General features: G+C 39.3%; 2 protein-coding genes across 2 annotated transcripts; both read left to right on the top strand.

Moving 5' to 3' along the window:
- Positions 1 to 25,953: 25,953 nt before the first annotated feature.
- Positions 25,954 to 42,581, top strand: LOC110215950 (keratin, type I cytoskeletal 20). The gene is made up of 8 exons (XM_020997816.2): positions 25,954 to 26,582; positions 30,983 to 31,065; positions 35,044 to 35,200; positions 35,435 to 35,596; positions 35,689 to 35,814; positions 37,718 to 37,938; positions 39,157 to 39,194; positions 41,639 to 42,581. Exons 1-8 carry the CDS (start codon positions 26,184 to 26,186, stop codon positions 41,734 to 41,736), a joined length of 1,284 nt encoding a protein of 427 aa, XP_020853475.1. The 5' UTR covers positions 25,954 to 26,183; the 3' UTR covers positions 41,737 to 42,581.
- A 4,779-nt stretch (positions 42,582 to 47,360) lies between these two features.
- Positions 47,361 to 61,734, top strand: LOC110215788 (keratin, type I cytoskeletal 12). Its single transcript, XM_020997579.2, is given in 9 exon segments — positions 47,361 to 48,005; positions 50,340 to 50,422; positions 51,174 to 51,330; positions 53,276 to 53,437; positions 53,520 to 53,556; positions 53,559 to 53,644; positions 53,999 to 54,219; positions 59,466 to 59,536; positions 61,567 to 61,734. Coding segments are annotated over 9 exon segments (1,560 nt in total). The 3' UTR covers positions 61,665 to 61,734.
- Positions 61,735 to 72,089: the final 10,355 nt, after the last annotated feature.

Here is a 72,089-nt window from a genome sequence, read left to right as displayed (position 1 = left end):
CAAAACTCAACAGAAGGTAAAAATAAGTGAGAGAGATTCGACTTCCATAGTTCTTTCTTTGGATGTGGACAGCATTTTCCATCCTGAGGCCTCTGGAGATGTCTTAGATCCTTGTAATGCTGAGAAGGGTTCAGTTTAACAATATTAGTCATTGCATAACGTGGCTGTTATTGTGTACAAAGTCCTCTTGGTTCTGCTCACTTCACTCAGCATCAGACCATATAAGTCTTTCCAGGTTTTTCTGAAGTCAGCTTGTTCATCATTTCTTATAGCGCAATAGCATTCCATTACATTCATATACCACAACTTGCTCAGCCATTCGCCAACTGATGGGCATCCTCTCAATTTCCAATTCTTTGCCACCACAAAAAGAGCTGTTATGAATATTTTTGTACATGTGGGTATTTTTCCCATTTGTTTGATCTCTGTGGGATATAACCCTAGAAGTGCTATTGCCAGATCAAAGGGTATGCACATTTTTGTAGCCCTTTGGGCATAGTTCCAAATTGTTCTCCAAAATGATTGGATCGTTTCACAACTATGGTGGTGTTAGCTCTCCAGCATTTAGTAAGATTGTCCCATTCCCCTTCTCTGTGACCTTAATTTTGAAGAATGGGGGTATGCCTGGTAATTTGCCTTTGAAAACAGCCTTTGAATGTGTCTATTCTCTCAGCAGAAGTGAAGACTTAGATCTTAATGGGAGTAGCGTAACCATTGAAGAGCAGAGATTCCAGACCTTCAGCAGATGAATGATGCTTGGAAATTTTAATATTGTATCCTTTATTGTCAATTCCATTGAATAAATGTTCAATATATGAGTGTGTAACCCTTGCAAGTCACAAGAAATAGGGAAAGAGATTAGAATCTCAATGAGAATCAAAGCAACCAAAACAAATAATTTATGATCATCTTTATAGTATTAACCATCCATTGAGCAAGATAGATATTGGGCCAAGTCACTAGAAGGCTAGAATCCAAATCATTCTGTTCCTGTTGGCTCATTGGGTCAAGGAGTAGCATTGGAAGTCAGGGAAAGCCAGATGGGGTCCTATCACTTGGGCAAAGGTCTAGGCTGGCCACTGCATAGGTGTGACAGGGAGTAAAGCTCAACTTCAGGGCACCATTGAATAATTTATGCAGAAATTACCTTAGTGGCTATTAGTAGGTATTCCTACTCACCCATCTGTTTTTCCCTTTTTTATGCCTATATAAGACCCAACTTCCTATGTGAGGATTCTGACACGATGCATGAAGTAAACATAAATTATAATGTAATGTGATAATCTGAGAATTACAACTACAGTTTTATGAGACATGGAGGGACAGTAAGACCATTTATAGCTGGGAAGTCAGGAAAAGGCTTTTTGAGGAAGAAGAAGCCTGAACTGGTCCATGAAGGATGGGAAGTATTTTCCTCTTTAAAATAATTTCATTTTTTTTATTATTCTGGACCTGACAAACACCAACATAAACACTTCCATAAACAAAGAAACATAGAAAAAGAGGATTGTATGTAAAACCAGGAATCTCACATACATACACCTTGATTTTTTAAAGTATAGAACACAGTCAGCACATTAGTTTCAGAGCTGTCTTGTTTGCCTGTGTCTCCCTATGAACTGCCAGAAAGGGAAGGATTTCAGTAGGTGAAGGTGTGGAAGGAGAGCATTCCAAGTATTTAGGATAGCATCTGCAAAAGCATGGATCAGTCAATTAAAGTACTAAGCATTAAGCACCTACTATGTGCCTTGGACTGGTCCATATACTGGGAATATAAAGACAAAATTCAAAAAGTCCTTGCCCTCAAGGAGTTTACTTCTATGGAGGAAACAATATATCTTTATTCAGGTATACTGTACAAAGGTGGAAGGGGATAAGATTAAATCAAATAGTAACGACCAGTCCATTTGGCTGCAACATAGAGATTGTAAATGATAATATAAAATAAAGAATGTAATAGTATATGGGCAGCTAGGTAGTACAGTGAATAGAGTGCCTGGCCTAGAGATTCATCTTCCTGAGTTCAAATTCAGCCTCAGACACTTAGTGGCTATGAGACCAGGGCAAGTCACTTAATCCTGTTTGCCTCAGTTTTCTCATTTGTAAAATGAGCAGGAAATGGCAAACCAGTCCAATGTCTTTGCCAAGAAAACTCCAAATGGGGTCACAAAGAATTGGACACAACTGAACAAAAATAATAGTATATAATAATAGTAATAGTACATAATAAGACTCGAAACTTGGAAACAGATTAAAGAGGCCTTGAATGCCAGGTTGTAGAGATTTAATTAGTCCCGTATCAGCAGAAGGGTTGAACCAGTCCTCTTCTTTTTCACTGTAGATGGGGTTTAAATTGTACCACTTTGCAGCAACAATTCAGTGTCACCTAAGAGAAAATGAACAGAGCTAGACATCAGAAATCTAGGTGCCTGTGTGATGCCAGATTAAGTATGTGGAATAGATACACCTTGAGAATAAATCACATACTGCATAAAATATTGCATCTTTTTAAATGTCACCAGGGAAATCTTTAATAATAGCCACACACAATAAAGAGAAAAATGAAGAATGAGTATTAAGGAAAAAATTCAACTAAGAAAGTGAATTATGATCAGGAATCACATACTTCATTTTCTTAGTAGAATTTTTTCCTCAACACAAGTTAACAGAGTTGAATTATGGGTATGGGCCAAGCTCGTTCAGGATTATAATTCATTTTCTTAGTGGAAGTTTTTTTTCCTTGATACAAGAGACTAAATGAGTTAGTGGCATGAGCCAAGCTACCCAGAAACATCCTGGTCAAATACTGATGTTTCTACAAAGCCAACATAACTCTGCCTCAGTGACTGCAGCAGACTTTTAAAAGTAGCATTCCTGTTGGCAGCTTATTATGAAAAGACACATTCGCTCTATGAGTTGTGAGTGGTGCCCAGGATTTAATCCTGTTCCTCTAGCACACAGTTTGTCAGGAATTCTGATCTTTTCTACCTAGGGCAGCAATTTTATTCATTCATTTTTTTTTAAGCTTTAGCGATTTTTTTTATTTTTACACTGTAGTCATTTCCTGATATTCTGACAGCCTCCACCCTTAAACCCTCAATTTTGACAAAGAAAAACAATTAAGCAAAACCAAGCAACACAGGGAGCTGGTCTGAAGATAAATACAATATTCTGTACCCACAGCCCTCCACTTTCTTCCCAGTGCTAGGTCAGAGATTGGTTGTTACAATTAATCAGAGTTCTAATGCCTGTTAGTATTTTCATTTACATTATTGTACACTTTGTGTAGACAGTTCTCGTGGTTCTGCTGACTTCACGCTGCATCAATTCATACATATTTTCCAAGTTTTCCAAAATCCTCATATTTGTCATTTCTTACAGTGAAATGATATTCCATTACATTCATATATGGCAATTTGTTCATCTATTCCTCTTTGATAGTCACCCACTTTGCTTCCAGGTCATTACTACCACATAAAGTACAGGGAAGGGAAGCTAGGTTTCACAGTGAATAGAGCACCAAGCCTGGAGTTCAGATCCTGCCTCAGACACTTAATAGCTGTGTGACCCTGGGCAAGTCAGTGAACCCTGTTTGCCTCAGTTTCCTCATCTGTAAAATGAACTGGAAAAGGAAATGGCAAACTATTCCAGTGTCCTTGCCAAGAAAACCTCAAATAGGGTCATGAAAAATTGGACATGACTGAAAAATGACTGAATGATGAAGACAAAAAATACAAGGAAGCAATTTTAAAAGAAAAGAGCCTTTTCTGTATGTCAAGGCTCAGAACTCATCCAATGGACAAGAAATGACTTCCCCCTAACCTTCATTCCTACCTTTTACATGCATGTGTGTTTTACCTTCTTGGTAGTCTAAGAACTGACTATTGAAAGGACTCTAACCTTGAAGATTCTAGGAGAATAATGATTATCTAAGGCAGCAGAAATCTTGGTGAAATTGTCAATTCTGTCAAAGAAAATATATGTATATTTATACCATACTCTGTGGCACAAGTCTGCCAAGAATATTTTTTAAATTAATTTTACATTACTCTGAATTCAAGCATTGTTCCGCTTGAGTGAGCTCTTTTAGAGCAGAGACTGGGTGTTTTTTTGTTGTTGTTTTGTCTTGTTTTGCTTTTCTTTGTATCTCTAGGTTTAGTATAGTACCTATGCGTGAAGGTCTAGGAGGATATCTCTGGTGGAAGGGTTCGCTGAGCCCTTTTCAGCTGCCCATTCACCTTTGATGTCCACCTGGCACTCAGATCTCACCTATGGCTCTAAGAAGCTGTAGCATGTGTAGCGACCACACCCTAACAAACCGTCCCAGCAGATAGGCTAACCCAGGTTGAAAGTAACAAAGGGCCACAAATCCATCACTGAGTTAGCAGTTTTCTACCCCAAGCATGTGAAGACTTCCCTGTGGAATGAAAATAGTTTGTCCCAACAGCCAGAAAGGTGGCAAAAACTGGTACTGTGGAGTGCTTGGAGTTTGGTCAACCATTAAAGATGCCAAGGTTATCCACTGCATGCTGGACCATTGCCAGTCACCCTCACTTTTGTCTTGCCACTGGAATTCTATGACAATACAAGAAAGAAGGAGGCTGACAATTTTGTACAGCTCTGCCTCACTTAAATCCAATTCATCTATGAGTCAAGACATCACCATGATGTCACTGGTCCTCTTCAAAAATAAAAGACAAATAAGTACAATGTAGTTACTTTGCTAATTGACTGACTGCCTGGAGAGAAATATCCAACCAGGCAGTCACAAAGTCACAAAATCACTTCAGATATCTCCATAAAACAAGACAATTTGAGGTGGTTTTTTACAGAAATCTTGAACAAAGTTCACAATATTACAAAACAAAGTTTTGAGTTGCTATTTAATTTTCACAGTGCTTAATAAATACTTATTGACTTGACTAAAACTAATTCCTTCTTTGACCACTTCCTTCAGAGATTCAAAGGGACCTTCTCCCAGTGGGAAAGAGAGTACTGGCCTTAGGTGGGTCATAACTGAGATCCATTCAGGGTATGGAGAAGACAATGATTTTAAACAGCAAAGAGGTAATTTTTGTTCTCAGTTTGGTTACAATCCTTAATCCATTTTCTAAGGCTTCAATTTAGATTCTTAACATTTTTCAGCTTTGGGGTTAACATTCTACTCCATTTAATGGAACCACCCTCAAGAAAGGACTTTAGCCAGGAGAAATATATACTTCTTAGTATTTTCATTTGAACTCAAATAGAGATACTTCCCCAGTGCCAAGCAGTAAACCATCAGCCTTGCTATATAAAAACAATCTAATATTTAGAAAGCACCTGTGGTGTGCCCTATGCTAAGCTAGGTACTAGTGGGAAGAGGGTATGATGTGGAGGGAGGGGAAAAGAAGTACCAGATAACGATCAGAGAAAATAGTAATCAACATAAACATGAAATCCCCTAGTACTGTTTACTGTAATTACTGTCACTAATATGTTTTCTCCCAGCTTTGTAATGACAGTGGGGGAATCATTTCCTCATGGTATAATGAAATCCATCCAGCACCACTTCATCATGAACAGAAGTAATTAGATATTGCCATGCCATGTGGGCAATTGTGCTTCACCTGGACATCACTTGTTCACCCGATAAACATTTATGTAGCACCTACTCTGTGTAAGGCCTGGTGCTAGATACTGTGGGAGTAAAGCTGTACTGGTAAATGTTTAACAATTGGCTCCCTGAAAAATAACGAATGTTTTGAGGATACACTTTTAAATTTAATTTGCATCAATAACATTTTCTCCATCACTTTCTTAAGTCTCAACAGTCAACAAAGCATTAAATCAAGGACTGATTTGCAACATTTGCCAATTTCTGAGCTCACACTAAAAATTTAACAACCAGCTCTCTCCAGCTAGCACATCCCTGTCAGGGGATACAAATATGAACAAGCAAGCTATCATAATAATAACAAAAATGGTTAGCATTTATATAATGCTTTAAGATTTATTAAGCAATTTAAAATATTATCTCATTTTATCCTTACAACAACTTTAGGAGGTAGGTGCTACAGCTTGCCTCATTTTATAGATGAGGAAACTAAGGCAGACAGAAGTTAAGTAACTTGGCCAGGGTCACACAGCTAATAAGTGTCTAAGGCTAGATTCAAATTTAGTCTTCCTGACTCCAAACCCGGGACCTTATCTACTGTGTTACCTACTAATAATGGCTTCTACCTTCATAGACCTTAGGGGATCAGGTAGATAGATGATAGAGAAAGAGATGAATGGATGGATAGATAGATAGATAGATAAATAAAGATATGTATAAAGCTATGTATCTATAGAGATAGAGAGAAAGAGATATAGACAGAGATATATTCCATGTTATATATATATGTATGTATATATATATATATATATATATATATACACACACACATATATTCCATGTTAAATACATATTTATATTCCGTGTTATTATGTATATATTCCATGTTATTTGTATAATATATTCCTTGTTTATATATGTTCCATTATATATTCCATATTGTTTATATATGTTCCATGTAATTTATATTATAGTCCATGTTATATATATATATATATATATTCCATATTATTTATGTTTTTCCATCATAATTTATCTATATACATTCCCTATATTCCATGTCATATCTTGTCTATACATATGTGTATGTATATACATATATACACATATATACAGGCAAGGTATAACATGGAAATGTCACTTCCTCCTTGAAGCCATTCTTAATATCCCTGACACCACTCTCCTCTCTGCCCTTCCCCCAAGCTGAAAATATTGTCTCTCTCCTTAAATGGTCCATTGTGTCTGGATCTTTAATAATAACACCTATTTCTCAGGGTTCTTGTGAGGATCAAATGAAGTATCAAATGAGGATATATACATATACGTGTGGATGTGGATGTATGGATATGTATATGTATGTATACATACATGATACTTTGCAAAACTCCAAGTGCTCTATGAATAAATGGTAGGTAATTACTGTTGTTAGCTGCTATCTTTCCTTTGTCTCTACTTGGCACTGTACTTTTCCATGTCCATGTTATTCCACATCCCCTTTCTCTGCCCATCATAAAGTATAAGTAGTCTTCTTGAGGGCAATGACAGTGTCATTTTTTTACTTCTATACTCCTTGTACCTAACACAGTCCCTCACACACAGTAGGTGTTTAATGAATATGAATCAAGATGAATTGAATTGAATGCTACAAAATATTATGTTAGTTTAAGAAAAAAGAGAGATTCCTTCAGCCTAGGGATATCATAAGTTTATAGATTTAGAGCACGAAGGGACTTTAGAGGTCCTTTGAGAAACGTATCATGGAGAGATGGATAGCATTTGACTTGGATCTTTGAAGGAAGGATAGTGTAGTTCAGAGGTGGGGAGACGACACTCTAAAACGGGAACAGCATAGGGGAAAGTACATAAGCACTGAATTCAATTAAGCTCACATTTATTCAACACTTCCCAAGAATATTCTAGTTTGGCTCTTGAGAATGTAGGGTACACAGAGAACACTAGTGAGAGAAGAAGCTGGAAAGGCATATTAGAAGCCACTAGGTCTTTAAATACTCTGTGAATGAATGAATCTGGAATATTCAGCAAAGAATGTGGAACCATTGGCAGTTTTTAAGTGAAGAATGACATGACCAAGGGACTATAAGTCAGGCGTGGGAAACCTTCAATCTTGAGGCCACGTGTGGCCTTCTAGGTCCTTGGGTGCAGCCTTTTGACTAAGTCCAAGTTTTTATAGAACAAATCCTTTTATTAAGGGGATGTGTTCTGTGAAGTTTGGATTTAGTCTAAGGGCCACACTTGAGGACCTAGAGGGCCATAAGTGGCCTCAAGGCTACAGGTTCCCTACCCCAGGACTAGGTTCTGACTTCAATCATTCATTCCTTCATTTGCCTATTTTTCCATTCCAAGCTTATGACTCCAGCTCCATTTGACATTGTCAGCTCCTCATTATTTGTGCCTAGTTCACAACTAGTATGAAGTTAATAGGTAGCCATCCTAAAGCCTATGATCTACTTCACCATCCAAAAGTTAATGAAGCATCTTTTTCCACCCATTTATTGCATTATAAGTTCTATGAATCCCCTGCAGCAATCATTGCATAAAAGCATCTGCCCTTGCTTCAACCAATATCATGTTTTATGCATTTCATTGATGAATATTTCTTACTTAGATGTTTGAGCATTAAAATATAACGAAGTAACATTCAACAGGCCTGAAAAGAGAATCTGTGAATATGTATGCATTTGTATTTGGGAGCTGTAATTAATAAAACATCTCTTTACCTCTTTTGATGCATTTATACACATGGTGCTTTACCACATAAAGTATTCTGACACTATTATTTGAGGCCATACCTTTTTACCAGAGGGAAACTATGAGTATACTGTTGGGGATAAAAGAGAAAGAGCATGTCCTTAGCTCCAGGGTAGAACATAAATCACATATGGTTTGTACATTAACCTTTTTTCCAATAGCTATTTAGTCTAATTGGGGTTCTCTTTAAACAACACAATAATTATCTTGAAACTATAGTATTGATTTCCTGGGTCATGGAAATTGATTGAAATGCACTTTGGAGAACAAATATTACATTATTGTTCATCCTCATTGTTCAGTGGGTTAAATAACCCTTTGGACCTCAATATCAAGGGAAGCATGAAGCAAGGAAATGTATGCTTTCCAAAGATGGTCACTACTGTCACCAAGGGTATCCTCTGCATAGTTAAAATGGAAGAGAGAACCTCTATATCTTTTTGGTTGACATTGATAGTCTAGTGAAACCTATAGACCTCTTTGCAGACTAATATTTTCAAATGCATAAAATAAAATACATACAATTACAAAGAAAACCAATTTATTCAAAATACAGTTATCAAATTATAAAAAAAACCAAGTTCATGGTTTAGAACCATGTTAAGAACCATTGCTATAGGTGCTAAAATCCTTCAGATGTTTCTATTTATATTGTGTATTGTGTTGATTGCGTCAAGCCCTAGACCACTGAAAGACCTTTTCATTAAGAACAATGGCCATTGGAGCAGCTAGGTGGCACAGTGGATAGAGCACCAGCCCTGAAGTCAGGAGGACCTGAGTTTAAATCCAGCCTCCGACCAAACACTTGACACTTACTAGCTGTGTGACCCTGGGCAAGTCACTTAACCCCAATTGCCTAAAAGCAAAAAAAAAAAAAAAGAACAATGTCCATTCAAAGGAGATCAGACAAATAATTCACACAAGGAAAAATACATGGATGAGAAATATCTATTATCCCAACTGACGTGCATATGGGTCCATGTTCCATTGCGTTGATATATCAATACCTATATCTTTGACAGATACTAAAAAAAAAAAAGTGGCACAGTGGGTAGAGTGCCAGGCCCAGAGTCAGGAGTTCAAATCCAGCTGCAGACACTTGTTAGCTATGTGATCCCACTGGGTAAGTCACTTAACCCCATTTGCCTCAGTTTCCTCATCTGCAAAATAAACTGGAGAAGTAAATGACAAACCATTTCAGTATCTTTGCTGAGAAAACCCCAAGTGGGTCACAAAAAGTTGGACACAACTGAAATGACTGAACAACAAAGAAAAGCAGTGGGCTATGGTGCCATAAATGAATAGAAAATTAAATGGGCTAGGTCACATATGAGAAATTACAAAATGCTTTAAACAATCCCAAGTTGCTCTCTGACCCAAAAGAGATATTTTTTTAATACCAATATTCTCCCGGCAATGTTATAGAGGACTAAATTATGAAGCACTATGATTCTTAAAGGATCAAAATGGTAGATAACCCCAAGAGACAATGGAAAAACTGCTAGTAGATAAAACTAGACTACAGAGTATAGTCAACAAGAACTTGCACTCAAGAAAATTGTTATATCCAGGAAGTTGTTTTTTGTCCTTCTTTCCCAAAGAGAACCGTGGCATCAGTAAAGTGATACCAAGACTTGCAAGTGAATTGGATTTAAGTGAGGGGGGCTGTGCAAAGTCACCAGCCTCAATTTCTGCTCCAGAGTCATCTGGGCCCAATGGCAAGATATAAACCAGGATGACAGGAGGTGTCCCCCCCATCTCCATCCAGAAGGTATATTATCATAAAAGGAGAAGGGCTAGTCATGAAGCAAGAGGAAGAGAAAATAAATGGACACCTCAAATGCTACACTGGGTGGGACCCACAGAACAGCCAAAAACCCAGAAGACTTCAATCAGTCAATCAATAAAACATTTTGAGTGGCAAGTGGATGAGAGGAAAGAGAGCATGGTACTTAGAAGAGGAATGTTGCACAGGAGGCAATAAGCCACAAAGCCAAGAAACAAGATAGGAGCAGCCCAATGGTGCCCTCTGCCCAGCAGAGATGTTGTGTCCAAAGGCAGTGGATACTGTGAGAAGAAAAAAATGGCCCTGCTGTACCAGAGGTGTGATTTTCCTTGGTCATGTGCATTCCCTGCAGGTGTGGTTTTCTATTAGTGTGCTCTTCATGTTTGTCTACTCTCTCTACTAATTCTATATGTATTCATGTGGGACTATAACTCGGGTTTGTGAGGGAATTAGTTTATAATTACTATTCTTACTCTGCCATGTCAGCAAATGCCTTTGCTTAGAGATAACTCTTGTTTTCTGAAGTTATTAACTATTAAAGTTAAATACATTGACTTGTAAGCTCTAGTTTTAGGGGCAAATATGCAATCCTTGAACTTGAGGCAGTTGGGGACCCAACTTACAAGTGCCAAGTGGAAGAAGGTTAACTCCAGAGAAGAGAAAGCTACATGCAAACTACATGCAATATAAATACAATAACTGGTGTAGTTCTTCACCATGTTGACCCTGTAGGAATCATTCCAGCAGCTAGGGAGATCATAAAATTCCTCATGTAGAAAGTCACATGAGCTGAGTTTTAAAAGAAACTACAAATCTAAGAAACAGAGTCAAGGAAGAAGTGAATTCCAGGCATGAGGTCAGCCAGGACAAAGGCATAGAGATGGGAGATAGCTCCATAAGAAGAGTAAGGCACCAGTTTTATTGGATTGTTGTGTGCCCAAGAGGATCAAGCTCAAAAGGTAGGTTGGAGTTCATTTATGAAGTGTTGTAAACATCAAACAAAGGAGTTTCCGTCTGATCCTACAGGCAATAGGGAACCATTTAAGTTTATTGAGCAGAGGCGTGACATGATTACATTTCGCTTTTAGGAAAATTCCTTTGACAGGTATGTGGAAGATGGATTAGAGTGGGATCAAACCTGAGGCCTTGGATTAGGGTTTGAACTAGGGTAGTACATGTTTGTCTACTCTTTCCAATAATTCTATATGTATTCATGGGAGACTATAACTCGGGTTTGTGAGGGAACTAGTTTATAATTACTATTCTATTCTAGTAAAGAGAAGAAATGAGACATGAAATGATGAGACTTGGGAACTGATTGGAGATGTAGAGAGAATGAAAGGGAAGAGAACAGGACAAAACTGGGGCTGTGAGCCAAGGTTACTGAAAGGAAGATGACGCTCTCAACAATAATATATAAGTTCACTTTCATGGGGAAGATAATGAATTTTATTTTGAACATGTTGTGTTTGAGATGCCTACAGAACATCCAGTTTGTAATGCCAAAATAGTCCATTTGTGAAGTGGGCCTGGAGCTCAGGAGAGAATACAGTTGAATATAGGTTGAAGATTAGAAAGAGAAAGAGAAGATTGTGGATGCGATTGGCTGGAGAAGATGGGAGGCCATGGGATTGAGGGCAATATGTTGTGGGGTCAACCTTAGTGAGGAGGAAGGCCATCTCTTCATCAGAGACATCAACATGTGACTAAGGGATGATGTCAAAAGCCTATGAAATAAGAAGGGGAGAAGAGAGAGCTAGTGATTAATAGTTCAATATTCCCATTAAAGAATTAAGCAGAGCTTAATTCCTCAGCTGAAAGGACAAGAGAAAGGTGAGGTACAGAAGAAACAAAGAGGTAAGAGAAAATAAAGTTTGGAAGACCCTCAATGGGTGGTGAGATAGAGGAATAATTAGGAATAATAGGATAGCCTTGCAGTGAGGACTCAGTTAAGATTAGATAACATACACTTCTAGGTTTCTAGCATATTGATTGGGTAGATTAATGGAAAGACATGGAGAAATATCTCATGAGAGAAAGGAAGAAAGAAGGAAAGAAGGAAGGAAGGTGAAAGAAGGAAAGAAGGAAGGGGGGAAGGAAGGAAGAAGAGAAGGAGGGAAGGAAGAAAGGAAGATATTGATTGATAGATAGGTAGAGCATTCATGCTTACTATGTGCCAGGCACTGTGCTAAATACTGGAGATACAAAAACAAACAAGCAAGACAGTCCCTTGCCTTCATGGAACTTAGATATTAATGGGGAGAAGACAACACATATCAGGGAACTGGAAGGAGGAAAGGGAGTAGGAGAATGAGTGTTGTAAAAATTGCTGGGAAATGGCCTCTATGACAAGGAAGTATTTTTAGCACACCTACTATGTGACAGGCTCTGTACTAAGTAGTTTACAAATATTATCTCATTTGATCCTCACAACTGTGGAAGGCAAGTGCCATTATTATTCTCATTTTACAGTTGGGGAAACTGAGTTAAGCAGAGTTAAGGCACATAGCTAGTAAATGTCTGAAGCCAGATTTAAACCCAAAAGAATCAAAATAAGTCATCCTGAGCACCAGTCCCTCCTACTCTGATGTCACTTTCTTCCTTTTTTAAAGTTGCCATACAATGTGTGTGTGTATATGCTTTGCATATATGTTTTGTCCACTTGCTGCATCACATAACTATAAAGCTCCTGATTGTATAATTTCCCAATTATCAATTTTTCTAGAAATCCCTAACTGGGATATTTACTTCAACCACAGCCCCTGAGGCCTAATAAACTAATTGTCTTCTCTTTTCAAATCTCCCACACTTTCCTTTCTCTCAATCCAATCAGTTGGGGGCCTCATCTCTTTATTGAGAGTATTGAAGTCATTTGCCATGAGCTCCCTTTTCTCTGCTTCTGTTCACTGCAAAAACCCTTGACACTCCCCTCCTCTTTTCCTTCTTTTCCTTCAGTCTCTGATATTAAGGTGGCCCTTTTCTTGCAAAGGACCAGCCCTCTTTATGCATGTCCTTGATCTCATCCCCTCCCATCTTCTCCAGCAGATTGCCCCCTCAATCATGCCACCTCTCTCTAATCTTCATCTCTCCTTATCTACTGTGTCCTTTCCTTAACGCCTTTAAGTAAGTTTCCTTCACCCTTAAAAAAAAACACTCTAACTCAATCTGGGCCCCCCCTCACCTCTAGCTATTGACCTATATATCTCTCCTCCCTTTACTAGAAGAAAATAAGCTCTAGAAGGAAAAAACCCCTCAGAATTCTTGTGATCTTTTGTTTTTATGTGCTCATTTCCCAATGTATCCCTTTTCTTTCTCTCCCTTCCCCAACCATCCCTTATAGCAAAGAAAACAGGAGAAAAAAAAAGCACCAAACTAACCAATACGTGCCCCCCAAAAGTCCAACATGTTGTGCAATGTTCTACAACCAGAGTCCCCCCTTCTCTATGAATATGTATGTCTCTTTTCTGGAGTCAAGCTGGGTCATTATAATTCACGGCATTAGTTTCAATTGTTTTCTGTTGTTATTCTTTCCATTTTCACTGTGGCTGTCACAGTGTCTATTGTTACCCTTGTTCTGCTTACTTCACCTTGCATGGTCACACAAGTCTTCTTGTGCTCCTCTGTTTCCATCACACTCATCATTTCTTATAGCACAACCCACTTGGTTTGTAGCTTTTATGTCCACAGTCTTTGTGGCTGACAAAACACTGTCTCTATAATAGCCCTGTGTAAGGCTTCATATAAAAGTAAAGCAACTTCCCCAAGGTTACACAGCTGGCATCAGGATTTACCAGGAAAGATGAATTACATTTTTGGAAGTAGTGACTTTGAAAGGCCTATAGAACATCCACTTTGAAATGTCCAGTGGGTAGCTGGTGATACAGGACTGAAGTTCAAAGGAAAGACTGAGGCTGAGCTTACAGATCTGTGAACCACCTACATTGAGATGATCATTAAACCCATGATGAAGTCAGGGGAGAGAAAGTCTCCTGACTCAAATGCTTCAGCTCATGCTTCTGAACTACAAGCCATCAAAATGATCTGCCTCTGCTGATTTGAGGTCAGGGGCTAGTGAACCCAAGCAGTGTCTATAGTTCTTAATCACGGGAAAAATCAGGAGCCCAGGACATAAGGCAGTCTCCCCAGGAGCAGTGGTTTAGAGAGGGGCCCTGAATTGAAGAAAAAAAAATCATTGGGTGGGAGGTAATCCTTAAATCGTTTATTAGTCTAAAAACATATTTCAATTCATTACCCTGGGCAATTGATCTTTTCTCTTTGTTTTTTTTTCTTTTTGTCTTTCTCTCTTTTAACTAGTTTTATTAGTTCTAAGCCAGAAACCATCTCCTGGATCATGAACCAACAAACTTGGGCCTTTTGACTTCAAATCAATGTTTTGTTTTGTTTTTTCTTTCTTCTTCTTCTTTTTTTAATTTTTCCATTACACACTGTTCTGGGCAGTGGATAAAAAGCTGACCTTAAAGTCAGGAAGATCTGGGTTCAAGTCCTCCTTTGCTGCAAACTAACTATGAGATTTGCTTAACCTTTCAATGTTCTAGGCAGCTAAGACTGAAAAGAAAGCACTTACCTGCATTGGGAAGGGAAACTTCCTCACTTTGTTCCTTATTCCAATAAATTACAGGCCCAGACCCAATCCCAGCGACTATTACATTCATAATTTTAAGGAAAAGAAAAAATACTAACCTCCAGTATGATTTGGGGCTTGTCACTTCTCATTAGGAGGAAGGAAACAAATATTTATCAAGCACTGTGTGCTTAATATATTTTCTCATTTGATCCTCACAACAATCCGGAGAGATAGATGCTATTATTATCCCCACTTTACAGTTGAAAAAATTGAGCTAAACAGAAGGTAACTGACTTGCCCAAGGTTATGAAATTAGAAAGTGTCTAAGAATGTTGACATTTTTGTTCAGTTGTGTCCAACTCTTCCTTGAACCCGCTTGGGGTTTTCTTTGCAAAGATACTGGAATAGTTTGCCGTTTCCTTCTCCAGCTCACTTTTACAGATGAGGAAGCTGAGGCAAACAGGATTAAGTGACTTGCCCAACGTCACATAGTTAGTAAGTGTCTGAGGGCAGGTTTGAACTCAGGAAAAGGAGTCTTCCTGACTTTGGGCTAGGCACTCTACCCAGTGTACCATCTAGCTGCCCAGGTGTCTAAAACCAGATCTGAATTCAGATCTTCCGAATTCAAGGCTCAGCACTCTACTATGCCACCTAGTAGCCTTAATTCATCCTCTGTAAAACGGGAGGGTTAGACTAAATGGTCTCTAAGGTTCCTTCTAGCTCTGACATTCTCATAAAATTAAGGTTAATGTCTACTATTCAGATGGAATCTTAGTACATGCAATAGATTATTGTAATTTAATGAACTACACCTAGATAATATTTCCCATGACTTTTTAGACCTTGTTAATGAACCCTTAAAACACTGAGAATACTCAAAGTAATTATGTGATCATAATTAAGGCAGCACTAACTGATTTAGTAATGACACAAATTGGTCTGGAGGAAGGTAGCCAAGAGACTTGGGTTTGGCTACAGCTGTTCTGTATGACCTTGGACCCATCACTTAATCACTGAGCAGCTTGGCTCCTTTCCTGAAAATATGATGAGCTTCATTCTGGTTTTGAGGCACAATGGTACAGTACCTTAAAAATGTGGAGTAGTGACTTACACGTGAAGTATGATGGGAGTGTAAAAGACACTGAGCGTGCAGTCAGGAAGACCTGAGTTCAAATCCAGCCTCAGACACTACTAGCTGTGTGACCTTGGGCAAATCACTTTACCTCTGTTTGCTTTAATCTGCTGGAGAAGGAAATGGCAAATCACTCCAGTATCTTTGCCAAGAGAACCCCATGGACAGATAGCATGGGCCATGGGGCCATGGAGAGTCTGACACAACCAAATTAATGAAGAGCAGCAACAAAAGAACACCAGAGATCTTACACATTTACTCTTCCCTTCTTTTTTGTAAAAATGTATTTATTTATTTATTTATTTTTGGTCCGGGTCTGTGATTCCCTTGTTTGGGAACTTCCTGGTATGAAATTCCCTCCACTAAAGGTGGCACTGAAAGCAGATAGAGTACATGGACTGGAGTGGGAAAGATTCATCTTTCTGAGTTCAAATCAGGCCTCAGATACATACTAGCTGCATGACCCTGAGCAAGTCACTTAACACCGTTTGGCTCAGTCTCCTGATCTGCAAAATGAGCTGGAGAAGGAAATGGCAAACTATTCTAGTATCTTTGACAATAAAACCCCAGATGAGGTCATGTACTGAGAGGTAAAATGTCTCGTCCACGGTCACACAGCTAGCACTGCGTCAGTGACAGAGCTTCCTGACACCATGGTCACTAGTACATAAGGCTTCTCCTCCTCACCTGAAAAGCATAGAATCATATATTTAGAGCTGGAAAGGGCCTCATAGGCTTCATTTTACATACAAGTAAACTGAGGTGTAGGGAGGTTCTGTAACTTTACCAAAGACACACAAATAATAACCATAAGAGGCAGGATTTGAACTTAGATCTTATAACTCTAGACTCAATGGCTTTTCCATGCATCATTCTGCCTTCTCTTATGATTAAGGATTAATCAAATATTGTGTGTTTATTGTTGTTCAGTAGTTTCAGTTACATCCAATTCTTCATGACACCATTTGGGGTTTTCTTAGCAAAGATACTGGAGTAGTTCATTTCCTTCTCCAGCTCATTTTACAGCTGAGGAAACTGAGGCAAACAGGATTAAGTGACTGGCCCAAGGTCACACAGCTAGTACATATCTGAAGCCAGATTTGAACTCAAGAAGATGAGTCTTTCTGACCCCAGGCCTAGCACTCTATCCACTGTGCTGCCCCAATATTGTGCGCAATATCATGTAAATTGATCCTTTAAGATTAAAAACATTCCCAAAATTGAGATTGACTTGCTTTGATGCTTGAACGGATCCATAACTTAATCAATGTAAGTATTCCCTCCACTGATATGGATTGTAACCCATTCATGCCTTCTCGTCCTATGCAATTTGTTTCCATGACTTTCCGTGAATCCTGTATAGTTGCTCTGCACAGAGCGGTGGAGATCCTCTGGTTCCTTTCTTATTTTGTGGGTAGTCTAGTGGAGATTAGTAATCCATTGTAGATCTGGCTTGTCCATCTATTGTAACCTTTATCCCACCAAATGTGACTTTTTTTTAAGCTCTTGTGATGTATTTTTTTATAAATTTATGGAACAAAGCAAGCATTTTTATAACAGTAATATAGCATAATAAAAAAGATGATTGCACATGAAACTACAAATCTATTATATATACTTGCTATTCCTTTTACATATATAATAAAGTTATTATGTAAATTTTTTCTTCCCTCCCCCTGCCCTAGAGATGGTTACCATTAGACACAAATAGGTATACATATATATATATGCAAAATTATTCTATACATTTATTTATCATGTGATAAATATGTGGCTTTCTAATCATTATCCTTGATGTTTTTAATGTCACTTCTCATTTGCAAGTCACGTTGTCCCTTATATATGGACTATTTACATGAGTCTTCCCATAGTCCTTTCGCTCTTTTAAAATTCTGATTCCTAGATTGTAAATTTCCATAATTCATGCTCACATGGCACCATGATGTTAGTGGACAGAGCTGCTCTTGGGGCTGCTGGTATAGGTCAACAATTTCTTTGCAACGTATAGGCTCAGAGAGCACAGGTTGGCTAAATGGCTTACTCATCCACAGCCAATGTGCATCAGAGGTACGATTTGTAACCAGGTTGTCCTGACAAAACAACGGCAACACTCTATTAAGCACCTATCATGTGCCAGGCATTGTGCTAAGTTCTGGGGATACAAAGAAAGTGGGGGAACAGTCCTTGTTCTCGAGGATCCCACTGTCTAATGGGAGAAACAATCTGCAAATAACTACGTACAAACAAGCTATACACAAGATAAATTAGAGATCATCCCAGAAGGAAGGCACCAGCAATAAGGGGGACCAGGAAGGACTTCTCACAGAAAGTAGTTTAATAGTTGAACCAGAAGGAAGTAAGCAAAGACAGGAGATGAAGTTGAGGAGGGAAAGAATTCTAGCTATAGGGGAGAACCAGTAAAAATGTAGAGAATCCAGAGATGGATTTGTCTTGTGAGAAAAGGAGAAAGGAAGCCAATGCCATTTAATCACAGAGTTGGGGCAGGGGATGGGGGAGATGTAAGATCAGAAGAGAGACAGGCTTTTATTGTTGTCTTTAGCCTTCGAAGAGAACCAAAATGACACCACTATGGTAGAGTCAAGTTTTAGTGTGGCTGATCAGACCAATACGAGCTCGGAACGTTCTACCACAGATAGGGCACAAACAGTCCATGGGAATCCTTGGGGTGGATTCTCTAAGTTTGCGTATCTTGAACTTTTCTTGAGCTATTTCAATTCTGCTGTGCTCTATGAGCACAGCACCTTCTCTGATGTGGGCATGCCATGTTGAATGGTCCTGTGCCAGGGTCTCCCATGTCACACAATCAATTCCAAAGTTCTTAAGAGACAGTGTCTTGTATCATTTCTTCTGACCACCATCTGAATGCTTGCCCTGTGTGAGTTCTCCATAAAACAGTCTTTGGCAAGCATACATTTTGCATTCGAACAGCATGGCCAGCCCACCAGAGTTGTGCTATCTGAAGTAGAGTTTGAATGCTTGGCAGTTTGGTTCGAGAAAGGACCTCAGTGTCTGGTATCTTATCCTGCCGGGAGATCTTCAGAATCTTCCCAAGACAATTTGAACAGAAGCAATTCAGTTTGCTGGCAAGGCTCTGGTATACCGTCCAGGTTTCACAGGCACACAATAACGAAGTCAGCGTAGTGGCTCTGTAGACCTTCAGTTTGGCAGTCGGTCTAACTCGTCTTCTTTCCCCTACTTTCCTTCAGAGCCTCCCAAATACTGAGCTAGCTCTGGCAATGCGTGCGTTATCATCATCACTGTGTATATCCTTGGAAAGTACACTGCCAAGGTAAGTGAACTTATCCACAGCATCCAGAACTGATCACAGACTTATCCTCTCCAAGCTAAATATTCACATTCAACAAAAGCGGCATCCCCAAGGCAAAATAACTACCAGAAAAATTAATGTCAACAGATAAGAGCTCTTCTCTGAGCTCTGAGCCAGAATAGTTTGAGGGCAGGCTATAAAGAGCATTGAATGCCAAACAGTGATATTTGATTCTGGAGGCTATAGGGGTCCACTGGGATTTATGAATGGGGAGGGGTGGGGATGGGGAAAGTGACATGATCAGAGTTTGGTCTGATCCCTTTGGTAGCTGAATGGAGTGTGGAGAGACAAGGCAGGCAGAGCCTTCAGCATGTTATTGAAATAGACCAGGTATAAGGTGACAAGGGCCTGCAACAGGATGGCGAGTGTCAGAACAGAGAAGGAGGCCTATAACAGAAATGTTACAATGGTACAAACAACAGGCCTTGTCAACAGATTGTATGTGATAGATGAGAGACGGTGAGGAATCTAGCACAACACCTTGCTTTTGAGCATGGGGAACTGGAGGGATGCTGGTGCCCTTGAAGGCAAATAGGGAAAGTTAAGAAAAGGAAAAGGTTTTGCAGAAAATATGAGTTCAAATGCACACGATTAAAAGTGGATTCTATTTGCATTTTTAAATCACTGTTTTGCTAAGATACATACCCTGTAATAAAACAAAATAATTTTTTAAATTATCTAGTCTAATTTTATCTTCCTAATTAGTTCTGGCCCAGATCATTTTCCATTTGCAATGCCTATTCAAGATATAAGTTTTGATGGACTAATTAAATGGGCCGCCAATCTACTGCATACCAAAAATTATAAAATAAAATACTTCCAGATACAAAGAAAAAAAAGATTATAGGTGAGACTGAATTTCTCTTATCCATAGTTTTAAGTATATGATAAATTCACCATGTAACTTTCAAAGCTGTAATAATAATAATACACAGCAGCCCTGCCTCACTTGAACCTAATTCCTGGCAAGTCAACACCTCACCCTCCTGATGTTATTGGTCCTCTTTGAGGACAAAGAACAAACAGCAATAATATACATAATGCATTAAAGCTGGCAAAATGCTTTACAAAACATTCTATCTCATTTGATTCTCACAAAAGCCCTGAGAGGTAGGGGCAACTATTATCCCCATTTTACAGAGGAAGCAACTGAAGCAGAGGTTAAGTGACTTTCTAGGGGTCATAGAGTTAGTAACTGCCTGAGGCCAGATTTGAGCTCAGGTTTCCTTGATCCCAGAACTAGCACTCTATCTGCTACATCACCTAAATCCTTCAAAGTCGTTTATAGGAGTTATTTCTTTTGAGTTTCACAATAGCCCTGTGAGGTGGGTACAAGTGGTATTATTATCCACATTCCTCAGATGGGGAAACTGAGGCTAAAAAAGGTTAAGTGATTTGTTCAAAGTCACACAGCTAGCAATTTTGAAAGACCAGACTGAAGCCCAGGTCCCGTGACTCTATGCTCCTTACCCTTTCTACCCTATAGCCTGGTGAATCTTCACTATCCCATATTACTGACCATTGCTATTATTGAACACCATAGCCAGTAGGAAGGTGCTATTCCCTTTTCATCATAGTATCTACCTTCCCTGGTAATTCATAAGATAATAGATTTAGAGCAAAAAGGAATCTTAAAGATCACCATTCCAAAGCCTCCTATTTTATAATTGAGGGAACTGAGCCCCAGAGAGAAGTGAATTGCCTAGTGTAACATAAGTAGTCAATGGAAATGCCATGATTTGAATCCAGGTCTTCTGACTCCATTCCATTTTCCACAGAGAAGTGACCATTCATGCATTCAAATATTATTTACTGAGCATTGACTATGAACATAGCATTCAGCGAAACAATGAATGAGGACCCTCTCAGCCCATCCACTCCTGCAGCCCCTTCCCTATGGCAGACACTGTTAAGTAGAACCAGGGCAAGACAGTCTGCTCCTAGTGATGATAAATTCAACTCCACTGATGAAGTATGAAAGGAAGTTGTTTTGTGTCAGGTCAAAGACGGTTCAAAGTTATTGGTAATTCTTGATTTTCTCTTAGACTATTTTATAAAGGACTTCCCAGGATATTCTCCTGGTTCTGGTATTTGGTGGAACAGGTGGTCTAATTCTTTTTTTTAAATTAATTTATTTTGAATTACCAACAATCACTTTCATAAGCTTTTGAATTTTAAATTTTTCTCCCCCTTCCTCCCCATATCCCTCCCCAAGACGGCACACAGTCTGATAAACATATTTTCACATTAGTGGTGTTGTAAGTAAGAATTATAACTAACAGGTGGTCTAATTCTTGATAAGTCACATAGCATCCTACACAACACTCTACATTTCAGAGAAGGTGGTAATTTGCACTGGTAGAGGGAGTTTTCTCACCAGGAAATTTTCCATATCAGTGAAATCAAAGGTCCAATCTTTATGCTTCTCCTTCTGTTTATTGATATCTGACAACTAGGAAAGTAGCCCTCAGGGATATGGAATAGGTAGGATAGAGAATGGACTAAGAATTAGTCACACTTGTAGTAATTAACAGTGTGAGTCACAGAAAGAATTTAGAGAGTGCTGAGATTGTCATGTTAAGAGAATGAAAGTTGGTTCATGTATTTGTATCCAAGGAGAATCCCTGTCAATTTGATGGTTTATGGATGTATTCATGTATGGATCCCTGGAAGTTTTGAATTGGTATAGATCTCTAAAGTGTTGGGTTTGCCAGAGAGAACAAGGAGAGAATGGGGATTAGGGTCATTGTAGAGGCCCTATAGGCCTCTTTCCTCTGTGGCTGGCAGGTGAGGTAAAGTATAATTTAGGGCCCGGTGCTTGCCCATGAAGCAATTTTAGCACCAAGAGGGCAGGAAGCCATGACTGATCATAAATCTGAATGGTGCCATTTTGAATTCCCAAAGAGCAACCAGACACAGCACATTAGGGTGGGTCTGAGAGTGAGTGCATGACTTCCTCAATAAATTTCATATCATATCTCCATGTGTCATTCTTCTCAATGGATGATAAAAGAGTACCCCACTTACAAGACAGGGGAAGACAGTCCTCCACCCATGCTGAACCTTATTATGAAGCAAAATAATGAACAGCTCAAAGAAAATGACAGATTTTAATCTAGCCTGCCTGTGATTTTTTTCTACCATATTTGGCATTAATCATTAACATGAACAACAAAGTCTACCCTGAAGGTCAAAATGCAACTCTACCATAAACACTTTTATCTACCCAGAAATGAAGATTCAGTAAATACTTATAGAGGTTGGTGTCTAAGCAACCAGTAGGAAATTTAGGAGCTCTGAATTCTACCCAAAGCTTTTTGTGTGGTCAGGGAGTGGACAGAATATTGGTTGAGTTCTCAAGGTATGGTTTGCTAATAGCAATGAATTTGGCTTCTTCCAATTCCAACTTCATAAGGCACAAAAATCACATGAGAAAAGAATCTGTTAGAGGTTTCATTAGGAAATATGTGAAATCCTGCTGAGATCAGGGCTAAAAGGGAAGGTAATGAGAGCAGGAGGGAGGATAAGAATTGAGAACCCCATCTCTGGTTTATCATAATCCTACCTCCCTCATTCATGGTGGCCTCCTCAGAGAGGTCAGTGGGTAAATGAGCACTTCCAAGAAACCTGGAAGGCTACATGTGAAGTTTAAATTACCACATACAGAGTCATTTGAACAAAGAGGGTGTGGTCCAATGGAGCCTATTTGGATATCTCTATCCATAAAGACCAGACTAAGTGGAGCCTTTGGCAAGCACCTATGAGTGGCTAGATTTTTTTTTTAAAGCCATTAAATTTCAAGAACTATAAGCTCTCTGAAGCATACAACTACTCTATCATTTTTGAAAATCAGTTATTTGGTTGTTAATGGACTTCAGTTGTTACTGAGTAAATGACTCAGAGTTATACTATTATTCTTTATCCAGAGTTGCATATTTGGAGTTGGGTGATGCAAGATGGGCCCTCATACAAGATGGTTAGGACACACACAGGAGACCTCTGTTATTAAATGGAAATAGTACATTCAAGACTGTGCTCACTTAGCTCCATCAGATTTTAGTAGCCTTCACTAATGACTCCTCCAGAGGTTGAGACCTCCAGTCCAACCCCTCAATGTTCTACCTCCTCCACTAACCCAATGGGCCCCTACCTACAAAGACCAGGCTCCTAAGCTTGCTGTTTTGCCTGATTTATAGATGACTTTGCCCAATACAAGACAGACATGTACAATTAGACTTCTGTAGCCATTAATCAAATAAGGGATACCCTGGGATATAGGGATCCTGGAAAAATCCTCCCAGGGGATTGAACTGTGTGACCCCATAGCTAGCATGTGAGAGAATCTTGGAGGACTGGGCAGATAGGGTCCACACTGATTCCTAATTGGAGTCTGTGGGTCTGTGTCCTGGAGTAAATAAGACCAGACAATCAGAGGCTCCCCTTTGGGATCAGGACCAATGGAGAGATTTTGCTGAAGTCTCCTTCCAAATACAGCTGTTTATGGGGCATGTGAGTGTGCGTCAGAAATATTATATGTCTTCTGCTGAATTAAACAACCAGTTTGACTCCCTTGTGAAGACAGTAGAGTTTGAGGAGGGGACCTTTTCCAACTTGGACATGGGGCCATGATGCCATGCTATGGTGAATGCAGGACCAGATGATCCCCTAATCAAGGATGAGGAAGTTGTTGTTGCCCAGTGATTCTCCTCACGCTAATCAGAACACTCATCCCTCAAATACCATTATTGAATGTTGAAAGGGATCTCTTCTAGTCCAATCCATACCTGAACAAGAACCTTCATACAACCTAAGTGATGAGTAGTCATTTCACCCTTTCTCAAAGATATCAAGTGAAAGTAGATCCAGCACCACTTAAAGCAGCCTAGTTCACCATAGCTTAGCTCAAAATGTTAAGAAATATTTCCTTACATCAAGATTAAATTGCTTTCTTTCAATTTCCATCCATAGTCCCTAATTTTACCCTTTGAGGATAGGAAAAACAAATCCAATCCCTCTTATGTGACCATCCCTTCAAAATCTGAAGACAGCTGTTATATTGCACTTCTCCCCAAATAAGATGTCTCTTTTCTAGGATAAACATCCACAATCCTTTCAAATAGTGCTCATTATGAACTTTGGGAGGAGTATGGACCATCCTAGTCTGGTGGTTCTCTTGATAAGAAGAAATGCCTGAATTCAAGTCACTAACAGCTGCAACTGAGGTGATAGCCAGCTCTTTTACCCAAGCAATGAGCCACTGCTGGGGGAATCTCAGTACTGTGTTTTTTTACCCCTTTCTTGTGGTAAAGATATACTGGCAGACTCATCTTCCTGAGTTCAAATCTAGCATCAGACACTTACTAGCTGTGTGACCCTGGGAAAGTCATTTAACCCTGTTTGCCTCAGCTTCCTCATCTATAAAATGAGCTGGAGAAGGAAATGGCAAACCACTCTAGTATCTTTGCCAAGAAAACCCCAAATGGGGTCACGAAAAGTCAAACATGACAAAAAAAAAAGTACCTGAACAACAAAAGATATACTGAGGCAGCATGGCATCATAGATGGAAACCTGGCTGCAGAATCGGGAAGACCTGAGTCAATTCCTGTTTCTGATACATATTGATTGAGTCACCTTCAGCAAGTCACTTAATCTTTCAGTGCCTTAAATAATTCTCTGAGAAGGTAAGTGGCTCAGGCATTGATTTGCTTTGGTAGAGAAAGTTTCTTCCCTATAGCAATGAAATCACAAATCCAATCCAAAAATTTTAAATGTATATTAGACTATAATGTCAATGACTTTCCTGTTGGGTGACATGGGAAAGAAGATGAGTGATAACGGCAAGTAAGATGGGCTATACCTGATTTATCAATAATCACTTCCATATGCTTTTGAGTTGAAAATTTTTCTCCCCCTTCCTCCCCACCATCCTCCCCAAGACGGTGCACAATCTCATATAGGTTATACATTTACATTCCTATTAAACATATTTTCACATTAGTGAAGTTGTAAGCAAAAATTAAAACCAATAGGAGGAACCATTTGAAAGAGGAAATAAAACTCAACAGAAGAGAAAAAAAAGTGGTAGCAATTCAACTTCCTTAGTTCTTTCTTTGGATGTGGATAGCATTTTCCATCACTGAGGCCTCTGGGGATTACTTGAGCTCTCTTTGGAGATTGCCTTGTTATTTTGTTTCATTGGTTTTTTTTTTCCTTTATTTCCCCAGCGCTTAGCACAGTGATTGGTTTCTAGAAAGCACTTAAAATGTTTGTTAATTGATCAGAATGAGATACCAGGTAGGAGCAGAAATATGGTATGTCAAACATGTGATAAGTTTATGAAATGTTATATATGAATTATCCTTTTACATTTTTAAAATTCTAAATTGAGCTGAGAGAAATCTGGACTATGATGGGAGCAAGGGAGAGCAGATGTTTGCTGCACTTAAACCAACTTCCTAACTATTTTCCCAGGCAAGTGGGGCAAACTTTATACTTCCTCTACCTATCTTTACACATGGGGATCAAAACCTCATTTTTATAATATTAATAATGGTCCACACCAATGTAGCACTCCATTTAAAGATCTGCCTTTTTAAATTGTAAACTATTCATGAGGATGGTAAATATGCCTTATTTGTACAGAGGAATGAAAACTCTGCCAAGGCAGGTGCAAGGGTCACATCATTCATTGAACAATTTATATCTGTTGCCATTGTTTTAAAAAAGAAATCGTACACCACCCCTGCCTCCAGGGGAAGACCACTTGTGGTCATCTCTGAGCTGTCTTGTATGGCCAAATTTGGGATACCTGTAAGGAATGGATCATAAGGATAACAGGAAGGTTGGGTGTCACCAGGGGCGGAGTCCATCCAGTCTATAAAAGTCCCTATCTCCCAGGAGGCAGATTTCACTCCACAACCTGTCAGTAGACAGAGGATCCAAGTGTTCTGTCCTCAATCCCAGTCATGGATTTCTCTCGCAGAAGTTTCTATAGAAGCAGCAGCTCCTCTGGCCAGGCCAGTGTGGGCACGAGTGGGGCAACACTTAGGAAGGTGACTAAGCAAAGTTTCTATGCCCCCAGTGTCTATGGTGGGGCTGGAGGTCAGGGTACCCGGATTTCAAGCACCAGCTATATGGCCAACTATGGAGGTGGTCTCAGTGGAGACTTCTCTGTTGGCAATGAAAAAATCACAATGCAGAATCTAAATGACCGTTTAGCCAGCTACTTGGAAAGGGTGCATTCTCTGGAGCAGACCAACTCCCAGCTGGAAATCCAGATCAGGCAATGGTATGAGAAGAACTCTCCCACCTTAAGCCGGGACTACAGCACCTATTTCAAAACAATTGAAGATCTCCGAAATCAGGTAAGAGATGCTGGGTGGCTTTTGCTTTTTCTTTTTCTTTTTCTTTGGAGGCAATTGGGGTTAAGCAACTTGCCCAGGGTCACACAGCTAATAAGAGTCTGAGGCCAGATTGGAGCTCAGGCCCCCCTGACTCCTGGGCCAGCACCCTATCCACTGTACCACCTCGCTGCCCCTTGGGTGGCTTCTTAAGGAAAATCAGATCCATGGGATTTCTCAGAGAGATAGATGGAGGGCAATAATGTTGGCCACATAGGAATCATAGATCTAGAACTGGAAGGGACCTCAGCGGCCATCTAATCCAACAGCTTCGTTTTACACATGAGGAAACTGAGGCGATTGCCCAAGGTCATAGATATGACCATGAAAGGTGGGAATTGAACCCAAGTCCTCTGACTCCTCTTTTCTGTGTTGTCTGTGATAATGATGATTAAATTTGATCTGTAATTATCTCCTTATTTTGTGAGTAAGTTCTTACCTGGGTACAGCTTCTCAGTCCTAAATTTTGAGAAATGTGACAGTAGCTGCCTCTTAATTGCCTTGTTCACAACACTTTTCCCCAATAATTTCAGAGGCTTCCTTCACTCTCAGAAACCTTACCGATGAACACCAATATATATTGAATACTTATATAGATGAATACCAATATATACTGAATACCTATACAGATGAACACCAACATATATTGAATACCTATACAGATGAACACCAACATGTATTGAATACCTGTACAGATGAACACCAACATACGTTGAATTTCTATATACATGAACACCAACACATTGCCCCAGATATGAATACTGAGAATGCAATAAAACAGGGTGGGAAATGGTTAGCCATGCTTGGAAGAAGACTCAATAATGCCTGAATTTATTTTAAGCCTATTATCCTATCCTGGTCACCATTATTATTTTTTTTTCAGCAATACTAATTGGGAGGCAGTGACTCATAGTGGATAGAGCCAGAGATCCAGGTTCAAATCCTGGCTCAGACACTTACTGGCCTTGTGAATATTAGCAAATCTTTTAAGCTCTCTCGGCTCTAGTTTCCTCATCAGTAAAACAAGAATGATGTACCACCTACTTCACAAGCTTATTTTGGGGGAAAGTGCTAGATAAAGATGAACTGTTATTAATGTAAATCAATATTGTATCCTCTCCATTCTTATTTCTTGCTAATCTATTATAAGATTACAGCCCTAGCATTAGACAGATCCTCAGGAGTCCTATCTTCCAGCCTCATTTTTCAAATAACAAAGCAGACACCCAGAGAAGGGAAATTCCCCAAGGTTCACACAAGCAGGCTTCTAACATCAGTCTTCTGACTCCTGAGCTAGTATTCTTTCCACCTATGATGCTTCCAAGTCCCATCCACAAGAGCTGTAGTACACAGGAAAGGCAGGGCTTTCTTAGTTATCAATTCCAAGCCGTAGATACTTTGGCCTTAAAGAAAGCTTGTAGTCCTGGCAGTGAGCTTTTGCTTTTGATTATTAATAAAGCAGTAAGTTCCTTTTCACTATCTTTTCCTATTTAGGAATGATAGGCCTTTAAAGCAAAGGTTACTTATCTGTGAGTCCATTTCTCTAAAGATATATCTGATATCAGCCAGCTGAGTCACTTACAGAAAGCTCTTGTGAGAATCATGGTGGGGACTCAGGACTCCTCCCATAGCAGGCAAAAGGTATTCTAATTTTTATCTCCACTATCAGGTCATTCTCTCCAGGCTCCTTGTGAAAACCTATCTTTATTAAAACGATTTGAGCCCGGGAAACCATCCTTCTTACCCACATCCCTCTCTCCATACAATTTTCTGAATGAATTTTTCAGAAGGTCCAAGTATATAGGCTAACTCTGATTTTTATAGAACTTTTGGGAGATTAAATGAGATCCCATAAGGTATTCCTTCATGAACTGTGAAGCAATATGCCAATTGTAATTATAATGATTGGAAAAAAGCATTAATGTAGCTAGATAGACACAGAGAGATTTGAAAGGGCTATTCTCTAAGACATCTAATTAGTAAGGAATATAGATATTGCTGCTGGTGGTGGTGGTGTCACAATCAAAAAGCACTGAATTTGGAGTCAGAAGATTTGAGTTCAAATCCTGGCTTGGACATTCACCAGCAATGCGACTCTGGGCAATTTAATTTCTCTTCTTACTGTCCTTACTTATAAAATAAAGAGGTTGGGCTATGTGACATTCAAGGCACCTTTAAATCCTGGATCTATGAAGCTAAGATCTATAAATGGGGGAGGAGGAGGAAGAGTAGATGTATTCTCTAAGGTCCTCCTTTGTTTTTTTGGTGAGTCAGTTGGGGTTAAGTGACTTGCCCAGGGTCACACAGCTAGTAAGTATTATGTGTCTGAGGCCACATTTGAACTCAGGTCCTCCTGACTCCAAGGCTGGAGCTCTATCCATTGCTCCACTAGCTGACCCTCCTAAGTTCCCTCCTTAACATTGTCATACTATGAGATCTCTGTGAACCTCTGTAAAACAGAGATCATCATTTTACTTTGATGTGCAGTTTGGCCTCAAAGCTAGTAAGACCTAATAGTAACCTACAGGACTAGAGGTGATCCCAGATACAGCGGGAGACTTGACCTTTTCAAGCTAAGGTTTTTCCTACACCTAGGTTTGACTGAGGCAATGCACATTCAGTGATTAAGTCTAGGTAAGAAGGGAGGCAAAGAATGGCTTCTTTTACTTAGCCAAAAAAAAAAATCTGGGAGGGGAAGACCCTCAGGGTTTCTGGCCAAAAAAGGAATATTTACACTGGCTCTGAGCCTTCAGGATCCAACAGAAATAGATGACAGATAGGTGGCAACTAGTGATGGAGAAAAAAAAGAAGTTACACAAATTCATGTGTGTGTATATGTGTCTATAGAGAGAGCATCCTAAAAGTCTTAGACAAGTTTAATAGCTTAAAACTGTATGTAATAGCATAGCATAGCATAGAATATAGTATGGTATAGCACTATAGAAATGTCAGGTTTAGGGGGGAGGGGGTCCAGACCAGTGACTTCATCAGTTTGTGGAAACTTCTTCTACTAGAACTGTTCAGCAATTCCTCTGCAACACGTAATCTTAGAGTTGCCATGGATCACTGAGAGGTTGTTACTTATTTGTCCAACTAGCATTCATTGAGTGACTACTTCATGCCAGGCACTATGTTAGGCACAGGGGATACAGAAACAGGCCAGTGGTCACATAGGTAATTTGTGTCCTGGGTAAGACCTGAACTCAGGTCTTTGCCATGCTACGTCTCCAGCTATTATGGATAGAGATGTCATAGATGGTGAAGCAGCTTCATTATCTATCAGGAAGCCTTGGGTTCCAGCCTCGCCTCTGATTTATGTTAGCTTTGTGTACATGGGCTTTTCAGGGCCCCAGGCAAGTCCTGATGAGTCACTAATACTATGTGTGGGTAGGCAATGAAATCATTGGTTTGGACCAAGGTCAGTTAACAAGTATTTATTAAGCATCTAATATTCAGCAGGTACTATGCTAAGCACCAAGGGATGAATAGAAAGGGAAAGACAGCCCCTGCCCTTAAGTATCTTACATTATAATATGAGATAACATGTAAATAACTACCAATATGCAAGATATGCACAGAGTAACAGGAGGGACTGGGACAGGCTTCCTGCAGAAGGCAGGATTTCAACTGTCTTGAAAGAAGTCCGAGAAACTAGGAGGTGGAGGTATGGAGGAGGGAGGGAGACCATTGCTAAGGCATGCATGGAGACAGCCAGTGGGGTGGCATGTTAGAGGAAGTACAAGGGGACCATCGTGGCTGATCCTAATGCACGTGGAGGGAATAAAGTATGGGAAGACTAGAAAGTTGAAAAGGGGCCGGGTTGTAAAGAGCTTTAAATGCCAAACGGAGGAGTTTGTGCTTGATTCTGGCCGTAAATGGGAGCCAGTGAAGCTCTTTAAGCAGCTGAGATGGGATAATAGTATGAGAGCTCTAGGTTTGACATGCCAGGATGGGGATAGGGGCTGAATAGATGATTTCATTGGAACAGGATAAGGAAATTCCCTCTTGTAAGATAGGCTGACTCCTCTACAACTTAAAAGTCTTAGAAAGCTGCCTGAAGCACTGAAAGATAAATGACTTGCCCAGGGTCATATAGTCAATATGTATCAGAGCCAAGATTCGAGCCCAGGTCTTTCTACTTTGAGACTAGCTCCATATCTACTAGGCCATGCTGCCATTCAGTAGTTCAGACTGTTTGTAATTTCCTTTCACTTATTTTTTTTAAATACCTGATATGATTATTGTCTCCCAAATACCAGACTCTAATTTGAGGTAATTGTATTTTAAAATAAATTTAGCTACGGGAAGCTTCTAATCAGTTGTCTATTTCCCTCTCTCTATTTCTCTCTCAATCTTTCTTCCAGATTAAGGATGCCCGGCTGGCCAACACCCGTTGTATGCTGCAGCTTGATAACTCTAAACTAGCTGCTGAGGATTTCAGAGTAAAGTAGGTCTGGCCACAACTGTGAAACCTCTCTAAAGAATTATTTTATTTTAGAGGCAATCGGGGTTAAGTGACTTGTCCAGGGTCACACAGCTAATAAGTTTCTGAGGCTAGACTTGAACTCAGGCCTCTATCCTCTCTATCTGCTGCACCACCTAGCTGCCCCAAGAATCAATTTTCAATGAACAACTGAGCTCCTTGGGTTTATGGGAAAATAAGGTAGAGTCTGGTTTAATAAGCCTTTCTAGTTCCTCAACAATTCACAGAACTATTTATCTGAGAAGCAATTATCGAATCTTAGAAGTGACCTTAGATCTCATCTAGTCTATATTACAAAAATCCCTCTTATAGCTGTCTTGGCAAAGGGTTATCCAGTTTGTACTCTCAGTGACAGGGAACTCACTCTCTCAGAAGTCAAACCATTTCCTTGTTGGGCAGGTCTAGCCATTAGAAAGTTCTTTTTATATTGGATTGAAAGCTACCTCCCTGTAATTCTTACCCCTTGGCCCCATTCTGGATTCAAAACCCAGCTCTATCTGTGCAACCCTGAGAAAATCAAGACCTCTAAGCCTTATTTTCCTCCCAAGTAAAATAGAGAAAATGATACTTGCTTCATATTATTACGAGGAAAGATTTCCATGGACCTAAAAATATTATCAAATCTGAACTACAAAAGTAGGAGGAATGAAGGAAAAACTTGCTGTTTGGTCATGTATGACTCATGATCACATTTGGTCAAACATACAGGAGTGGTTTGCCATTTTCTTCTCCAGTTCATTTGACAGATGAGGAAACTGAGGCAAACAGGGTTAAATTATCTGCCCAAGATCTCACAGCTGGTAAGTATCTGAGGACAGATTTGAACTCAGGGAGATGAGTCTATCTCACTCCAGGCCTGGCACCCTATCCACTGCACTACCCAGCTGGCCCCAAAAAAAACAAAACTGAGGAAAAAATACTGAATCTCAAACAATGGAACAAGAGTTCCAAAAAAGAGACAGATTTAAAGATTTAAGAACTAGCTTACAGTAGCTGAGCACATTCAGATCTACAAACCACTCTCCTTATAGAAGCCTGGTGAGGTAAGTAATGCAAGTGTAATTATACTTCATTTTTCAGATGAAGAAACTGAAGCTCAGAGAAATTAATGACATTTCAAGAGTCACACAGCTACTATGTGTTGGAACTAGGGCTCGAACTCACAGATCCAATTTCTCTTTCTGCTAGATTTAGACCAGTGCCTAGCCCAGGGGTGGGGAACCTGAGGCCTTGAGGCCACATGTGGCCCTCTAGGTCCTCGAGTGCAGCCCTTTGAGTCCTTTTATTGAGGGGATTTGTTCTGTGAGATTTGGATTCAAAGGGCCACACTTGAGGACCTAGAGGGCCACATGTGGCCTTGAGGCCGCAGCTTCCCCACCCTGGCCTAGCCCTATAGAAATGCTTATTCCCTCCCCTCCCTTTTTATTAATTCAAAACTTGGCATTAATTAAAAATTTGCTTTACAGTGGGCCAAAGTTTACCTCAGAATTATCTTGAAATTATTATTATATTAATACTATTATAAGAAAATAGGACATGGTGGATAGAGAACTGGTCTCAAAACTGTAAAGACATGGAGCTCACAACCTGGCTCTAACATGGACTGTTTGACATGTAGCCAGTCACTTAACCTCTTTCTGGGGGCTCTAGGCAACTCTCTGAAACTATCAGTGGCAGAGAAAATGGTGAGCTTTATTGGCAGAGGGAATTTCCTCACTTGGGAGTTCCTTATACCACTAAAATCACAGGTCCATGCCCTATCCCCATCCCTGAGAATGGTATAAGTATAAACAAGCTAATTAAGAAAAAATATCTTTCAGGCCTTTAGAAACACTAATTAACATATGTTTACCTGCATGCAAGCACAGAACAAATCATTTTTATCTGCTCACAAAGCATGTTTAAAGACCATGAGGTATCAATCCTGACAGCCTTTACTGGCAGAAATTTTACTATAAGAAAATTGTGAAACTGTATTTCTCCTTTTTATTTTTATTTATTTTATTTAATTTATAATATTATGTTATTTATATAATGTATTATATTGTTTATATTACATTTTAATTTATTCTGATTTAATGTTTTAATTTTTTTAATTTTTTTAAAAATTTATTTAATGTTTTAAATTTTTTAATTTTATTTTTATTTAATGTTTTAAAATTCTGAACTAAACCCCCCAAATCAAGCATTTTCCTAAACATAGCAAACTACAGAAAGAGAGTTCTAAATGAAATCATGGATCTACATTTCGTGCTGTTAGCTTTTTAAAAATATATAATAAATTCCACACATTACTTTCAAAACTGTCCTGCTTGTCTGCACTTTCTTCTGAACTTCATTATTTTCTGTTTATTTCAAGAAACATTTGAATAGACCTCTTTTAGAAGACCTCAATATTACTAAAGCCTCTTTTGGCTTCCAAATTCAATTAAATTTGTTTCTCCTTTCTTTCTTTCTTTATGGAGTAAAACAAGCATTTCCATAATATAGCATAATAAAAAAGATGATTGCACATGAAACTGCAAACCTATTATCTACAATTTGCCATTCCTTTAAAATACATAATAAAGTTGTGTGAATTTCTTTTTTTTTCAAAAACACAAAAAAGGGCTATAATTCAGAGGCTTTGTTATTTGAGATCTCCCTTCTCCCAAGCAGTTTATATGGGTGAGATTTCACTACAAAACTGACCCAAATCATCTTTCCTTATTCCCATCACATCGTGAAATCGCATTGTACTGATATAGTAATACAACTGATTGCCTAGCTCAATGCCTTATTTGAATGGCTTTCACATGGAGGACAGATTAGACTTACTCTGTTTAGCCCCAGAGGAGAGCTCTAAAACAATGGATAAAAGTTTCAAAAAGGCAAATTTAACTGGATGTAAGGGAAAATTTCTGTAACAATTCTTATTAACCCAATACAGAATAGGTGGTCTTGGGAGGCTGAGGAATCCCCTCACTGGAGGGCTTCAAGCAAAGATGATGCAAATGCACATATTAGAGGGTTTTCTTTTTCAGGAACAGATTGGATGAGATGAAAATTAGCATAATAGTCACAACAACAACAACAATAATAATGATTTGTAAAGCACTTACTATGTACCAGGTGCTATGCTAAGTACTTTGTAATTATCTCACTTGATTCTCCAACACTGGGAGATATGTGCTATTATTATCTCCATTTTATAGATGAGGAAACTGAGGCAAACAGAGGTTAATTGCCCAGGGTAACATAGCTAGTAAGTATCTGAGGATGGATTTGAACTCAGGTCTTCCTGACTCCAGGCCCAAAGTTTTATCCACTGTGCCCCATAGCTTCTAACCATGAAATCCTAGGATAATAATAATAGCTAACATTTATATAGCACTTCCTATGTGCCAGGCGTTATGCTAAGTGCTTCACATTTATTATCTTATTTGATCCTCACAACAACCCTATCATTATTCCCATTTTACAGATGAGGAAACTGAGGCAAATAGAGGTTAAGTGATTTGCACAGGGTCACACAGCAAGTTAAGTCTGAGGCCACATTTGAACTCAGGTCTTCCTGACTCCACGCCCTGGTACTCTATCTACTGCACCATACAAATACTGGGAAGCTTCCAGAAAAAAAAAAGCCTCATTACTTTATAATCATATCACAAAGATAATAGCCAACTACTATATGGTCTACTCCCTCCCCAAACCCTCCCCCTGCAGTTACTCCTCTGTAGCCTATATGCTCCTTCCTCCTTTCCTAGCAACAACCTCACGGTGTCCCAGGGTCTCCTACATTTCTTCCCTTCTGGGGCCTTATCCCCTAGGGTCTGAAGTCTGTCCTTGGCATCTCTCACCATGTTCTTCCCCTCTCCCCTTCCTATTTGTCTTAGAAAAGAACAGACTGCTCTCCCATAATTGCCCCCATAATTGTTCCTTACAGCTCTGCTTATCTTACAGGTATGAAACTGAGCATGGAATGAGAATGGCTGTGGAGGCTGATCTCCACAGACTGCATAAAGTCTTTGATGATCTCACTCTGCAGAAGACAGACTTAGAAATACAAATTGAAAGTCTGACTGAAGAACTGGCTTTCCTCAAAAAAGCCCACAAGGAGGTGAGAAAAAGAGCCATCTTCTAGTCCAGGTGCCCTGTGAGCCCTTCCAACAGAAATCTGACTCAACAGAAGAGATTCTGGGATTGATGACGCTTATGTTTTTGTCATTTTGATCCATTTTTAGCTTTAAGGCCAATGCAATAAGGTCTTTAGGCCACCGGTGTTTCCTCAAGCTAGCTAGAGGTACAAGAATGAACTTAAGAAAAGAACTGATGGCGATGCTGTTTCTCTTAGGACGTTGCTAACCTGCAAGGACAGCTGGGTAAAACTGTCAAAGTGGAAGTGGACGCTGCTCCTAGCCATGACCTCGGAACCATCATGAATGAAATGAGGCAGAAATATGAAAGCTTGGCACAGAAGAATCTTCAGGAGGCCAAAGAACAGTTTGAGAAACGGGTGAGAAGGAAGACCACATTTCCAGATGGTCCCCAAAAGAGGAAGCAGCTTAAATGACTTTCTTTTTTTTCTTTGTGCTTTTTGACTTTTAGGTTGGAAGTCTGCAACTAGAGGTGCAAGTGAGCACCAGTGAGATAAAGACCAATGAGGCTCAAGTGACCGAGCTGAGACGCACCTATCAGAATTTAGAGATAGATCTCCAGTCCCACTACAGCATGGTAATGTACACATGACATCATATCATGCAACATAATATAATCTGGCATATGCTAGTAACCTTTTTTGTAGTTATTCTTCCAAACCTATTAAGTCGTTGGTATGAGTGACTCCTAGTATGGAAACTCCCTCCACTAGTGCAGATTAGCAACTCATCTGTAACTTAGAGACAGAAAGTTACCTGGCAGTTAAGGGACTTGCCTACCAGGAAGTCATCCCAGACTGTATGTATAAGAAGTAGGATTTGAACCCAGGTCTTTCTGACTCCAAGGTCATCCCTCTCTCCATTACACCATTCTGGCTCTCATACTTTTTAACATATATAAATATATATGTGTGTACACATACACATATACATACATATACATATGCATATATGTATGTATATGTGTATATATACATACATACATATATGTGTGTGTGCATGCCAGTGTGATGGCATACAATATACGACATATAATAAGCTGTACTACTGGGGACAGTTTAAATTGGTAATTCCATTAGTACAGGAAACTCCCAGTAGGGGAATTTCCTTCACTGATTATGTATATCATAGACGTTCAATTATTTTTTAATCATGTCCTATTCTTCATGACCCCATTGTGGGTCTTCTTGGCAAAGATAGTAGAGTGGTTTGCCATTTCCTTTTCCGGCTCATTTTCATAGATGAGGAAACTGAGGCAAACAGGGTTAAGTGACTTGCCCAGGGTCACAGGGCTAGTAAATGTCTGAGGCTGGATTTGAACTCATGAAGATGAAGCTGCCTCATATCTTAGATGACTCCTCATTTATAATTTATAGTCTTAGAGTGTTCCCCGAGGCACTGCGAGGTTAAGTGACTTGCCTATGGTCACTTACCATATGTCAGAGTTAGAAGTCAACTCAGGTCTTCCTGGCTCCAAAGCCCTGTAGACACTATGCCACTCTATCTCTCAAGACACAATTATAGTATAATATAATATTGCTTATAGGTACAATGGGCATAATGATTATTTTAACGATCTGTATTAGCACAGTGCCCTGTATCTTTATATTTGTCCAGTTGAAAGAGGTTTTTATTATTTTAAATAATAATTATTATTTAAAATACTAGTTTTAAAATTATTGAAAATATTTATTTCAAAATTGTAGTTTAAATAAATTTCAATAATTAATGATAATTAATAGCATTACTTATAATTAAAATTAATACATTTTAATTAAACTTTTAAAAAAATAAACTTTAAAAATCCCTCATTCTGTGGATCAAGTCTTTTTAAATGAGTTCTTAACCTTTTTTTATGTCATGGCACCTTTTGGAAGTCTGGTAAAGCCTACAGACTCTGATATATCGCCAGTTAGATCACACAAACATCTGTAGATTGTAATCATGTGTGATCTAGGAATAGGTCTAATAACTACAGTAATTTCAAAGTACTGATGAGAGTAAATGATATTTTGAGATATTTGCAACAACTATAATGTGCTATGAAAATATTTGTAATTTCTATGGGCCACAAAACCACAGATACTGCTCTTACAGCAGTTTGTTGCCTGCATTCATAACTGAAGGAAGTTCAAAGTCTAAGTTAGAAGTTAATGAATATAAAGATGTATTTCCCCACCCTTCCATGGGAGTTCACAAACTATCTATCCACAGAGCCCAACATTGGATCCTATGGCTTAGAGGAAAGTGTTAGCAATAGTCAGAAGAAGATCTGGATTAGAATTCTAGTACTGTAATTACTAATTGTGTGACCAGAGAAATTAATTTTTTTTGGACCTCTGTTTGCTCATGTGTAAAATGCAGGCAATGATGCTTACACGATCTACTTAACGAGGTTACAGTGCAGAAAGTGCCTTGCCAACCTTAAAATGCCACGTGTGCTACTCGGATTAAATCCGTTCTTTCTCCATTGAATGTAGAAAGAGTCTTTAGAGCGCTCCCTAGACGAGACCAAAGCCCGTTACAGTTCCCAGCTGGCTCAGATTCAGGCATTAATAAACACTATAGAGGCCCAGCTGATGCAAGTCCGATACGACACAGAAAGACAAAACGAGGAATACAACGCCCTCCTTGACGTCAAGACCCGCCTGGAGATGGAAATTGCCACTTATCGCCGCCTCCTGGAAGGAGAGGATGTCAGGTAAGCATCACCTCTGGAATCAGCCAGCCTCCACTACAGCAAAGGCTACTGTCGAAGTAGTTGAGCCTGAAAGATGGAGGAGAGAGAAGCCAGAACTGGACTACCGCTGACTTACAGTGCTGTCAGAACCAGCACAGTTTGTGACGTAGGTGTCTTAAGGCTCAGTTCTGAGGAAATTTGCATATCTTTGAATAAAACTGAATATGAACCATTTCAAGGAAACTACTGTTTCGAAAAGTAAAAGAATTATTGAAAGGATATTGAAGCTAATAGTCTCCCTCCCCTCCCCCTTCACAGATTCCTCCCACTCCCGCCCTCCCTCCCCTTCCCCTTTTCCTCATCCCCTTTCCTTTTCCCCCTTTCCTCCTCCTTCACTTTCCTCTCACCCTTCCCCGGCTTTCTCACCCTTCCTCCTTTTTTCTTCTCCCTCCCTCTCCCCTTTTCCCCCTTTCCCCTTTCCTACCTGTTCCTTCTCTTTCCTCCTCTCCCTTCCTCTCCCCTTACTCTCACCCTTTCCATTCCCCTTCCCTCTCCCCCCTTCTTCCTTTCCCCTTCCCCTTCTCTGGCCCCCTCCCCTCCTTTTCCCCCTCCCCTTCCATCTCCTCCTTTTCTCCCTTTCTCCCTTCCCATTCCCTTCTCCTCTTCTTTCTTTCTTTCTTCTTCTTCTTCTTTCTCTTCTTCCTCTCTCCTTCTCTCTCTCTCTCTCTCTCTCTCTCTCTCTCTCTCTCTCTCTCTCTCTCACACACACACACACACACACACACACACAATTTAATCTTGAAAAATATTGCTAAGTTAACATAATCTTAAACCAGGGATTGTGAACATTTTGGGGTGTCCTAGACCCCCTTTGGCAGTCTAATGAAGTCTAGGAACTCCTCAGAATAATGTTTTTAAGTGCATCACAATTAAATGCAATAGATTATATTGAAGGAAACCAATTATACTGAAGAAGAAATGGGATTTATGTTACTCATCCAAATTCAGAGACCCCTTGAAATCTATTCCAAAACCTATTATGAGCCCATGGACTCCAAGTTCAGAACCCCTATCTTAAAGAAAGGTCATCATTTTGCCCCAATATAACATGTCCTATAGTGCAGAGCAAAATGTATTTGTAATATGGACGGTCAAACACCAAATATTGAACAGTGGGAAGACCTGTTTGCGTGGATGATGCTAAACTTGTTTTTGTTTCTTTTTCTTTCCTCCAAAAAGACCTGAGAACTTCCAGTTAAACATGATAGATGAAAGAGGTAATTATTCTGCATTGGGCTTTTTACACACGTCACCTGGAACACTGAATTCCAGAGCCAAAGCTAGAGGAGGGTAGTTGGGGTTTTGGGCTGATCTGGGGTAGAGTTGAGGAATAGAGTCAGAATTCATTGGGATCTGTAGCCAAACTCTCTAGGACATGGGCCATCTCATCGATCTGTGCAATTGCAACCAATCAGAGAAGACTATCCTCTGTGACACCCAACCCCACAACTGAATTTTCCCCAGGCACCAAAATTTCTGGTTATGGTTCTGCTGAACTTCTACTCACATAACTTACCAAGAGCCAGGAATAATGTAGCTCAGTGCTAAAACACCCTGATTCTATGACGTCTGTATCAAAGCCTGACATTCCTGAAAATAATATAAAGAACACCCCAATCACCCTCCACCAGGGAAAATTTAACTTTCCTTATAATAGAGGTAGGGAAAGGAGGAAATTGCAAAGTATACATTAGAGCTTTCTGTGATTTTGAAAGAAAAGGATCAGTTTGGCATATGTATTTTATTCTAGTTATTATTATAAACCTAAGGAGAGAGTTGGTCTATGGAATTCAGTAGTCTGCTGCATTTTCTGCCTTCATCTATAAGACTCTTCCATCAAATTCTCATGCTGGGTATGTAGGCAATAGTAGGTTCTCACAGGCTAGGCCAGTGGATTATAAGCTATGTCAGATCTCACCAAACTGGAAAGTTTTAGACTAAAGCCCAGTGATAAATGAAGGGCTGAACATGGTATGGAAGGGCTCATCACCTGGGTGGCTGTCAAGAGACAGATTTCTCAGCAACAGCAGCTCTCTAAAACTGTCTCCTAAGGTGTGGAGGATTGCAATCTGCAATAGCAAAATGATTACCCACACAAATGAAATTGTCTATCCTTAAAATATATGTTTAATTCCAATCTGGTGATTTGTGTGATAATCATGTGTATGTGTATGCAAGTGTACTCATATATATATATATATATATATATATATATATATATATATATATATATATATATATATATACATATATATGTATATATATACATATATATATATACATATATATGTATATATATATACACATATAGATTTATGTATCTTTATCTGTCAACATATGTCTATACATGTGCATACATACCAGTTATAGACACATATATTGTGTATGTATACACACATGTGTACATATGTATGTATATGTCTGTGTATATATATGCATACATATAGTCAAAACTCTTGATACATATAGACATTGCACTTAATTTAAACACAGCTATCTTTTCAATGCTTACTCATATATAGGCATTGCCCAGCGTCATTAAGATATAAGTAAATAAATTAGACAGATCTGGGATTCCTTGTATTAATTAGTAAACAGATGGAAGGTTTGAGCATAGTCATTATGTAGATGAGATAGTAATTAATTGGGTGGTACATTCGATTAGGTTTCCAAGATTAGTGAAATGCTATTCTTTGTAGCAACTAATTAAGATCATATAATTATATGAATTAAGATCATATTAAACTAACTGGGTGAATTGGAATGGTAAATTAAAAGCTCTTTTAAAGGAGATTGTTGCTGAATTGTTTTAGTAGTGTCCAACTCTCCACGAACCCATTTGGGGTTTTCTTGGCAAAGACATTAGAGTAGTTTGCCATTTCCTTCTCTAACTCATTTGACCAATGAGGAAACTGAGGCAAACAGGGTTAAGTGATTTGCCTCCGGGTCACACAACTAGTAAGTGTCCAAGGCGGGATTTGAATTTAGGAAGATGAGTCTTCATGACTCCAGACCCAGCATTCTATCCACTGTGCTACCTAGCTGCCCACTCTTTTAAAGAAATATATAAGTACAAAATAAGGCTAAGTTAAAGTTTGGTAATATGAGTTGGTGAGAAGAGGTATGGCATAGTGAGTGGAGGAGCCAGCCTTGGAGCAAGATAGATCTGGGTTCAGGTCCCACTTCTGACAAATACTATGTGATCCTGAGCAAGACATATAACCCCTTAGTGCCCCAGGCAGCTGGCACAGTGGAAAGAACTCGGTGTAGAGTTCGGAGTCTTGAGTCCAAAATCTTGCCTTAAATGTAGGATTAACCTCCCTGTTTAGTGGAGGTTAAACTCTTCAGTTCCTCATCTGTAAAATGAGAGAGTTGGAATAAATGGCCTTTGAGATCCCTCCCCAGTCGAGATCTACGATCCTAGCATGGTAAATTACAGATGAGTTGTCAACGAATTCCCCAACACTAATGAAAGACAGAGGGACAGTGAGAGAGACACAGAAAGAGAGTCAGAGACAGAGAGAGACACAGAGACAGACACACAGAGAGACAGAAGGACACAGAGACAGAGAGAACAGAGACAGAGAAATGTGAATGGCTAGATTTACGTGCATGAATAAAACTTTAATTAAAAAAAGTTCCATTTGTATCTCTCATCCAGAAATAAAGAAAACCAGGAAGATCAAGACAGTTGTGGAAGAAGTAGTAGATGGCAAAGTCGTGTCATCTCAAGTAAAAGAAATGGAAGAGACGTTATAAGCAGCTACAAAAAGAAGGCAGGTTCAACAAATCAGAAAAACTTGATCAAACTTGACAACATTCTATTACGAAAGTCCCTTTCAGAAAGCCTAGTGGCTGTTTTATAGTAACAAGAAATAAGAAACTCATTGATCATACTCTTCTATGGGAGTGAAAAAAAAATGCCCTCTGAATATTCTTTTCACTCAGAACATTTGCAAGAATATTGCAAATAAATTGTTAGTACAATTGGTGCAAGGAAATTTAAAGCATCTTTGCTGCTTCCTTGACTGAAAGTTGTGGACCTTCTAAACATGAAAAAACCCTAATCTTATAGATATAGATATAGATATCTATAAGATATAGATAATCTTACAGATACAAAAATAAATGGAAGAAAAATCTCTCTTTAGTTTTTTTTTCCCCCAAAGTGCATATAATATTTTTTTTGTACTCTGTTTCCTCATCATGCCTATTTCTCTTACAATCTCACTGAATTTCAAAGGTCCGGATCTGTCAATCTCCTCTGAATTAGGCTTCTATTTCTTGCCTCTTAACCACCTACCATGGCATATTTTTAAGCATTTGACTCATAGTACATGCCTAGGAGATTAAAAATGGAGGGCACCATATTTGAAATGAGCATCTAAGAAATTGTCAAGGACCCTAGCCTCTCACAAAGTGAAGTAATGACTTCCGTTATACTCTTGTCAATAAACCATATGATTCAGTGACTCGTTATTATCTTGTTTTGTGAACTGAAAATGTATATACTGTTAACCTTTTTGCATTCAACTTACAGACAACTATCTTTTCAATGCTTAGAGGTAAATGGTATCACAAATCAATAAACTAGTTGCACTGCGGATTCTTTGTACTATTGTGTAACAAACAAGGTTTGAGCAAGGTCATTTTGTAGGTGGTATGGTAACTAATTATATGGTGCATTTGTTCAGGTTTCAGAGATTAGTAATGTCCTTTTCTTTATGGTAACTAATTTCATATGGAAGTATGCTGATCCTAAGCTTACATTAACATGATATTACCTAACATTGACCACATATAAGCTAGTGTTAACATCTTCATTTACCTGTAATTGACCATTCATCAGATACACTTATTAACATCCTACACTTGTGAAGCTGATTTTCTGAACCTATGTTAGACTTTACATTTTCCCTAATGAAATTCATAGCATTAGATTTAGCCCAATTCTCCAATTCAATTCTTTTTCACCAAAATATAGATTTCTCTATAATTGTCTTTAAATTATGATACCTGCAATTTCTCCAGTGTTAACTTCCAAGAAATGTGGCCAAATCTGCACAGAGACCTAGGAACTAGATGATAAGAGTTTTGACCTCCAAAATCCACCAAGGATAATTGAGGGAATATGACTTCATTCATTTTTCCTTCTTGCATCGATAAAACATGGAACTTTTACCTTTTTATTACTTAATACAGGTATATATAGCCATAAATTTTGGCAAAATTCTTTGAGATTCTTGAGAATAGGCAGCTTTATGATTCACTATGGTTACTATTAAAACATCCAGTTGTTTTATGCTAATTAATCCCATTGGAATCCAGAATGTCAGATCTATGTCTAGGCTCTACGTGGGAATGGGAGAATTTTTCTTCCCCACTTTAGTTCTGAAAATTTTTGTTATATAGATCCCAGGAGAGTTGGAAAGGAAGAATGAAAATCAAATAAATAATGTAATAAGTTGAGTGCCTGAATACTCACCACCTTTAAAATTAGAATACATATGTGGCCATTTTGTCCTCAAAATGGCTGACCAATTTTTGTTACCACATAGATAAATTCTGAGGTAATAAAAAAGATTGATGAATTTGCAGTTAGATGCCCTGGGTTCGAATCCTGATTTCTGAGCCACTCATTAGCTACTGACCTTTAGCAAATTTTTTCACCTCAATGAAACTCAAGGTCCACTGACCTTTCTACTGTTCTATCAATATCATATTAACAACTTTCTCTAATTAAGATACCATTTGCAGGGCAGGTAGGTAGTACAGTGGATAGAGCACCGGCCTTGGAGTCAGGAGGACCTGAGTTCAAATCTGGCCTCAGACACATAACACTTACTAGCTGTGTGACTCTGGTCAAGTCACTTAACCCCAACTGCCTTGCCAAAAAAAAAAAAAAGATCATTTGTTCCTAAGTAAAACTTTTTTTTTTAATTAGCCAAAGATTTTCTAAACTTTTGAAGAAAGTTATGGATTCTCACACTAAACTTACTGCTCCCCTCTCTAAGTCCAACACAAGTCTTTCTTCCACTTAAAATTCCACCAGCCTATTGCAATAAACTTACAAGCCTGAAGTTGTCAAGTTGTCAGAAACAATTCTTTTCATCTCTCAAAACTGCAAAAAAAGAGAGAGCTAATTGATTTCTATTATGCAAAAATAGTAGTAAAGGAGATTTCCACTGACATTTGCTTTATGGTTGTAATGAGTGAGTCTGTTCACCACATATAATTGGATTCAGAACAAATTTTCATCAAAATGTCTATGGTGTCATCTTTATTAAAGTTAAATGAGTCTGAAAGGACATTTTAAAAACCACTGAAGATTAAAGAAAAGTAAGTTCTGTCAAGTCAAATAACTTCAGAAGCAGAAAGCAAAATGTTAGTCCCAAATGTACTGTATATGCACTTTTTGTATTTGCATATGCATGCATACATGCACCTACACATATATAGTATATTTAGGGCTAAAGTTTTATATTTTCTTTTGAAAAATACTTATGTACTTTATGGACACATTCAAATATTGAATATTTAAATGGAACTATTATCTGAGTGATGTGGATATTCCTTCCAATGATGCAGATTCAAATGTATCTATGCCTGACCATTCTGTGAACCCTGTCCCTCCCATAAGTTTTCCACAAGGGGTCCATTCAATACAGTAAGGGGTTTCTAAGCCTTTTCCTGGTATCACAAGGATACCACTGAGTCACAAAGGCAATATACTGTGATCCCCTTCTCTTACTATAAGTCTGTCTTCTTCTTTATTAATAAATTTCTGGGCAAGAATATTTCCAATGAGAAGAATTAAGGAAATTTTCATAGGAGGCAATATATGAGTTGAACTTTGAAGGAAGAGAAGGGCTTTGACAGCCTAGGAAAAGGAAGAAGTAGATTCTAGGAGTGGGAGATGGCTTAACTCCACCAGCTTTTCTTGCTGGGGTTACTGTGGTAGGGAAAAGAAGGGAGATTGGCCAAACTTAGTTGCCAAACTGAATAAATAGAGAAGGAAATATCATTCCTGGCCAGCAGGAAAACTTGAGCACGAAGGAAGAAAAACCAGGGAACCAAGGTGGTGAGCAAGACATAGAAGGCCTTATGTGGTCAACTTACAGCCTCCTATGATAAGACTGATTCCTCTGGGCAAGACCCAGGTCACCAGAAGAAGCACCAAAGAAGCACAAGAGGCTGGAGAAATGATCAGAGTAAAGCATTAAAGAATGAGAAAGAAAGTATCCAGATGACCTTCTCTCTGAACCATGAAGTGAAGGCAAATTACTCTGAGTTCCTGAACTCTCAACTAACGTGGCTATGATCTCTTGGAAGCTATGATAGGAACAGGTTTGGGAAAGCATCTAGCAGGGCTAAGCATGAGAACTATGTCTTTCTTAAGACTTCCAGATCATGGGAGGCCAGAATCTGGAAGAAACTGAGTGTAGCCATGAAATCATTATTCTATCTTATTTGGTACAATAAATTGATGTATTTATTTAATCGATCCTATGTCTATAAGTAAAACTCTATACATCAAGTGTGCTTGTCTACGTGGCCAACTCCACTGTACCCTACTCCCTAACCAGAGCTCAATGAAATACAGTTATTGTGGAAAGAAATGTTTATGATAAGATGGAACTTGGGAGCCATTCTGATTGGATGTTGTTGTTGTGGTTGTGGTTGTTGCTGTTGTCGTTCATCTTTGTTCTTCTTCTGATTGGGTAAATCCACACTGATCACATCCTTCAGACTAATAACTGAGTGTGCCACCCACAAATGGGCAGAATTAAGGGACAGAGTTCTACAATCATATGGGAATCATGGAACTTGGGAGATTTTTCCCCAGAGTTCTCCCTGGTGCTAGATGGAGTACAAAACCATGAGGGTGAGGGTAGGTTTTCCCAGCACCTGATTCTTATCATAAATTATGCATGGCCAGTAGCAAGCAATACAACCTGCTGGTTAAAAATTGATGGAAACAAGAAATGGCATATCAAGTTTAGGGATCAGCTAGCTGGTCTCAGCTGGATTGCAAAGTACTTGAAATGAGACTGTGGGAGCTATGGGAGTAAAGAGACAGGGAAAGGTTTGAGAGATGTTATGGAAGTACAATTGACAGACTTGGAGATTGCTTGGATATAGTAACGAAAGGGATGATCAAAGATGACTTTTAGGTTTCGAAACTAAGTTATTAGAATGATTGTGCAATTGACAGAAATTGGGAAGCTGAGGACAGACTAGCTGTAGAAAGAAGACAGAGTTCAGGTTTAGATTTAATTGTAAACTCCTTGATAGCAGGGACAATGTTTTGCCTTTCTTTTTATCCCCAGAGCGTAGTACAATATCTGACACGTAGTAGAGATGTAATAAATGCTTGTTGACTTGAAGTTGAGTAATTATTTCATCCTGACACAAACTCAAGTTACTTCAGAACATTCAATAGCTCACTTCATTATCTTTGTGCACTATGCATTTATTCACTCAAAAATATTTATTAAACACCTACTTACTATATGCAATAAGCTGTGCTAGCCTCTGGGACACCAGAGAAAGAAAATAATAGCTCATCAAGTATTTAGTTCTTTAAATGCATGAGGCATTGTCTTAAATGCTGAAGATAAAAAGATGGCAAAAAGGTAATCTTTGCTCTCAAGGAGATGACATTCTAACAGACAAGACAATGCAAAAATGCCAAGGTGCATACAAGATATACACAGAGCAGATGGAAGGCAGTATGAGAAAGGAAGGAACTAGCAGTTGGGAAAAACTGGGAAGGGCCCCCTGCAGAAGGTGGGCTTTGGGCTGAGTATTGAAGAAAGCCAAGGGAAAATAAGAGGCAGATGTTAGGGATCAAAGCATTTCAGGTGCAGGGGACAATAAATGCAAAGGCAAGGAGGTGGTAGAGGTAATGCGATGTGCAAATAACAGCAACGAGGCCAGTATCACTAGATCATAGAGTACTTAGCGGGCAGTAAAGTATAAGAAGATGAACATTAGGAAGGGACCAGGTTGTAAAGGACTTTAAATATGAATGAGAAATAGACTTGGGTGATATTAGCAAAGCAACATACTGCCTGTGCAAGGGTGAGGGAATTCCTTCTGACAAGCAAATTCTACCTCACCCAAATCTCTGTCAAACAAATACCTAGTGGGTACTCTTATTTTTGCACCAATAAACAATTTCTACCTGCACATATGACTTGACTTGGTCAGGCAATGCTGAGCTGACGAAAGAAAAATAAAGGGTTGAATTTTATTGTGTGCAGGTTTGGACTTGACAACTGTGACGCCCACTTCATGGGGTATAAAAGACTGCGCATCTCGGCCTATTTTGCCCCTCTGCTTCTCCATTTTGCCAACTGAGTAATCTGTGCATCGATACCATGTCTCTCTCTGTCCACAGTTCTGGGGCCTCCCAGCAGGCTTCATCTCGCAGTGGGGTGGGGGGCCGCCGGCTCAGCCAGTTGTCCAGCACTGGTAGTGGAGGTGGCTTTGGTGGAAACCTTTTTGGCTCTGGGGCAAACTCGGGGGGTAGTTTCAGTGCTGTGTCCATGTTTGGTTCCAGCTGTGGCTTTGGAAGCAGCTCCAGGAGTGCCTTTGGAGGAGGGCTGGGCAGTGGTTATGGAGCAGGACTGGGCAGTGGTTTTGGAGTGGGGCTGGGCAGTGGTTATGGAGAGGGGCTAGGAAATGGTTATGGAGGAGGGCTAGGGAATGGTTATGGAGTGGGGCTGGGCAGTGGTTATGGAGGAGGATTAGGGAATGGTTATGGGGGAGGGCTAGCCGGTGGCTCAATAAGTATCCCCTGTAGCAATGATGGAGTCCTTCTTTCTGGATCAGAAAAGGAAACCATGCAAAACCTCAATGACAGGTTGGCTTCCTACCTGGCTAAAGTCCGGGCTCTAGAGGAAGCAAACACTGAACTGGAGAACAAAATTCGAGACTGGTATGAAACACGTGTGACGGGCGACTCTGTGTCAGGAAATGATTATGAAAAATATTACCCATTAATCGAAGATCTTAAGAATAAGGTAAGAATCGCTCTGCCATTGCAACATTTATAGCAGCAGTGGCTATTCAGTGCCCATGTAATTTTAATCTGACTCCTGACATGAATTATAATATAATTATAACGTAAATTAAATATTAAATTAATCAAATAAATATAATATAAATTAAAGATTTTAATAATTCAGCTTTCATTTTAATCTTTTACTAAATTATGCTACTGTTACATGTAATTAATTTGATAGTACTTGCACTATTTTTCAAATGTTCCTTATTGTTGTTATTCTTATTATTGTTATTCTTGTTCTTGTTCAGTTGTACTTGACTCTTGGTGACCCTTACGTGTCACCAACAGTCGGACACAACTGAAAATGACTGAACAACAATAACAACTGGCAAAGATACTGATTGCCCTTTCCTTCTCTGGCTCATTTTACAGATGAGGAAACTGAGGCAAACAGGGTTAAGTGACTTGCCCAGGGTCACATAGCTAGTAAGTGTCTGAGGCCAAATTTGAACTCAGGAGGAGTTCAAATTTATTCATTGGAAATGAACAAAAAGGAAGAATAAGGAAAGGAGAGAAATGCTATTGTCAAACTTGGCTGGGCTTGCACTTACTTCATCCTGAAATCATCAGCCGCCAATTCCTGGCTCCATCCTAGCTTTCTCACCACTGCACCACCTAGCTGTCCTCCTTTGTGTCTATTCAATTCCAGGAGTAATTTATTGAACACCTACTATGTGCCGTGGACTGTGCTAGGCTTTATGTCACAAAAGACAAAAATGAAAATGGTCCCTGACCTCAAGGAATTTACATCCTACTGTATGTCTTTCTTAACGTGAACTGCGTTTCCTCTGTGGGGTAATAGAGCCACGGATTTGAGTCAGAAGAAATGGCTTTGAATTTGATCTCTGCAACTTGCTCCCTGTGTGATGTTGAGTATGTCATTGAACCTTGATGGGTTTGCATTTCCTCAGCAGTGATATGAGGGTATTGAGAGTATATGATCTCCAGACTAATTAAGAGGCAGCCTGGTATAGTAAGAAAACCAGTGGATTTGGGGTTAGAGACCTAGATTCTAATCCTGGCTTAACTACTGACTACTTCAATTAGTGTTCTGGGCTTCACTTTCCTCATTTGTAAAATAACAGGGCTGGACCAGATGATCCCTAATATCCCTTCCAGTTGTCAACCTGTGATCTTTTAAGATCCCTTCCAGCCAAGGGTATTGGGAGGCTCAAGTGAAACAATGGATGTAGAGCACTTTGCAAACTTTAGAGTACTGTATAAATGCCCATTATCATCATGATCATCAGCTTTTAGTCAACAGAGGATGGCTAGATGGTGCAGTAGATAGAGCTCGGGGCCTAAGTCAGTAAGACATGAGATCAAATCCAGTCTCAGACACTTAATAGTTGTGTGACCCTAAGTAAGTCATTTAACCCTGTTTCTTCATCTGTAAAATGCGCTGGAGAAGAAAATGGCAAACCACTCCAGTTTCTTTGCCAAGAAAACACCAAATAGAGTCACAAAGAACAGGACATGACTGAAAAACAAGTAAACAACAACTGAATGGTAATCAGGCCCACAATATGGTGATGACTTCATTTCGTGGCTTTTAATTCCATTCCTGCTGATCTCTAATGCTGTTTATAGAACAATATAGGAATATGATAGTAAAGGCTTAACAATCAGGCTGTGGGTTCCCAGAATTATGCATACTGTTTTTGTTTTTGTTTTTAAAATTTAGTCTTCAGTATTAACACTTTTTTCAATCTTGACCAGTGGAATCAAACAAAAAGAGAAATAGATCCCTGCAGGCCACATATTTCCTTAGAAAATCACAAATTAACATTATCTATGTTGGTTTATAATTTATTTATTTTGTTAAACATTTCTCAATTACATTTTAATCTGATTCCAGCAGCATGAAGTTTTCTACTGTCTTTGCATCCTGTAGAAGCAAATCTCTCACCTTTGGTCGAAACAATCAACAAAATAAAAAATTTAATAATGCTGCCAGCTTTTCGAACTGGCTTCAATATACCCTTGCTTTCATCTCCAGAGCCTGTGATCCTTGGGAAGGAAGGAAAGAAGGAAGGAAGGATGGATGGAAAGAAGGATGGATGGAAAGAAGGAAGGAAAAGAAAGAAAAGGAGAGGAGAGGAAAGGAGGAGGAAGGAAGGGAGGAAGGAAGGTGTTTCTTAACATACAACTTTAGTTTTTAAAAACAAGCAAATTGAAAATCTGGCAGAATTTAAAATGATTTCATTTACTACCATATCTCCTGATCTGGACCGAATGTCTGGGCCAGTCTCTCAGTGCTTTTAGAAATTCCTTCTCTGTACTTTTCCAGATTATTTCAGCCACAATCGAGAATGCTCGGCTCATTTTGCAGATCGACAATGCAAGGTTGGCGGCTGATGATTTCAGGATGAAGTAAGTGCAAGCCCAGCCAAGCATTTCTCTCCTTTCCTTATTCTTCCTTTTTGTTCATTTCCAATGAATAATACTTTCCATATTTCAATACAGTAGTGTATCTGCTATTAAGTAGTGTTGCTAAGTCCTCCCAGCAGTTCAGATAGCAGCTTGTTCATACCTGCCCATCCAGTGCCCATCTACCCCCTACCAGAAGTTCACCACACAGAGGTCTACCCAATGTACAGAGGACCTTTCTTTTGTTCTCTTTCTTCTTCCTTGCCTTCCAGTGGAGCAGCCAAATACCTGTGTGGGCAAGAAAATCAGGAGAAGTAGATAATTCCAGTAAACATGGTATCATATTAAATAATTACTTTTTCCCCCCTGAAACTCCACCTACACATGTTGGGGTTTTTTCAGCATAGGGAATTTTCAGTGCGGAAACTCCCTCTTCTGAGTCTCAGCAGCAGCCCACCACTCATTTGGAGACTTAAAGAATTTCAGGGGGGCACTAAAAACTTAAGTGATTTGCCTTAGGTCACACGGCTAGCAAGTAAACTGAGGCAAAGCCTGAAGTTGGTCTTTCCTTCTCCAAAGGTAGCTTTCTATCCCTTAGGCCATATTGCCTCTCTATTACTAGATAGATAGCCATTCAAAGTGTTCGTGCTAATTAATGCCTGAAACAAATCACTTTTTCGGGTGGGTTTTACTTATTTATTTTCGGGTTTTTTTTTTTTTGATCCCTTGGAGCATTTTGTCCTTTGCTTTTAAGGTACGAAAATGAGCAGGCCCTTCGCCAGAATGTCGAAGCTGACATCAATGGCTTGCGCAGGGTGCTGGATGAATTGACCCTGGCCAGGGCTGACCTGGAAATGCAGATTGAAAGCCTGATGGAAGAGCTGGCTTATCTTAAGAAGAACCATGAAGAGGTGAGGGGGCATCTGTCACTCTCATGTCCTTCCTCCTCCCCTCCCCCCAACCCACTCCAATTTACATTCTTATTAAGTTAGAAGAAAAATGAAGGGGGCTTCTTTTATTGACTTCTGGAAGGTTTGTTTGGCTGGATGTATGTGATGGGGGAATGAAGTTTGCTTATAGAGGGAAAGCAGACTCAGATATGAAGACAGAAGGATGGAGTCCCTGGCTTCTGTTGATGTTTCCATCGGCATACTTTTTCTCACTTTTCACTTTGAAGATGGGGTAATAAAGTTAGTTTAGTGACTCTAATCTTGTCATTCTATTCTAAAAAAGAGAATGGACAGAGATCCATAGAATTTTAGAGCTCAGTGGAGCCTTAGATATAATTTCATTCAATCCCTGAAATAGGACTGACTACCTTATTTATGACAGATAATGGTATCATAATTATAGTAATAATTGCAAGCATTTAATAGCATCTACTACGTGCCAGGCACTATGCTAAGCACTGTTTCTAAAATACTATCTCAGTTGATCCTCAACAACCCTGGGTGGTAGGTACTGTTATTATCCTCATTTTATAGATGAGGAAACTGAGATGAACAGAGATTAAGTCCAGGTCACATAGCCAGTAAGTGTCTGAGGATGGATTTGAATTCAGGACTTCCAGACTCCGGGTCCAACCACTGTGCCACCATAAATGATATTTGTCTTTTCCCCTGATGTCAGAGGCCTGAAAAGATTTCTACCGTGTTTTCAGTGTGTTCCTGTTCAGAGAGTGGAAAGAATACTGAACTCAGAGCCAGAAGATCTGGGTTCAGATCATGACTCTACTGCTTATCAGCTATATGACCTTGAGCAAGTCACTTCTCTGAGACTCACAGGATCATAGATTTAGAACTGGAAGAGACCTCAGAGACTATCATTCCAATCCCTTCATTTTACCAATGAAGAAACTGAGGCACAGAGAGATTAAGCGACTTGCCCAGGGTCATATCTCTAGTAAGTGTCTGAGGCAGAATTTGAACCCAGGTCTTCCTGATTCCAAATACAGTGCTTTATCCACAATTCCATGGTAATTCCATTGTCTCCTTTGTAAATGAGATGGTAAGTACAGTGTTTGGTGCATAACAGTGCTTAGTAACTAGTGCTTCTTTAGAAGGAGAGGGAGGAAGGACAGGCAAAGTGAATGGGAATGAATGGACAAAGAGTCCTGATGGGGCCTAGGAGTGGATACACTGAAATGTGGAAAGAATCACATTAAATGTGCAGTGAGATTTAGAAGGCATTATTAAGCAAGTCTAATTAGCTGCACTGATATTCAATTATTAAAGTTTTAATCAAACATTTCAAAAATAAAAACAAAATACATTACAAATCCTCATGAAAGGGATGATACTTTAAAGAAAGTCAAATAGTCTAAGGGTAAGATTTTTGTTTAAGGTTTCAAGGATTTCTGGGTTCAAATCCTAGGGAAGTCCACTTTCACTTTAGGGGAGGCACATGGAAAGAATGCTGGATTTGGCATCAGAGGACTTAGGTTCAAATCCTGACTTGGCCTTATTACCCAAGTGATCTTGGGCAAGTCGCAGTCCTCTGGGTTTAAGTTGCAGGTTTAAATAAACAACGGGCTTGATAGCCTATGAATCTGAGAACAGCATGAGCTTAAAGGGTGATGATGATGAAGAATGATAGATTAAGTTAACCAGTTCCTGGGACATGGTCCTTTCAAGTCAATACACATTTGTTAACTACCTACTGTGTGCCAGACAGTGTGTGAAATGCTAGGGCTACAAAAAAAAAAGAAGAAGAAGAAGAAGAAAGTCAGCCCCTGCTCTCGAGGAACTCACAGTGCAGTTAAGGAGACAACATGCAAACAACTACGTACAGACAAGCTACAGTCGGGGCAAATTGGAGAGAATCCGTACGTGTGTCACGCTTCCTTGCTCTTCCTAGGAACTTCAGGCCATCCAAGCTGGGGGGCCCGGCCAGGTTAGTGTGGAAATGGATGCTGCTCCAGGAATCAACTTGACCAAACTCCTGAATGACATGAGAGGGCAGTACGAAGTCATTGCCGAGCAGAACCGCAAGGAAGCCGAAGCTTGGTTTGTCGAAAAAGTAAGTCGAGGCACTGTGACACCTTGAGAAATGAATGCCGATTTTCCCATAGGTTGGCCAGATCCCTTCTCTTGTATTTCAGAGTGGAGAACTCAAGAAGGAGATCAGCAACAACACGGAAAGCTCCAGACGAGCAAGAGCGAAATAACGGACTTGAAGCGCACGCTCCAAAGTTTAGAAATTGAGCTCCAGTCTCAGCTTGCTATGGTATGGAAAAGCACTCAGTAATGGTGCTTCCAACAAAGAGGGCAATGGGATGGATATAGAGGCAAAAGCTCTGGTGGTAGAGCTAGAGGACCTGAGTTCAAGTCTTACCACCTATATGACCTTGGCCAATTCACTTCAACTCTCTTGGCCTCGGTTTCCCCATCTGTAAAACCAGTGTTGAACTAAGTTTCGTTCCTTCCAGCTCTCAATTCCCTGATTTTATGCACTATTCTAATTCAAAAACAGATAGCAAAGCAAAAAGAACCTTGCATATCAACCTGGTAATCCTTTCACCCTAAAGCCTCTTTTCCCTTGCTCATCAGTGAATTAGCACTATTCTTCATTGATACGCAGAGAAAGTCCTTTGAAGACACTTTAGCGGAAACCGAAAGTGGTTACTGCAATCAGCTCTCCCAGATACAGCTCCAAATCGGCCATCTGGAGGCCCGGCTCTCCCAGATGAGGAGCGACATGGAGCGTCAGAATGCAGAGTATGAACAACTCCTAAATATCAAGACCCGGCTGGAGATGGAGATTGAGACCTACCGCCGCCTGTTGGAGGGACAACTAGAAGGGTAAATAAGAAACCTTAAATGGAAAATGTGTTTTTAACTTACTGGCTCACCAATGAGTAGCTAAGCTTTCTGCTGGTGTGTGCGAAAGAAATCATAGCATGACATTAAGGTACTGCTTATCCGTGTATGCTCTGTACAAACTACATCAGTCAGTCAGTCAACAAACATTTATTAATAGATAGCATTTACATATAGTGCTTTAAGGTTGGCAAAGACTTTACCATTATTATTTCATCTGATTCTCACAACAATCCTGGGCCATAGGTGCTATTATCATCCCCATTTTGTGTGTATGCATTTTCCTTGTACCAGGGAAAATACTCTATTTAGTATTAGGGTTTTAAGAAACCCAATTTTATTATTTATTTCTTTTTTAACATTCTTTTCTTTCTAAATTTTGAGTTCAAAATTCTCTCCCTCCCATCTGCCCCCCACCCATTGAGAAGGCAAGCAAACATATCAATTATACATGTGAAATCATGGAAAACATATTGGCCATATCACAAAAATGCAACAAAAAAAGTAATAAAGCAAGAAAATTATATTTTAACTTGCAGTCTGAGTTCATCAGTTCTCTCTCTAAAGGTAGGTAGCATTTCTCCATCATGAATCCTATGGAATTGTCTTGGATCATCGTATTGATCAGAGTAGGCAAGTCTTTCAGTTTCATCATTACAACAATGCTGTTACTATGCATAATGATCTCCCAGTTCTTCTTACTTCATTTTGCATCAGTTCATTCATGTCTTGTCGTATTTGTTTGTTTGTTTTCTAAAACCACCCCCTCGTCATTTCTTATAGCACAAAAATGCTCCATCAAATTCATATGCTATAATTTGTTCAGCCATTCCCCAATTGAAGAGCATCCCCCTCAATTTCTAATTCTTTGCCATCACGAAAGAGATGCTATAAATATTATTGTACATATAGTTTTTTTTTCCTTTTTCTTTCATTTCTTTGGGGTATAGACCTAGTAGTAGTATTGTTGGATCAAAGAGTATGCATAATTTTATAGCCCTTTGGGCATAGTTCCAAATTGTTCTCCAGATAACCATTTCACAACTTCACCAATAAGTTATTAGTGGACATATTTTCCCTCATCCCCTCTGCATTTGTCATTTGTGATATGTGTGAAGTGGTACTTCTGAGTTGTTTTAAAGTGCATTTCTCTAATCAATGGTGATTTAGAATATTTTTCATATCACTATAGACAGCTTTGACTTCGTCTTCCAAAAACAACCTGTTCATATCCTTTGACCATTTATCAATTGTGGAATGACTTGTTTTCTGACAAATTTGACTCAATTCTCTATATATTGAAAAATGAGGCCTTTATCAGAGAAACTTGCTGTGAAATCCCTCCCCCATTTTCCTGCTTTCCTTCTAAACTTACCTGCATTGGTTTTGTTTATGCAAAACCTTTTTAATTTGATGTAATCAAAATTATTTATTTTCTATCCCTTGATTCTCTCTATCTCTTGTTTGGTCATAAATTCTTTCCATATCCACAGATCTGCAAGATATATTTTTTCATGCTCCCCTAATTTGCTTCTGAGATCACCATTTATGTCTAAATCATGTATCCATTTTGACCTTATCTTGATATATAGTGTTAGATCTTGGTCTATGCATATTTTTGATAAGATAGATTTCTATACCCAACCAAATATGTATATATAAGTCTTCCCTCTTTGAAGCAGTTCTGATGTTCAAGCATTATCCACCATCCTTCCATTTTCCCTGTCACTATAAAAGTTCTTCCTTGCATGCCTCTTTTATGTGAGAAAACTTTCCCCATTATACCTCTCTTTCCCATTCTCCCTGCACATCCCTCTTCCTCATCCCTTCATTTTCGTTGGGGAGAGGGAGTGGTGGAGAGAAAGACAGGGAGAGAGAGAGAGAGAGAGAGAGAGAGAGAGAGAGAGAGAGAGAGAGAGATTATCCCAATATGATTAACTCACACCCATGACCTCTGCCTATGTAGACTCCAATTGCCTTAATAATGATAAAGTTCTTAAAATGTATCCTCTCCCCATATAGGAATGAAAATAGTTTAACTTTATTGAGTTCTTTATGATTTCTCTTTCCTGTTTACCTTTTTATGCTTCTCTTGAGTCTTGGGTTTGAATGTCAATTTCAGTTTTGATATTTTCATCAGGAATGCTTGAAAGTCCTCTATTTCATTGAGCGTCCATTTTCCCCCTAAAGGATTATATACTCAGTTTTGTTGGGCAAGTGATTCTTGGTTGTAATTCTAGCTCCTTTGCCTTCTGGAATATCATATTCCAATCCCTCCACTCATTTAATGCAGAAGCTGCTAAATCTTGTGTGATCCTGACTCTGGATTGATGATATTTGAAAAGTTTCTTTCTGGCTGCTTGCAACATTTTCTCCTTGACCTAGCAGCTCTGGAATTTAGCCATAATATTCTGAAAGTTTTCATTTGGGAATCTCTTTCAGGGAGTGATTGCTGGATTTTTTTTTCTATTTCTATTTTACTCTCTTCACCTAAATATTGGGGCAGTTTTCCTTGATAATTTCTTGAAATATGATGTCTAGGCTCCTTTTTTGATTATGGCTTTCAGGTAGTCCAATAATTCTAAAATTATCTCTCCTCAATCTATTTTCCAATTCAGTTGTTTTCGCATTTTCCTTTATTTTTTTTCATTCTTTTGACTTTGTTTTATTATTTCTTAATATCTCATGGACTTATTAGCTTCCACTTTTCCAACTCTAATTTTTAAGCAATTATATTCTTCAGTGAGTTTTTTACCTATTTTTCAATTTGGCCAATTCTACCTTTTAAGTAGTTCTTTTCTTCAGTGAATTTTTGTGCCTCTTTTACTGTTAGGCCAATTTTGGTTTTGAAAGTGTTGTTTTCTTCATTATTTTTTGTGCCTCTTCTACCAAACTGTTAATTCTCTTTTCATGATTTTCTTGCATCACTTTCATTTCTTTTCCCAATTTTCCCTCTACCACTTTTATCTCTTTTGTTAACTCTTCTAGGAATTCTTATTGGGCTTGGGTTCAATTAACATTTTTCTTTAAGGTTCTGCTTGTAGCTGTTTTCACATTGTTGTCTTCTTTTGAATTTATGTTTTGGTCTTTCCTGCTACCCTAGTCACTTTTTATAGTCAAGTTCTTTGTTGTTGTTGTTTGTTTGTTTGTTGTTGTTTGCTTGGCCTATTTCTTGATTCTGAACTTCATGTTAAAGTTGTGCTTGCTCAGCCAGGGGTGAGGAGGAACTATCCACATGCTGCTGTTTTTAGAACTAGTTCTGGGGGTCTGCACGTTTTCAGGGCTTCCAAGATTGTGTGTTCCAGGGAGAGCTTTGGTCACCACTCTCCTGGTCTGAGCTCTAGTTTTTACACAGGGCAGGCCCCTGTTTCCCTACAGCCACAAGCACTAGAGCTTCTCTTGACCCTGGAACTATGACCAGGTCCCCTGCTTTCCTGCAGCCATAAGTGCTAACCCTCCTCTCTGCCCTGGAACTGCAACCAGAACTGCTTATGGTCAATAGAGCTGCCAGTCAGTGCTAGCTGTACCCAGTGCCAGCAAATGGTTCTGTTTAATCTCTTTCTGACCAGTTTTCTGATCCTCTTATGGTCTCTGGGCTGAGAGCTTCTGAGGCTACTCCTGTTGTTGCTGCTGCTGTTGTAGCTGCCTCCAAGGCCTGCTGCTGATATAGCTACTGAACTCCAGCCCAGCTCCCACACTGCTGTCACAGAACTCACCTGCTGACCTACTAAATTGTCTTAGGTTGGAAAAAAATGTCTCACTCTGACGTTTTGTTAGCTAGCTCTACTGCTCTGAAATTTGAAGAGTTATTTTGAAGTTGTTTGGAGGGGAATGTTGGGAAAGTTCAGCTAGATTGCTTCTGGTACTCTGCCATCTTGGCTCTGCTTCCCTCTTGCTAACAGGAATCTATTATGGGCTCAGAAATGGACTAATTTAATTCAGAGAGTCTCATCACCATACTAACTGCTCTGTGAAGAATATTTTGGCCACAACAATTCCCCCAAACCATCTACTAAGACAGAAAGATTGTACATCAGTGGAGGGCATGCCTACGTAGACGGAACCACAGATCCTTGACATATTGAAATATATTAGTGACCTAACATTAAAGATGAAAAATGAGATCATGTCCATCTGAATGATGCCATCCATTTCATAGTAAACTCCCTGAAAATAATATGAATACAATGTTTAAATATGGATTGTTATGTAATCACAGGAAAGTGTTCTGGAATTGGAGAAAAAATGTCACCTTTTTTGGCCTTTCTTTGCATCTCAGCTCTTAGTACAGTGTCTGGTACAGGGGTAGGGAAGCTGCAGCCTTAAAGCCATATGTGGCCTTCTAGGTCTTTGGGTGCGGCCTTTTGACTGAATCCAAATTTGACAGAACAAATTATTTTATTAAGGAGATTTGTTCTGTGAAGTTTGGATTCAGACAAAGGGCCGTACTTGAGGACTTAGAGGACCACATGAGGCCTTGAGGCCACAGCTTCCCCACCCCTGGCAGGTACATAGGTGCTTAAAAAATTCTAGTTAATTAACTGACTGACTTTTCCAATATTGGTGTCCTTACTGTTCCAGGCAGGATTTACTAAGGAAAAGGTACAGTATCCTAAACTATAATATTAAACCCAGGGTACATCATTCTGACATCCTCAAGCAGGAAAAAAAGGACACCATCACCATCTGGTTAGTTCATTATGCTTATTTTTTCCCTTTAACTTCAAACTGCACATTGACCTTAGGTATGTCTGAACCTGCTGAAGAAGCCAGAGCATCTGAGCAGATGTGTGTGATAGGTCAGAGGCCAGGTCCCAGGCTGCCTCCAATTCTGAAGCTACCTGAGGCAGCATATAAAATCAGGGACAGCCAGCATTGCTGGGCTGTCCTTTGTTAGGATGCCTTGAATTGTTTGGATTTTTGAAGGAGAGAGAGATTGTGAACCAGATGTGATCTCACAGACCTGTATAGCCCTAGTGGCCAGTTGTATTCAGACTGCTGTCCTTGTTTGTTTCTGCATTCCTCTTTATTATTTATATTCCTGGGGAAGTTTTGTGTTCTGGACTTCAAGCTGCCTGAGGTATTGGGTACAGAGAACATCACAAGGGTCTTGGCATTGCTGAACTATATCACGAAATCAACAATGGTTTTCTCTTTGATATAATTTTATTTGTCTTTCCCTAAGAACAACAGCACTTTAAGGGTTATTGTTCCTCTTTTCTATGCAGGAATGGTGCTGTTGAAAGTTTAACTGTGCCAGAATCCAGTTCTCAAGCACAGTCGATTGATTCTTCCAAAGGTGGGTAAATTCCCTGAGATACTATTTCAAAGTCTCAGATTATCAAATACCAAGCCATAGATACCCATTTGGTATCATAAGGTCGTAGCTACATTTCTTCTTAACAGAGAATCAAGAAATAACATATACTCCTGTATAGTAAATTAATCAGTTTAGAGTACATGATAGTCTTTGGCCTGGCAAGAATGCTACTCTCTTAACAGGCATTCTGAACATTACAACTAACATCCATTTTTGAATTAACAGATGTCTTTTTCATTGGCATAGAAGGTGCCAGTGATGAGAAGGGAACATTTTCTATTCCTGGAATGTACTTTCTCCTCATCTCTTCCTCTCAGAATCCTTGTTTTTCTTAGAGGTTCAATTCAGAGGCTACATTCTGGTAAAACAAAACAAACCAAAAAAAAAAAAACCTTCCTTCACAGAATTGGGAGGTACCTCCAAAACCTTGTAGTTAAAACCACACTCCAAAAACGAGTCCCCACTTCAGCACACCCAAGAAGTGGCCGTGCAAGCTGTCCCAGTAGGCCTCCAATCATAGGGAACTCACCTTTTCTCAAGGCAGCTCATTCCACTTTTGGATAGCTCTGAGTGTCAGGAAGTTTTGCCAGGCATCAAGCTTAAACTTGCCTCGTTGCAACTTCAATTGATCGTTCCTAATTCTGCCCTGTGGGAACAAACAGAACAGGTTTAATCCTTCTTTTACTTGACAGCTTACCGAATACTTGAAAACAGCTCTCTCTTCCTTGTACCCCACCCCTTCACACCCTCCACCCCATTTTCTCTTCTCAAGGCTGAGCAACCCGTTTTCTTCAACCTATCCTCTTCAACCTATCCACATATGGCACGGGCTTTATCCCTTCACATCATTTAGGTTGCCCTCCTGTGGACATATGCCGGGTCATCAATGTTCTTTCTAAATTATGGTGCCTAGAAATAAGCAGAGTATTCTGGATCAGGAGTTCTTAACCTGAAATGCAAAGTAGGAATCTGGGAATAGATTTCAGGGATCCTGTGAATTTGGAACTTTTAATATTTTAATAACTGGATTTCAATATAATTAGTTTCCTTTGTATCCCTACCTATTTTGTTTTATGCATTTAAAGACATTATTCTGAGAAGGGTTCCATAGGCTTAACTAGACTTCCGCAGAGGTCCATGACACACAGAAAAGCTGGATAGATGTTGTAGATAGATGAGGTCAGACCAGGGTAGAATACAGCATAGGCACTATGCCTCCAAATTAGCTTCTTTGGCTGCCATATCATAACACTGATTCATATCGAGCTTCCAGTCCACTAAAACCTCCAGATATTTTTCAGATTAACTGTTTGTTGTCTAGCCATATCTCATATATGCAAAGCCAGTTTCCTGAATCCATATGTAAAACTTTATATTCATGCTGATTGTGTTTCATTTTATCAGATTCAGCCCAATTTTCCAGTCCACCAAGGTTTTTATGAGGTCCTGACTTTGTCATCCGATGTGTTAGCTGTCCATCTCAAGTTTATGAGACTTACAAATTTGATCTCTAATTTTATCTAAATCATTGTTAAAAGTGTTAAGCTGCACAGGGTCCCTAAAGACTTCCTTCTAACTTGACACAGAACCATTTATAACTATTCTTTGAACATAGCCATTCAATGAGTCCATAAGACTATTATCACCTAGCCCACATCTCTTCATCTTATCTCTGTATCCCCCAACCATTATTGCTCTCTCCCTCCTCATCTTACCATTTTTGTCTTTGTACCCATTGCCTGATATATAGTAGGTGCTTAGTAAAAGTTTGTTGAATTAAATTTATTGTTGAACTACATCAAAGTATTCATAGGTTTTCACATACTTGAGCATACAGTTCTATTTTAAAATAGCCTATAAAAATAATCTAACAATAGTTGCCATTTTACAGATTGCCCTAGCTAATACCTTATTTTAGAAGCCTAACTTGAAAAATAAACTTTCATATTTTAGTTTTACATTTTAAAACAACTACTCTATTTAAAACAAAAATACCACTTTGCTTTTAGATCCAGCCAGAACAAGGAAAATCAAGACAATTGTGCAGGAGGTAGTGGATGGGAAAGTTGTTAACTCTGAGGTTCGGGAAATTGAAGAAGAAATCTAAGACACCAGAAGTTAGCTCCTTATGATTGGCTCCTGAATCAGAAAGGAGAAATTCACAAGAAGAAACATTACCACTCTAAGGCTCCGGGTTTTTATTTGTTAACTCATACTCTGTTTCTTTTAGCCCCTTTTAATACTGTTGTAAAGAAAATGAGTTCTATTCTCCTTCAGTTTTCTTTTTAGTCTTTTGTGCCTAGAAATATATTAACAGAAGGCACCTTTTAACAAATGGGTTTTTCCTTTCAGTCTTCAGTACTCAGAGAAGCCCTTTAACGCACATATTTCTGGTAGCTGGGGGATTTAGTGAGGGAATGAATGCTGAAGAGATGAAAAAGATGAAAAAAAGTTAAGTTTACTTAACTGATGTTATTATCTCTTAAGCTGTGCAAATGTAAACTTTGTAACTTCTTTAGGAAAAAACCATAAAAGCTTGTAAACTGTTTTTTTTAAAGTAATACTAATTTTCATCTTTACTTATTCTGTTTCTTTAACTTTGAAACATGATTAAAAATGTGATAGTATATTAGAAGGTTTCATATATTCATTTATCATTAAAGGGGATAATATATTTTAAAACACAAAGGAGTCTACGATAAGTCTGGGGGTCAAGAAGAATGAAAGCTTAGGGGGGTTGCTTTTGAGTCTATTTTCAAATGAATTCATAGAATCATAAAATGTTCAGAATTAGAAAGTGCCCAGAAGTCATCTAGTACAATGAATACCAGAATAAGAATCTTATCTTAATATACCTGAGAAGAGGTCTTCCAAGCTTAACTTGAAGACCTCCTTTGAAAGGAAATTATTACCTCCTGAGTCAGCATGCATTTATTCAGCATCTGCTCTGGGTCAGGCACAGTGCTAACCAACCAGAAATACAAAAGAAGGCAAAGGACAGTCCCTGTTCTCAGGAAGCTCACTGTCTAATAGGGGAGACAATAAACAAACAGCTATGTACAGAGAAGATATGTATACGATAAATTGGAGAAAATCAACAGAGGGCAGCCACTGACATTAAGGAGTATCAGGAAAAGCTTCTTGCCAAAGGTGGGATTTTAGGTAGGACTTGAAGGAAGCCAGGGGATTTAGGAAGGAGATGAAGTCGAAGAGAGTCCCAAGCATGGGGGACAGGAAGTGAAAGTGCTTGGAGACAGGAGATGGCCGTATATAGTGTGAAGAACAGCAAGAAGGCCAGTGTCAATAGATAGCAGAGTAGATGGAGGGTGGGAGGGTGGGGAGAAGCAGTATATGGAGTTAGACAACCAGAAAGGAAGGAAGGGACCAGGTTATGAAGGGCTTTAAAAGCCAGAGGATTTTATATTTGATCCTGGAGGTAATAGGGACCCATTAGAGTTTGTTGAGTAGGGGGGAGGGGAGACATGGTCACACGTGTTACTTAAAGAAGATCAATTGGAGTGGGGAGAGATTTGAGGCAAGGGGACCATCCTACAAACTATTTCACTGTTCCAGGTGTGAAATGATAATGGTGGTGACATTGTCACAGAAGAGAAAGAAGCATATTTGAGAGATGTTGAAAAGACAGAAATGTCAGTACTCAACAATTGATTGGATGGGGGGGGGAGTATTAAGGGAGAGAGCAACAATCCTTCAAATAATTGAAGATAGCTAACATTTCCCTAAGTCTTTTCTTTTCCAGGCAAAGTGTCCCTTGGTATTTCCTTTTAGCCAGTTCTCATACGACATGAACTCAAGGCACTTTCAAAATCCTAGTTGCCCTTTTCTGAACAAGCAGTTTACTAACGTAAAGCCCAGAACTGAACACAACACTCCAGGTTTGTTCAGACAAAGGCAGAGTACAACAAGGCTTGCACTGCTCTAGTCCTGGATACCATGTCCTTCTCTAAACAGCCAGTTGCATTGAAAGGAATTTCTTGACATTATATACTAAGAAATGATGGATGTGCTTGATGAAAGGCAGCATGGTATGGTAGATGAAGATTTGGCTTTGGAAGCAGGAGGACTGGGGTTCAAATCTTGCTTCTGAGATGTGTGACGGTTGTGTGATGCAGGGCGAGACACTTAACTTCCCAATGACCCACTGAATTTAGTTCTAAGACCAGAGTAGGTGCCAATTTGTATCAGTAGAGAGAGTTTCCTACAGCAGTGAAACCAAAAGCATGCTTTTTTGTTTTTCTGTTTTTATTTTTATTTTTTGCTTTTAGGCAATTGGGGTTAAGTGACTTGTCCAGGGTCACACAGCTAGTAAGTGTCAAGTGTTTGGTCTGAGGCCGGATTTGAACTCAGGTCGTCCTGACTTCAGGGCCAGTGCTCTATCCACTGCGCCACCTCGCTGCCCCCAAAAGCATGTTTTTTTTTAAAAAAAAATATTTTGATGGCTTTAAATTAGGGGGTTTCAACTTTTTTGAAATCTACTTCTTATATTTTGAAAATTGCGCGTCTCAAAAACAAATTTTTAAAAATTAAAAAAAAGAAAATTGCATGTCTCCTTGATCAAGCAATAAAATGTTAATGACATAAATATGAGGAAAATAAAAATAAAACAAAGTGTGTTTGTAGCTAATGTTCCATGGCATGGGGGGAGGGGTGGGGAGAGGGGGGGAAGATTTGGTTATCTGCAATATTTAATGGAATAATTAAACATTTGGGTAACAAGGTTGAAGATGGAAGAAGCTGTAGGAGTTGAAATAAACTCTTCCACTTTTGTGTTTGTCCTTTGATTACAAATGTAATAACAGTTCCATGGATGGATGGTAACAATTATAATAGTTGTTTTTAGATAGCACCCTTTTGTTATGACTGGTAACAAATGTGGCACTTGAGTGAAAATTGAAGATAGAAGAGAAAAGTATTATTTTAAGACATAGGATTGGCACACAAGTTTCAAGCAACAAAACAATCAGTTGATAACATTTAATCAGGTTATAACATGATCTAATATAGCAATACCCACTTTGAAAGACTCCACAGAACCATAGCCAGCATCTGTATCTAAAATTCCCTTCACAGAACACAGCATGGAATGCACTTTCTTAAGTCAAAAGAAATTAATGGGGCAGTATGGCATAGTGATAAAAACATTAGAAATGGATCCAGAAGACTTTGGTTCAAATCCTGGCTAGGCTTAATATGTGTGAGAGCTTGGGCAAGTCATTTCATTCAGTTCTTACAGTTCTAGATATATGACCCCAGGCAGAACGATTAACTGAATGAAATGAAAGAATACTCTCATTCTGCATTTCTGTTTCAGTATGCCAGAGCCTAAGCTCTGCAGAGAATTTATGATTCCTTATAGCTAAGTTTTGCCCCACTCTCCACAGGAGCAAGTGCAGATAAGTGCCCTTATCACAAGAGTACAGCCAAGCCACAGAAGACTGCCATTTCCACTTGGACTGAAATGTCAGGGTCATAACACAATATAGCTTTAGACGTGAAAGGAACTTAAAGGTCATTAAATTCAACCCTCTTGGGTCAACTAGGTGGCTCAGTGGATAGAGTTCTGGCCCTAGAGTCAGGAAGACCTAAATTCAAATATGACCTCAGACGCTTACTAGCTGTGTAACCCTGGGCAAGTCATTTAACTCTGATTGCCTCAGTTTCCTCATCTGTAAAATGAGCTGGAGAAGGACATGGCAAATTACTGTAGTATCTCTGCCAAGAAAACCCCAAACAGGGTTCAATCCAACCTTCTCGTTTTACATTTGAGAAAACTAAGATTCATGGAGGTTAAGTGACTTGCCCAAGTTGAAATGGTGGAGGTGGGGAGAGAAGGAGGTAAGCCACCAAGATGGAATTTGAGCTCTGGTCTTATGACTCAAGAATTAATTTTCTTTCCACCATACCACACTGCCTTCCTAAAATTTTTGTTCTGTTTTCATTTGGTTTGGATTTTTTGTTTGTCTATTTCCTTTGTGAAAGGAGCTGACAAGCAAAGAATTGCTGTAAGGGACCTGGAAAGGAAACCTACATCCCGAGGCTAGTACTCTCTAGGGCCCTTGTACATTTTCCAAAGATTTAACCATTGTAAATAACTAAGGTTATTTAAAATCAATGAATGGGAGAGACTAAACTAAAAGGTGACCTAGCTAATTTTTTACCTGTTACCAGAGTGCCATCTTGTGGAAACTCATGAAATAAGTCTTCGAAAAACCATGATATTTGTTCACTTCAGATGTTTAGGAAATTTCTAAAAGCAAGACTTCAGGGAAGAGTAACTGGAATCTTATTAATTTACAAATGAGTGATTTACACCCAAGGCTTTCCCAGGATTGAGGGGCCAGTTTTGTATTCAGTACAGGAAAGTGGGGATTTGGCTTTGGGAGCAGGAGGACTGGGGTTCAAATCTTGCTTCTGAGATGTGTGATTGTTGTGTGATGCAGGGCGAGACACTTAACCTCCCAATGACCCACTGAATTTAGTTCTAAGACCAGAGTAGGTGCCAATCTACTTTTTTCAAATATTCAAATAACTTAGTCCATGATGTACCATTTCAGTTTTTTATTTTATTTTCCTTTGAAAAACCAAAAATTCAAATGAACAGCCATTAATTATCACATAGTACAAGATACGTGCTGTGCTCTGGGGGAGATAAAAGATGAAAAATGGCATGCCTGCCACTAAGATTACAATCTAATATGAGGTGGGATGTGATACACTCACAAGTTACTGTGTTCTAATGTAGAATAGAGGGGCAACATGGTATAATTGATGGAGAGCTGGGCCAAGAATCAGACTCATATTTCCAACTGAATAATTCCTACCTGGAAGTCTTGCTGAATTAATTAACTAATTAATTAACAAACATTTTTCAAGAATTTATGATGTATCAAGCATTGTGCTGATATCTCATATTCATAATATTTTCATATATTTCATAACATCTCATATTCATTGTATTCTAATCTATTTCATAACATCTCATGTTCATAATATTTCATAATAATAACATATCCATAGTATGCTCTAAAATAAACTCTTCTTCCCCCAAAAAATACCTCTTTCTTCTCCTGACTTGCCTAACAAGTCTTTTTTTTTAATGACACCAGAGTTCCCTGAGTTACCTGTGTTTGAACTCTTAGAATCATCTTTAATTTGTCCCTACCTCTCACCACCCTATGACCAGCTAAGTGGGGCGAATGAGGCAATTGCAGGAACCAGAAGTAGGAGAGAGCCCAGGAAGTATCTCCTACAGCTGCTAAAGATTCCCAAAGCTACACCTGTTGAGTCAAAGCTGTGGGAAACATCTGGCCCTGGTTGGAAGTAAACAGCATTAACACATCCACCAGGGGCAAAACTTTAGACTACTAGAAAAGAATGGTAGGGAGCTGGTGCTGTCACATCTGAAGAAGCCAGCCTACACCTGGTAAGGAAACATGGCATGGTGATAGTATAAAGGTGAGAAGTCGGATGGATCTGGGAGCAGTGCTGGTGGTTTGCCCATGGTATTGTGGTTTCTGGGGGAGGGTAAGAAAAAATGTGTTTGTATGTTTAGGCACTTTGTACTTCTCCAGGACCCACAATAGGGGACACTAGATAATAATGAAGATGTGCTCTAAACGCAACCTAGATATGCTTTTCCAATCCCTCGGCACCTCGGATTCAAGAAACCAGTGTGCAGGTACCAGAACATTGACACACATGCCCAGTAAGTGGCAAAGTTCTATATATGCTCCTTCCATAAATATAGGATTTAGAGCCAGAAGGGATCTTAGAGGTCACTGATTCAGAATTTTGCATTTTACAGATGAGGAAACTGAGGCAGACAGCGGTTAAGTGACTAGTGTCAGAGGTGGGACCTGATTCCAAATCCAGAACTCTATCCACTACACCATCTCTTCCCTTCCATTTTATTCCTGCTTCTCCCACATTTATTTCTAGGATCAAATTAATAAAATGCTCTGAAATTATAAATCTGTATATAAATGTAAGCCATTATTCAGTTTTAATCTCTCACCTGAGCTCTGGTCCAACATCTCTAATTGCCTTTTATATCTCCACCTGGATGTCCCATCAGCCTTTCTTTCTCAAGGAGGACCATGACATCAGGAAGATAATGCCATGACTTGCAAGTGAACTGGATTTAAGTGAGGGAAAGCTATGCAAAGCTACCAGTCTCACTCTGTTCTCCAGAGCAATCTGGGTCCATTGGCAAGATATAGATCGGGATGACTGGAGATGGTTCTGGATGCAGTGGGAGACCTTGGTCTTTTTAAGTTAAGCTCTTTCCCAGATCTCAGTTTGACTGAGGCAATGCCCATTCACTGATTAAGACTAGGTAAGAAATGAGGCAAAAAATGGCCTCTTTTACCTAATCAAAAAGAAAAATCAGTCTGGGAGGGGAAGACCATCAGGGTTTCTGGTCAAAAGAGAAACAATTGCTATTTACACTCACTCTGAGCCATCAGGGAGAAAACAATGATCAAGTGAGGCTGACCAATCAATGAGAGGCAGAAAGATTTGGGTTTAAGGCATTGTCCTTAAGAAAGAAATCTAGCCCTTAAACCCCAAGATATCTTTTGAGATTTGTGAGATCAAAAATTATATTCCTTTGGGCATAGCACTTGCAGGTAAGGGTATGATTCCCTATGTGGACAGAAAGAGAGGAGAGAAGAAGAGAGAGGGAAAGGAGAAGAGGGAGGGAGGGAGGGAAGGAAGGAAAGAAGGAAGGAAGGCAAAAAGGAGAAAAGGAGGAAGGAGGAGGGGAGCTGCATTGCCCAGCTGGAACTGGCCACTTGGGTCCCAGTGGGGCAGCTATTACTACTCACTGGTTGTTGTTTGTCCTTCCTTCCTCACTCTCTCCCTCCCTCCTCTCATTGATTGGTCAACAATAGGCCCCAGTCCAAGCCTCTCTTGATCATTGTTTGTGCCCTGATGGCTCAGAGTGAGTGTAAATAGCAATTGTTTCTGTTTTGGCCAGAAACCCTGATAGTCTTCCCTTCCCAGGTTGATCTTTTTTTTTTTTTAACTAGGTAAAAGAGGCCATTTTCCCCCTCATTTCTTACCTAATCTTAATCACTAAATGGACATTGCCTCAGTCAAACTGAGACCTAAGAAAGACCTTAATTTTAAAAGGCCAAGGTCTCCCACTGCATCTGGGACCGTCTCTAGTTGTCCTGATCTATATCTGGCCGCTGGACTCAGATGGCTCCAGAGGAGAGAGTGAAGCTGATGACCTTGCACAGCCCTCCCTCACTTAAATCCAATTCAATTGCAAGTCATGGCATCACCTTCCTGATGTCATGGTCCTCTTTGAGAATTAAGGACAAACAACAACCCATCAGCCCTTCAAAGTCAACCAGTCCCAAGCAGAACTCATTATCTTCACTCCCTCTCCAACCTACCCTTCTATCTTTACCTACCCTCAAAACCACTTCTCTATTTTCACCTCTCTTCAGACCACTCCTCCTCTAAACTTCCCTATGGTTCACAACCTCTGAGTTATCCCTGACTCTTTCCTCACCCTCACTCCCCATATCTAATCAGTTGCCAATTCTTATCAATTCCACCTCCACATTGCTTATTGTCCCATTCTTTCCATTCATGAAACCACTGCCCTGGTCCAGATCCTTATCATATCTTCCCTGACCTATTATAAAAACCCTTCTCTGTTCCCTACTTCTATTACATCATCTTTTCACTCCATCCTCCACACAAGAGCCAAAAATTTTTTTCCTGAGTTATACATCTGACCACATTACCCCTACTCAAAAATGTTTAGTGCCTGATTCCCTATTGTCTCTAAGATAAAATACAAACTTGCCATCCTGGCTCCTAAAGCTTTCTATAGTGTGGCTCCAAATGAACTTTTGGGACTTATTTCATATTATGCACCTTTACTGACTCTGTTCCAGTCAAGTTGGAACAATTTGTGGCTGTTCGCTAAACTTATTATAGCTTAATCTCTCATCTCTAAATGAGCTCAAGTCTCCTGATTACAACCAAAAGTACAGAAAGAACTTTCAAGTGTGATTGCTAAACTGCTATTGATAATCTTTAAGGAATCAGGGAAGACAGAAGCAATATTGGAACCTAGAGATTAGCAAACATCCCAATTTTTGAAAAAACAGGAAATAGGTTCCAGAAACCACACACCAGTGAGCATAAACCACGTCAGACAAGAACAGTTCATTAAATAGCAGAGGTATGAGCACCTAAAAACAGATCATTAAAAGTCATGGTGGGTCTACCATGAACAAGACATGCCAGATTAATCAATTAATGAAACTAACAGACACTATAAACCAGGTGTAGGGAATCTGCAGCCTTGAGGCCACATGTGGCCTTCTAGGTCCTTGGTTGCAGCCTTTTGACTAAGTCGAAGTTTTACAGAACAAATTCTTTTTTTTAAAGGGATTTGTTTTGTAAAGTTTGGATTCAGTCAAAGGGTCAAACTTGAAGACCTAGAGGGCCACATGTGGCCTCACTGCCATAGGTTCCCAACCCCTGCTACAAACTGTGGTTTACTATAGATACTGTAAATAAATGTGATAAATAAATGAAAGTACATTTGGATTTCAGTAAGGCATTTGACAAAGAATCTTGCTACGTAGTCTTGTGAACAAGATGGTGCCAGGTAATTGGGTGGCATAGTAGCTAAAGTCTTTGACTTGGAGTCAGGAGGAATCTGATTCAGTTCCTACCTCAGATACTTCCTGTGGGACCCTGTGCAAGTCACCTAACCCCCTTCAGCCTCAGTTTCCTTCCCTATGAAATGGGGATGATAATAATAGTACATAACTATACAGGTTTTGGAGATCAAATGAGATAATAAATGTAAGTACTTAGAAAACCTCAAGGTGCTATATAAATGCCATTGTAAATTTAGAAGGATTTATAACTGCTTGAACTGAGAGGAAAGTGTACCACAGGACTCAGGCTTTGGCCCTGTCTTACTCAGAATTTTCATCTTCATCTTGATTGAAACCATAGGTGATATGTTTAAGGAATATACATAGAACACAAAGCAATAGGAAGGGATAACACATCAGGTGGAAGAATTCGAATTCAAAAACATCTTAACAGGCTAATAATGAGGTGAATCTAAGGAGAGAATATTGATAAATATAAAATTTTGAATTTAGGTTTTAAAATAGCTACATAAATATGGGACAGAGAAGAAATGATTAGACAGCAATTAATTTAAACAAGATTCAGGAAGTATATTTCAACAAATCAGTTACAACATTATTGTTATTATTATTATTATCATCATTATTATTATTTAGAACATATAGAGCTTTAAGGTTTGTAAAACTCTTTACATATATTGTCTCTTTTGATTCTTATAACAACCATATAAAAATGTATTATTACTATTATTATTATCTCCATTTTACAGATAAGGAAACTGAAGCTAAGAAAAATTACACAGCTAATAAGTGCATGAACAAGATTTGAATTCAAGTCTCCCAGGTTCCAAGTCCAGGGCACTATGCACGATTTGGTAAGCCAACAAATGAATGAATAAAAAGTATTTATGACACAATTCAGGCAAGCTAGGTGGTACAGTGCATAGAGTGCCAGGCCTGGAGTCAGAAAGACTCATCTTCCTGAATTCAAATCTGGCCTTAAATACTTACTTAGCTGTGTGACCCTGAGCAAGCCACTTAACCCTGTTTGCCTCAGTTTCCTCATCTGTAAAATGAGCTAGAGAAGGAAGTGGCAAAGCACTCCAATATCTCTGCCAAGAAAACCCCAAATGGGGTCAGGAAGAGTCAGACGTGACTGAAATATCCAAACAACAACAAAAATATCAAGGCCAAGAGTAAAACCTAGGAACACTTTCCAAATCTAGTGCTCTTTTCACTACCTCCCTGGCCTCTAGATACACCAAATAACTTCTTAATGTGAAGGCTTTCCTGCCTTGTGTCAGCTAGCTCTCATCTCCAAACCAGAAGTGGTACTGCCCTTCTCTGATGGCTCAGAGCACTTTGTTTGCAACTCTCCCATGAACTTAGCAAATCTAGCTAGCACTTTATCTATTTCTATAACAGACTATTCTTCCCCAGGCTGCACTCTTGGCTCTCCCTAGGACTTTCTTTACCATGCTATAAAAGCATCCTCAGCCTTGAAGCTCACTCCACCCCTGGACTTCTCACATTGGTTCCTCCCAGGACCTCTATTTTAAGGAGGATGCTCAGACCGACGGTGCCTTCATTCTATAACAGGATATGACTATTCATAGACTTTCTCTACCACCTCCCTCCACCCCAACCCCTATCCATATATATGGATATCTCCATCTCTTCTCTCCCTTAATTTTTCAGCTTCCTTTTAAGTGTTGTCTTCTCCTGCTAGAATGTAAGCTCCTTGAGGGCAGGTACTTTCTTTCTTTCTACTTGTATTTGTATTCCACTTAGCATAGTTCCTGGCACATTGTAAGTGCTTAATAAATGCTTGTTGACTTAACTAAACCTCCCCCTTTTCTACTCCATAAATCAAAAAGCAATCA

The sequence above is a fragment of the Phascolarctos cinereus genome, unplaced genomic scaffold, assembly GCF_003287225.1.
Source record: "Phascolarctos cinereus isolate Bilbo 61053 unplaced genomic scaffold, phaCin_HiC Scaffold_5;HRSCAF=322, whole genome shotgun sequence".
In the NCBI taxonomy this organism is placed as follows: domain Eukaryota; kingdom Metazoa; phylum Chordata; class Mammalia; order Diprotodontia; family Phascolarctidae; genus Phascolarctos; species Phascolarctos cinereus.
The sequence above is the reverse complement of the archived record's forward strand: the minus strand, read 5'-3'. Positions and strand labels throughout refer to the sequence as shown.

Bases quoted from the DNA above. Each gene is read 5' to 3' on its own strand.
- LOC110215950 (XM_020997816.2), top strand. From the start codon at position 26,184: ATGGATTTCTCTCGCAGAAGTTTCTATAGAAGCAGCAGCTCCTCTGGC. The intron at 26,583-30,982 runs GTAAGAGATGCT...TCTTTCTTCCAG, and splicing joins TTGAAGATCTCCGAAATCAG to ATTAAGGATGCCCGGCTGGC. The intron at 31,066-35,043 runs GTAGGTCTGGCC...CTTATCTTACAG, and splicing joins GCTGAGGATTTCAGAGTAAA to GTATGAAACTGAGCATGGAA.